The sequence below is a fragment of the Pelobates fuscus genome, chromosome 6 (genome assembly GCF_036172605.1).
Source record: "Pelobates fuscus isolate aPelFus1 chromosome 6, aPelFus1.pri, whole genome shotgun sequence".
NCBI classification, from domain to species: domain Eukaryota; kingdom Metazoa; phylum Chordata; class Amphibia; order Anura; family Pelobatidae; genus Pelobates; species Pelobates fuscus.
This window is the reverse complement of record NC_086322.1, coordinates 271,707,934-271,780,022: the sequence shown is the minus strand read 5'-3', so window position 1 is coordinate 271,780,022 and position 72,089 is coordinate 271,707,934. Positions and strand designations below refer to the sequence as shown.

General features: G+C 43.7%; 1 protein-coding gene across 3 annotated transcripts; it reads left to right on the top strand.

Moving 5' to 3' along the window:
- Nucleotides 1–27,548: 27,548 nt before the first annotated feature.
- LLGL2 (LLGL scribble cell polarity complex component 2) lies at nucleotides 27,549–68,329 on the top strand. 3 transcript variants are annotated; one of them, XM_063459137.1, is made up of 26 exons: nucleotides 27,549–27,654; nucleotides 39,498–39,580; nucleotides 42,642–42,739; nucleotides 44,246–44,327; nucleotides 44,830–44,945; nucleotides 45,273–45,431; nucleotides 45,637–45,799; nucleotides 45,926–46,058; nucleotides 46,163–46,217; nucleotides 46,727–46,881; nucleotides 48,024–48,241; nucleotides 49,293–49,360; nucleotides 49,767–49,920; nucleotides 52,391–52,495; nucleotides 53,079–53,371; nucleotides 53,752–53,893; nucleotides 54,211–54,361; nucleotides 54,675–54,791; nucleotides 55,035–55,201; nucleotides 55,290–55,554; nucleotides 56,667–56,820; nucleotides 56,919–56,950; nucleotides 64,388–64,438; nucleotides 65,149–65,191; nucleotides 66,840–66,901; nucleotides 67,796–68,329. In XM_063459137.1, exons 2-26 carry the CDS (start codon nucleotides 39,506–39,508, stop codon nucleotides 67,801–67,803), a joined length of 3,066 nt encoding a protein of 1,021 aa, XP_063315207.1. In that variant the 5' UTR covers nucleotides 27,549–27,654; nucleotides 39,498–39,505; the 3' UTR covers nucleotides 67,804–68,329. The 3 variants fall into 3 exon arrangements, with proteins under 3 accessions (XP_063315207.1, XP_063315209.1, XP_063315208.1); XM_063459139.1 differs by having other exon boundaries at nucleotides 27,550–27,654; nucleotides 56,667–56,814; XM_063459138.1 differs by having other exon boundaries at nucleotides 27,550–27,654; nucleotides 67,799–68,329.
- Nucleotides 68,330–72,089: the final 3,760 nt, after the last annotated feature.

Genomic DNA, 72,089 nt, shown 5'->3' with positions numbered 1-72,089 from the left:
ATGTTTATTTACATTATACATCTTTTATATTTTTATTTTATTTTTATATATTTTTATGCTTTTAGAGTTTCGTAGACTGCTTTATTCGTTTTTACGTATGTTTTTTTTTTTTTTTTTTTTGTAGTTTTTGTGTTTGTCACTTTAAATTTTTTTATTTTTTTTTAATTATTTTTTTTTTATTTTGTATTATTATTATTTTCTCCCCCCCTCACATGTTTCGTTTTTATGTGTGTTTTAAGGGTCGCCTTACAATGTTAACAAAGCTTAAAAACCCTGCGGGTATGCTAGGGTCCCATTCCACTCGGCCGTACTATTAACTATTAACTATAAGCTCCCAATCAAGGTGGGCAGAAGGTCACGTAAAGGCCATGGCTAACATACGGACCGCATCCCATGGGGGTCCCATATACAAACCCGGGTATAAGAAAAGCAAAAACAATAACAAAAAACTGCATAACAATGTCAATGGTAGGCAAAAGTCCCACTTGGGGGGTCAGTCCACATGTAACCCCATGGCTCGTGGTAGAGTGTCGGTACCCAGACTGGGCGAACCAAAACTCGGGCAGTTTGGGCGGTATCCCCCCCGGCCCCCCCCACCCCAAATGATCACCACTCCAACGGTGCCACTGCGGCCTGAGCAAGACCCCGAATAAAGGCAGAATATTACCTTAGTCCGATTGCAACCCATGAGTATAAGGAGCGGAGGCGTCCACCTAGGCCTTCATGGCCAGTAGCCCCTGTATTCGGATTTTACAAGGAGCGTTACTGAGTAAAATCGAGTCGTGTATAGGTTATGGCCCGGGGCTGGATCAGGAGCACCCCTCAACATATCCCCCTCCCAATAAGACATAGCCATCCCCCGGACACCCCTGGGCGCGATACCCCCTGGAGAGAGTGGCATTCTGCGGCCCTATAATACGATACCCTCCGCAATTAGTTGTGTCCTCTCGGTCCTGACTCGCGCCACTCCGTCTGCAGCTGGGGAAGGCCCTCCGGATACATCGCTACGTTGGGGAGGTCGGGTGGCGGCTGGACGCCCAAACCACGGAGCAGTCGATGCGGATCACCTCCCGGGGCCAGGATGTGCGCCCTGTCCCCACGGAACACCATCAATTTGAAGGGAAAGCCCCAAGCGTATTTGATGCCGGCTCCTCTCAAGGCGTCAGTGATGGGGCGCCAGTCTCTCCTTCGTTGCAGTGTGGAGGGCGCCAGATCGTGGTAAAGGGATATCACTCCTGTAATGCAGGAATCGGAGAATTACGTCTCTCGGGGCAGTTGTATCGTTCCTTTGGCTTCTCAGGGCCCTGTGTGCCCTTTCAATGTGCCAATGTTCCTCTGGTATATTCGGAAGTAACGGTTTGAGGATGGTGAGTACAAGCCCTTGCAGGTCGTCATCTGGGCCCTCAGGTAAGCCTCGTAGGCGGAGGTTATTTGTGTCGGTGGGTCCTAAAGTTGGAACCCCTCTCAACTGGTAGAAATACACCTCAATGGACACTCCAGAGGTGTCCTGGGGCTTAACCCCTATTTACGAGACAACAAAAAATACATGCATAAGTGCATTCACACAGACTCAAATACAAACAACAAAAAATACTCTGACCATCTGGATAAAATACCCAGATGTAGGGAGTATGTTCTGGAATAATAGAATTGAGATCCTCAAAATGATTACAATTACCACCAATTTTGGTTCATCTATGCTACACTACTATTTACTCTTAGATTATTGTAATTATTTTGAGGATCTCAATTCTATTATTCCAGAACATACTCCCTACATCTGGGTATTTTATCATGTTTGTATTTAAGTCTGTGTGAATGCACTTGTGCATGTCTGGATGACTACATGTGCTTTTTTTGTATATAGTGTCAGTGTGAATGCATATGTGACAGGTGACAGAGTGTGTGCGGGAAAAGGTGACAGGTGGAAGAGTGTGGGAGGTTGTGACAGGTGGCAGATTGAGGGGGTACCTGGTGGCAGAGTGAGGGAGGGGTTGAGTGGTGGCAGAGTGAGTGGGAGACACAGTGAGGGGGGTGACTGGTGACAGAGTGAGGGAGTGGGTGACTAGTGACAGAGGGAGGGAGAGGGGGTGACTAGTGACAGATTGAGAGAATGGGTGACTAGTGGCAGAGTGAGGGAGGGAAGAGATGACTAGTGGCAAAGTGAGGGAGGGAAGGGATGACTGGTGACAGAATGAGGGGATGACTGGTGACAGAGTGAGGGGATGACTGGTGACAGAGTGATGGGATGACTGGTGACAGAGTGAGGGAGGGGGTGACTGTCACTAGTCACCCCATCCCTCTCTCTGTCACTAGTCACTCCGTCCCTAACTCTGTCACTGTGTCACCCGCTCTGTCACTAGTCACCCCCTCCCTCACTAGTCACCCCCTCACTCTGTCACTAGTCACCCCCTCACTCTGTCACTGTGTCACCCCCTCCCTCCCTCTGTCACTAGTCACTCCCTCCCTAACTCTGTCACTGTGAGGGAAGGAAGGGGTGACTGGTGACAGAGTGAGGGAAGGGATGCCTGGTGACAGAGTGAGGGAAGGAAGGGATGACTGGTGACATAGTGAGAGAGGGGGTGACTAGTGACAGAGTGAGGGAGGGAGTGGGTGACTAGTGACAGAGTGAGGAAGGGGGTGACTAGTGACAGAGTGAGGGAGGGAATGGGTGACACAGTGACAGAGGGAGAGGGTGACTATTAACAGAGTGCGGCAGTGGGTGACTAGTGACAGAGGGAGGGGTGACACAGTGACAGAGTGAGGGAGATGGTGACTAGTGACAGAGTGAGGGAGGTGGTGACTGTCACTAGTCACCCCATCCCTCCCTCTGTCACTAGTCACCCACTCCCGCACTCTGTCACTAGTCACCCCCTCCCTCTGTCACTGTGTCACCCATTCCCTCCCTCACTCTGTGTCCCTCACGCTAGTCACCCCTTCCCTCCCTTACTCTGTCACTAGTCACCCCCTCCCTCCCTCTGTCACTAGTCACTCCTTCCTTAACTCTGTCACTAGTCATCCCCTCCCTCACTCTGTCACTAGAGTGAGTGGGTGACTAGTGACAGAGTGAGAGAGGGGATGACTAGTGACAGAGTGAGGGAGGGGGTGACTAGTGACAGAGTGAGGCAGGGGATGACTAGTGACAGAGTGAGGGAGGGGATGACTAATGACAGAGGGAGGGAGGGGGTGACACAGTGACAGAGTGAGGGAGGTAGTGACACAGTGAGGGAGGGGGTGACATGGTGACAGAGGGAGGACGTGACTAGTGACAGAGAGAGACTAGTGACAGAGGGAGGGGTGACTAGTGACAGAGGGTGGGGGTGACACAGTGACAGAGGGAGGAAGGGGTGACTAGTGACAGAGGGCGGGTGGGGGTGACATAGTGACAGAGGGAGGGAGGGGGTGACAGACTTAGGGAGGAAGTGACTAGTGACAGAGGGAGGGGTGACTCGTGACAGAGTGAGGGAGGGGGTGACTAGTGACAGAGTGAGGGAGGGGGTGACTAGTGACAGAGGGAGGATGACTAGTGACTGAGGTGACAAGTGACACAGAGGGAGGGGGTGACTAGGGACACATTGAGGGAGGGTGACTAGTGACACAGTGAGGGGGTTACTAGTGACACAGTGAGGGGGTGACTAGTGACACAGTGGGGGGTGACTAGTGACACAGTGAGGGGGGGTGACTAGTGACGGGGGGTGACTAGTGACAGGGAGGGGTGACTAGTGACAGGGAGGGGTGACTAGTGACACAGTGGGGGGTGACTAGTGACACAGTGGGGGGGGGACTAGTGACACAGGGTGGTGACTAGTGACAGGGGGAGTGACTAATGACACAGGGGGGGTGACTAGTGACAGGGGGGTGAGTAGTGACACAGGGGGGGTGAGTAGTGACACAGGGGGTGAGTAGTGACAGGAGGGGTGACTAGTGACGGGGGAGTGACTAGTGACGGGGGGGTGAGTAGTGACGGGGAGGTGATTAGGGACACAGTGGGAGGGGGGTGAATAGTGACACAGTGAAGGGGTGACTAGTGACACAGTGGGGGGGTGACTAGTGACACAGTGAGGGGGGGTGACTAGTGACACAGTGGGGGGGTGACTAGTGACACAGTGAGGTGGGTGACTAGTGACACGGGGGGTGACGAGTGACACAGTGGGGGTGACTAGTGACACAGTGGGGGGTGACTAGTGACACAGTGAGGGGGGGTGACTAGTGACGGGGGGTGACTAGTGACAGGGAGGGGTGACTAGTGACAGGGAGGGGTGACTAGTGACACAGTGGGGGGTGACTAGTGACACAGTGGGGGGGACTAGTGACACAGGGTGGTGACTAGTGACAGGGGGAGTGACTAATGACACGGGGGGGTGACTAGTGACAGGGCGGTGAGTAGTGACACAGGGGGGGTGAGTAGTGACACAGGGGGTGAGTAGTGACAGGAGGGGTGACTAGTGACGGGGGAGTGACTAGTGACGGGGGGGTGAGTAGTGACGGGGAGGTGATTAGGGACACAGTGGGAGGGGGGTGAATAGTGACACAGTGAAGGGGTGACTAGTGACACAGTGGGGGGGTGACTAGTGACACAGTGAGGGGGGGTGACTAGTGACACAGTGAGGTGGGTGACTAGTGACACGGGGGGTGACGAGTGACACAGTGGGGGTGAGTAGTGACACAGTGGGGGGGTGAGTAGTGACACAGGGGGGTGAGTAGTGACACGGGGGTGAGTAGTGACACAGGGGGGGTGAGTAGTGACACAGGGGGGTGACTAGTGACGGGGGGGTGACTAGTGACACAGGGGGGTGACTAGTGACAGGGAGGGGTGACTAGTGACACAGGGGGTGACTAGTGACACGGGGGGGACTAGAGACAGGGGGGTGACTAGTGACACGGGGGGGTGACTAGTGACACGGGGGGGTGACTAGTGATACAGGGGGGGTGAGTAGTGACAGAGGGGGGGTGACTAGTGACAGAGGGGGGTGACTAGTGACAGGGGGGGTGAGTAGTGACAGGGGGGGGGGGTGATTAGGGACACAGTGGGAGAGGGGAAGGGTGATTAGTGCCTGCCATTCTCTCTGCTTCCTCTTGTCTCCCAGACTGCTGCTCCTTCCCCTGCTGATTGGGCTCTGTTTGAGAGGAGTAAACAGGAAGTGATGTCACTTCCTGTTCCCTCCCATCACACAGAGCCACGAGGGACACGAGAAGGAGACCTGGCAGAGAGGAGGTGAAGATGCCTGGTCTCCTTTGAGGATGGGGGAGGGGGGCGGGTGACATGTAGAGCGGTAGGTTGTGGGGCCCTGCACTCCATCAGGGGCCCCACAACCTATCGATGAAATTGTTTTATTTTTGTTGCCGTTCCAGTTGGAGAGATCTCTGATCTCTCTAGCTGGAGCATGGCTGTGCGGCCGGGCCCTCGGTCCATGACCGATGTGCGCGAGTGGTCAGTCCGCCCCTGGTTGCTTCTAAGTGTGTGTGGTTGGAGATATTCTGGAGCTAAGAGTTTCCTTTTTAACTGTTACAGGTAAGATTCATCTGTAGGAAAAGGTTACTGATTGCACAAGGTTTGATTTCCTGTTGGTAATTATAAGGCATTCAATTAGTTTGCTACTTGCTATTGATTGCTGTTTAAATTAGCTATTGTTTGCAAATAAGCAGAGGCCTACCCAGGTGTTAAACATTCCTAGTGGGAGGTGATTTTAGGAGTATATAAGGGTTGTTGTCATTAGCTTGGCTAATATAGCTTGGTTGCTTCATCTAAGTGTTGCTTCTAAGTGTGTGTGGTTGGAGATATTCTGGAGAGTTTTACAGAAGCCTCAACTGTCTAAGATTTGTGCCAAGAGTTTTCTTTTTTACTGTTACAGGTAAGATTCATCTGTAGGAAAAGGTTACTGATTGCACAAGGTTTGATTTCCTGTTGGTAATTATAAGGCATTTGATTTGATTAGTTAGCTACTTGCTATTGATTGCTGTTTAAATTAGCTATTGTTTGCAAATAAGCAGAGGCCTACCCAGGTGTTAAACATTCCTAGTGGGTGGTGATTTTAGGAGTATATAAGGGTTGTTGTCATTAGCTTGGCTAATATAGCTTGGTTGCTTCATCTAAGTGTTGCTTCTAAGTGTGTGGTTGGAGATATTCTGGAGAGTGTTGCTTCTAAGTGTGTGGTTGGAGATATTCTGGAGAGTGTTGCTTCTAAGTGTGTGTGGTTGGAGATATTCTGGAGAGTGTTGCTTCTAAGTGTGTGTGGTTGGAGATATTCTGGAGAGTGTTGCTTCTAAGTGTGTGGTTGGAGATATTCTGGAGAGTGTTGCTTCTAAGTGTGTGGTTGGAGATATTCTGGATAGTGTTGCTTCTAAGTGTGTGTGGTTGGAGATATTCTGGAGATAAACTGGAGGTAATCTGAGTTATTCAGGAGGATAAATAAAAAGGTAAAATTTGTTTGATTTAAATTATTCACCTCGTTGGAATGGCAGACTTAGTTCAGTGTAATAGTTGCTATGCATTTGTTTCACGTTCCACTTTTTGGAGGTTTGGTTGTTGTCTAATCTGTAGACAGTTTTCTATCTTGCGGCAGGAGATTGTATTTTAGAGTCCTAACCTCAACATCTGAGGAAAGGGATTTAGGGGTGATTATTTCTGATGACTTAAAGGTAGTGTCAGGGTACCTGTGGTCTCTACCTCCGAAAGAGGTAGAGACTTAGCTGTTCCTCCATCCAGACGGTCTGATGGCTCCCTTCCCCGCGGTCTATCCGGTCATGCTAGGCCGGCCGCGAGGGAGTGACTGCCTTTTACAGCATCTAGGCAGGAAGTAGTCATCAGGACACTCCCCCGGAACGACCTGTCAGTCAATTGCTGCAGGACCAATCAAGACGCCTCGGAGGCGTGGTTACTGCTCTGAACAGGGTATTTAACAGAGCTTCTTTCATTAGCTCATTGCCCTGTCGTGGTTCTAGCTTGTTCTAGTCACTCAGTGCTTGTGTATTCTATTATCCCTTTTGGTTTTGACCCGGCTTGTTTACCTTACTCTGCTTATCTCTGTTACCCTTGATTCGGCTTGTCTCTCGCTTACCTGTCTTCTGTTACCCTCGACCTCGGCTTGTCTTTGACCATTCTATACTGTACTACTTACGTTAGTCCGGCCATTCTAAGGTCCGGTATACGTATCTGGCTACTGTTTGTACTCTGCGTGTTGGATCCCTGTCCCGATCCTGACATTACGACAGGGCCAATGGATCCTGCAAGTACAAACAGTAAGCTGGCTGCTCCTGATCCTAGGTTTGAAGCCATGGATCACAGAATGGATCAGATGGCGCTTGCGCTACAGGCTCTATTAGCTTGTGCCAATAACCCACCAGAGGAGATACGTAATACCCCTGTTTCTCCTGTCGGTTCAGGTCTAGAGGTAGCCACAGTGGGTGCTTCTTCTCACATTACCCCCCCAGTACGCTATGGTGGGGCTCCTGAGAAGTGTCGTGGTTTTTTAAACCAAATTAGTATCCACTTTGAATTGCAACCTCGCTCTTATCCTACAGATAGGGCAAAAGTAGGATTTATTATCAGCCAACTCATTGAGAAAGCTCTGAGATGGGCCAACCCACTATGGGAGAACGATAACCCATTAGTTTATAACTATAACGCATTTGTAGCTGCTTTTAGAAGAACATTTGACCCTCCAGGTAGAAAGGTTAATGCAGCCAGATTACTGTTGCGCCTGAGACAGGAGAACCGAACACTGGTGGATTATGCACTAGAGTTCAGGTCTCTGGCGGCAGAAATCAAGTGGAATGAGCAGGCGTATATGGATGTATTTTTGAATGGCCTATCTGATGTAATCCTTGATGAGGTTGCTACCAGAGAACTCCCTGAGAATTTAGAGGATTTAATTTCGTTCATCTCTCGTATAGATGAACGTCTAAGAGAGAGACAGAACACTCGAGAGAGGAACCAGAGACCTTCTTTTAGGTTAGCTCCCGCTTTTCCAAGTCCTGACTCCACGATATCTTTGCTTACTGAACCTATGCAGATAGGGTATACCCGCCTCTCTGAGGAGGAAAGACAGCACAGGAGAAGAGAGGGTTTGTGTATGTATTGTGGGGCCAAGGGTCATTTACTCTCGAACTGTTCTAACCGCCCGGGAAACGCTCGCACCTAAGTCTCTCTAGAGGACAGGCCTTGGGTGTTTCTATTTTGTCCTCTACTCCTAATTATAAAGATCACAGGCTTCTGCTACCAGTTTCCTTAACTTGGGGGAAGGAAGTAGTAAGGGCTATGGCATTGATAGATTCCGGTGCTGCTGAGAATTTTATCGACCAAGCCTTTGCTAGTAAGAACAATTTCCCATCCCAGCTAACGGAGACACCTTTGGCCGTTGAGGCCATAGATGGTAGACCACTACTAGACCCTGTTATCTTTCGTGAGACCATACCCATTGATTTAAATGTTGGTATCCTACACGTGGAGAATTTATCTCTTATGCTCATTTCGTCTCCTTCCGTTCCCATAGTTCTGGGGTACCCATGGTTGAAAAAACATAACCCTATTATCGATTGGGAGTTAGGAGAGATACTCTCGTGGGGCCAGGGTTGCCAGGATCGGTGTTTGTGCAAGGTTTCTCCATTAGCTAATATTAACATACCGGAGAATCCTACTCAGTCCACAGAAAGACAAATACCAGACCTTTACCTAGACTTAAGGGCAGTGTTTGACAAGAAGAATGCCGATTCTTTGCCTCCACACAGGTCATTTGACTGTAAGATTAAGCTTCTACCCGGCACTATGCCTCCGAGGGGCCATGTATATCCTTTGTCTGTTCAGGAAAACTCGGTTCTAGAGGAGTATATTCGGGAGAATTTAGAAAAGGGATTCATCAGGAGGTCTTCTTCTCCGGCCGGGGCTGGGTTCTTTTTCATTAAGAAGAAGGATGGCACGCTGAGACCATGTATCGATTACCGAGGCTTGAATAAAATAACTGTCAGAAATGCCTATCCTATCCCACTGATTACCGAGTTATTTGATCGTCTTAAGGGCTCCAAAATCTTCACCAAGTTAGATCTCAGAGGGGCTTACAATTTGGTGAGAATCCAGCAAGGTCACGAGTGGATGACGGCATTCAATACCCGGTATGGCCATTACGAATACACTGTTATGCCATTTGGACTATGCAATGCGCCTGCAGTATTTCAAGATTTGATTAATGAGGTACTTAGGGAGTTTCAGCATGATTGTGTTATTGTTTACCTGGACGACATACTAATACACTCTAAGGAGATTGAGACTCACCATAGACAGGTCAGAAAGGTATTACACAAGCTGCTGCAACATGGTCTATATTGCAAATTGGAGAAGTGCAGTTTTGATCAGTCTCAGGTAGACTTTCTTGGATACGTGATTTCTGGGGAAGGTTTTAAAATGGATCCTGTAAAACTCCAATCTATTTTAGACTGGCCCTTGCCCAAAGGACTCAAAGCTATCCAAAGGTTTATTGGTTTTTCCAACTACTATAGGCGCTTCATTAAAGGATACTCCTCTATCATTGCGCCTATTACCAATATGACCAAACAAGGGGCTGATACTAAGTTCTGGTCTAAGGAAGCTCTTGGTGCTTTCAAGACTCTCAAGGAACTTTTTGCCTCGGCTCCCATTCTAGTCCATCCTGATACGACTCTGCCTTTCTTGCTTGAGGTTGATGCCTCTGAGACAGCAGTTGGGGCTGTTCTGTCTCAAAGGTTAGGGGTGGATAAACCGTTACACCCTTGTGGTTTCTTCTCTAAGAAATTTTCTGGGCCTGAGAGCAGATATGACATCGGGGAAAGGGAACTGTTAGCAGTCATTAAAGCCTTAAAGGAGTGGAGACATTTGTTGGAGGGGACCCTACACCCTATTACGATTTTGACGGACCACAAAAACTTGTCCTATATTGGGGAGGCTAAGCGCTTATCCTCTAGACAAGCTCGTTGGTCCTTATTCCTGACTCACTTCAATTATGTACTGACTTACAGACCTGGTTCTAAAAACTCTAAAGCCGATGCATTATCTCGCCAATATGAACCTTCTACTGTTCCTGAACCAGTTCTTTCTTCTATAGTTCCGAAATGCAATATCATTGCTAATACGAATCTCAGGATTCATTCTCCATTACTGACCGAGATCATTAAGTTGCAACATCTAGCACCTAAACAGACTCCTGCGGGCCGTCATTTCGTTCCTCCTGCTCTTCAACTGGAACTTTTACAGTGTTTACATAATAGCAAGATGGCGGGACATCCTGGTATTCGCAAAACTTACGCGTTGATCTCTAAGGACTTCTGGTGGCCTGCTTTACGGAGGGATATTGAGGAGTTCATCGCTGCATGTGAAGTTTGTACTAAAACCAAACAACCCCATACGCTTCCATGTGGATTCCTGCACCCCTTGGAGGTTCCAGAAAAACCATGGTCCTGTTTGGCCATGGACTTTATTGTCGATCTACCTATCTCTAAAAGACAGACTGTTATCCTCACCGTGGTTGACAGGTTTACTAAGATGGCACACTTCATTCCCCTGCCTAAACTCCCGTCTTCTCCCGAATTGGCAGAGATATTCGCTAAGGAGATTTTTCGCCTACATGGGATACCCTCTCAAATTGTATCGGACAGAGGCTCCCAATTTGTTTCCCGCTTTTGGAGGTCCTTCTGCTCTCAACTTGGTATTAAATTAAACTTTTCTTCTGCCTATCATCCTCAGTCTAACGGAGCTGCTGAACGTACCAACCAGAAAATTGAACAATATTTACGATGCTTTGTTTCTGAACACCAGGATGATTGGGTTGGTTTGATTCCTTGGGCGGAGTTTGCACACAACAATCTCGTTTGCGATTCTACTCATTCAAGCCCCTTCTTCATGAATTATGGTTTTCATCCGTCTATTCTTCCTTCGGATTCTCCTTCCCAGGGGGTGCCGTCGGTTGATGTTCATGTTGCCAATTTGAGGACGTTGTGGGATCAAACTCGACAAATCCTTGTGCACAACTCTATGTTGGTTAAGAAACACGCTGATAAACGTAGAAGGGCGGCTCCGGTCTTTGTTCCAGGTGATAGGGTATGGCTGAGCACGAGGAACATCCGTTTAAAAGTGCCATCCATGAAGTTCGCTCCTCGTTATATTGGACCCTACAGGGTGCTGACCCGTATCAATCCAGTTGCGTATCGTTTAGCTCTTCCTAATACCTTACGCATCCCGAACTCGTTTCACGTTTCATTGCTGAAACCACTCATATGTAACAGATTTTCCTCCACAATAGCCCCTCCTCGCTCCGTTCAGGTGGAGGGTCAGGAGGAGTATGAGGTTAACTCTATTATTGATTCTCGAATCTCCCGGGGGAGAGTACAATATCTGGTTGATTGGAAGGGATATGGTCCTGAGGAGAGGAGTTGGGTACCTCAGGAGGATGTTCATGCTCCCCGTCTCCGCAGGGCGTATCACTCTCGCTTCCCATCTCGTCCCGGTTCATTCCGCCCGGTGGGCGTATCTGAGAGGGAGGGTACTGTCAGGGTACCTGTGGTCTCTACCTCCGAAAGAGGTAGAGACTTAGCTGTTCCTCCATCCAAACGGTCTGATGGCTCCCTTCCCCGCGGTCTATCCGGTCATGCTAGGCCGGCCGCGAGGGAGTGACTGCCTTTTACAGCATCTAGGCAGGAAGTAGTCATCAGGACACTCCCCCGGAACGACCTGTCAGTCAATTGCTGCAGGACCAATCAAGACGCCTCGGAGGCGTGGTTACTGCTCTGAACAGGGTATTTAACAGAGCTTCTTTCATTAGCTCATTGCCCTGTCGTGGTTCTAGCTTGTTCTAGTCACTCAGTGCTTGTGTATTCTATTATCCCTTTTGGTTTTGACCCGGCTTGTTTACCTTACTCTGCTTATCTCTGTTACCCTTGATTCGGCTTGTCTCTCGCTTACCTGTCTTCTGTTACCCTCGACCTCGGCTTGTCTTTGACCATTCTATACTGTACTACTTACGTTAGTCCGGCCATTCTAAGGTCCGGTATACGTATCTGGCTACTGTTTGTACTCTGCGTGTTGGATCCCTGTCCCGATCCTGACAGGTAGGCAGACAATGTAATAGAGCAGCAGGAAATGCTAGCAGAATGTTTGGTTGTATAGGGAGAGGTATTAGCAGTAGAAAGAGGGAAGTGCTCATGCCATTGTACAGAACATTGGTGAGACCTCACTTGGAGTATTGTACGCAGTACTGGAGACCGTATCTTCAGAAGGATATTGATTCCTTAGAGAGAGTTCAGAGAAGGGCTACTAAACTTGTTCATGGATTGCAGGATAAAACTTACCAGGAAAGGTTAAAGGATCTTAACATGTATACCTTGGAGGAAAGACGAGACAGGGGGGATATGATAGAAACATTTAAATACATAAAGGGAATCAACACAGTAAAGGAGGAGACTATATTTAAAAGAAGAAAAACTACCACAACAAGAGGACAGTCTTAAATTAGAGGGACAAAGGTTTAAAAATAATATCAGGAAGCAATACTTTACTGAGAGGGTAGTGGATGCATGGAATAGCCTTCCAGCTGAAGTGGTAGAGGTTAACACAGTAAAGGAGTTTAAGCATGCGTGGGATAGGCATAAGGCTATCCTAACTATAAGATAAGGCCAGAGACTAATGAAAGTATTTAGAAAATTGGGCAGACTAGATGGGCCGAATGGTTCTTATCTGCCGTCACGTTCTATGTTTCACAGACACTCATGCGCCAGAAAGAAGAGGAAAGACTTTGCCTCCCCTTCTCCCACAGCCTTCTGTGATCGGTAGGCTTCAGCCCATGACAGTGATTGATTGTGTGTGTGTTTGTGTGTGATAGTGAGTGAGCTTGTGTGTGTGTGTGTGTGTGTGTGTGCCTGATAGTGAGTGAGCCTGCATGTGTGTGTGTGTTTGTGTGTGTGTGCCTGATAGTGAGTGAGCCTGCATGTGTGTGTTTGTGTGTGTGTCAGTGAGTTTACAGTAGGCATGTGTGTGTCAGTGAGCTTGTCTGAAGTGAGCATGTGTGTCAGTTAGTTTGTCTGTAGTGAGCATGTGTATGTCAGTGAGCTTGTGGTGAGCATGTGTGTGTGTCAGTGAGCTTGTCTGCAGTGAACTTGTATGTGTGTGAGTTTGTAGTGAGCATGTGTGTGTCAGCGAGCTTGTCTGTAGTGAGCATGTGTGTGTGTCAGTGAGCTTATGTGTGAGCGAGCTTGTGTGTGTCAGCTAGCTTTTCTGTAGTGAGGAATGTATGTCAATATGTAATTATATTTAGCAGGTTAGAGATATAGTACCATTCATTCACATTATTTTAAGCAGACATACACATAGAGCCTAGTCATCGCGTGAATTGTGATTAGACTGTGTATGTTTAACATAACGAGAAAAAAAAGTTACAATAACCAAAGCGATAAGACGCCTTATCACTATGTCTGCCAGGCCAAAATTAGGAGGAGTCAAATTAAATGGGTGGAGTCTAATCCCCGCGATCTTTAAACTTCGCCAGCCGCCTCTGACTTTCATATTTAATAATACATCTACAGTAAGAAAGTTTAAGTGTAAATTTACTAAGTGTACAAAACAATTGCAAAATAATACCAAACTAACTCAGCTGTTCAAGTTAGATGCAATTCATTGGGCTTGATCGCTTTATTGCTCAAACCATTTTATTTGATCAAAATATAATTTCTAATGAAATGACAAAGTATTTTGTTTGTTTTGTCTGCTCTTTTATGAAGTAAACATTTTGCTGTTTTATGTAACTATTCATGTATATTTTAAAATAATTTATTTATTTATGACCTGTGGTATAAAATCTGCATCACAAAAAAAGATTATATTATAGGGAAGGGGTTTTCATTGAATACAAGAACTCAACAATCAATTAATATATTAGATTTCACTGAGCTGTATTCTTTCAACACTGAAGTGAATTGAATACTGAATTGCAAAATTTAGATAAAAATAGCCAGTAATTTTTCAAAATCAGCTATTTTTTACCAGCATATTCCAATTCAGTTTGTTACACTTTTGTGTTCAGTGTAATAATTTCCATTGTCCACAGGGGGGCAGTACATGGGAAATTTCAAAATTGTCTTTCATTGACAAGTAAAATATGCGCAGGGCCTTTCTAAAGGGACTCTATAGTCACCAGAATAACAACTTAAAGGACCACTCTAGGCACCCAGACCACTTCAGCTTAATGAAGTGGTCTGGGTGCCAGGTCCAGCTAGGGTTAACCCATTTTTTTATAAACATAGAAGTTTCAGAGAAACTGCTATGTTTATAAATGGGTTAATCCAGCCCTCAAATCCTCTAGTGGCTGTCTCACTGACAGCCGCTAGAGGCGCTTGCGTGATTCTCACTGTGAAAATCACAGTGAGAGCATGCAAGCGTCCATAGGAAAGCATTGATAATGCTTTCCTATGAGACCGGGTGAATGCGCGCGCAGCTCTTGCCGCGCGTGCGCATTCAGCCGAATGGGAGGAGAGGAGGAGGATCGGAGGAGGAGAGCTCCTCGCCCGGCGCTGGAGAAAGGTAAGTTTTAACCCCTTTCCTCTCTCCAGAGCCCGGCGGGAGGGGGTCCCTGAGGGTGGGGGCACCCTCAGGGCACTATAGTGCCAGGAAAACGAGTATGTTTTCCTCGCACTATAGTGGTCCTTTAATGTATTTCTCCTGGTGAGTATAATCATTCCCTTCAGGCCTTTTCATGTAAACACAGTTTTTTCAGAGAAAAGGCAGTGTTTACATTGCCCCCCTAGGGACACCTCCAGGGGCCACTCCTCAGATGGCCACTGAGGGTGCTTCCTGTGGCACTGCTTCACAGTGTGCAGCACTTCAGTTCAGCAGATGCTAAATTTTCCTGTGCAGCGCAGGAAATAAGGTAAGTTTTATTGTCTTTTAAGGGTGAAAAGGGTGGACAAGCCACCTAAATAGTGGTTTTAACACTATAGGGGCAGGAATACATGTTTGTGTTCCTCTAAGTATTCCAAATCGATCTGGAGTTCGAAAAAGTTTAACCCCTTAAGGACACATGACGTGTCTGACACGTCATGATTCCCTTTTATTCCAGAAGTTTGGTCCTTAAGGGGTTAAAGGACCACTATAGTGCCAGGAAAATATAGGGTCTCTAGGACCCCCCCACCCTTAGGGACCCCCTCCCGCCGGACACTAGGGTGAGGAAGGGGTTAAACACATACCTTTTCTCCACCGCCGGGCTCCCTCGGCGGTGGGGACTCTCCGCCTCCTTTCCCCGTCAGCGGATGAATTCGCATGCGCGGCGCGCGCATTCAGCCGATCTCATAGGAAAGCATTCTCAATGCTTTCCTATGGACGCTGGCGTCTTCTCACTGTGAAAATCACAGTGAGAATGGCGGAAGCGCCTCTAGCGGCTATCAATGAGACAGCCACTAGAGGCCGGATTAACCCTAGTGTACATATAGCAGTTTCTCTGAAACTGCTATGTTTACAGCAGAAAGGGTTAATCCTAGATGGACCTGGCACCCAGACCACTTCATTAAGCTGAAGTGGTCTAGGTGCCTATAGTGGTCCTTTAATCTCACAAACACAGAGGTAGTAAACCACCATCCCTAGGGAATTCAGAAACACTGTTACTCCATTGTTTTGATTCCAATCTCTGTCTGTCCAAAAAAAAATATGGCAGTACAGTTACCAACATCTGATCGTGTAACCCATGGATACAGAATAAGAAACGAACATTTCAAATGAAAAAAAAATGCTTTAGATTTAATGCTCATCCACAAATAGCTTTCTGTCAAACCGGAAAAACTGTTCTATTGTACAACGGGTTCTAGAATTATCCTAATATCTGGAAACCACATGGACACTTCTTTCTTTTCCTTGAGCTATAGGTAGCTTACTGGGAATTTGAAAAAAAGTTTTAAGGTGTAACTGAATCCACATATTTGTTTGCTGAGATAGGTTTAAGTAGCCTTGTAAAATGTAAATTATTTTGCATAGATTGTGGTCTTTACGGCAGCACCACTACTGAGAAATTAATGTTTTGGGTGTCTGCGCATTTGCCAGGGTGATTGGGGGGGCGGCGTTTTTACACCGGTAAATACACCGCTGTGTATGTGTCTGTCGGTGAATGCGTGTCTGTCAGTGAATGTGAGTGAGGGTAACTGTGAATGAGTGAGTGCGTATGTCTGTGAATGTGTATGTTTCAGTGAAAGTGTGTGTTGGTTAAACAGTGTGTGTGACAATGACTGTGTAACTGTAAATGAGTGTATGTCAGTGCATGCATCAGTGAGGGCGTGTGTCTGTCAGGAAGAGAAATTTGGAAGGGGGGGTGCCTGAGTTTTGTGCTGCCCAGAGGCGTAGCGTGGGGAGTGCAGGGGGGGCCGGCCGCAACATCTGGGGGGGGGGGGGGGGGCGCGCTCGCACTCGCACAGCCATGCTCCAGCTGGAGAGATCAGAGATCTCTCCAACTGGAACGGCAAAAAATAAAACTATTTCATTGATAGGTTGTGGGGCCCCTGATGGAGTGCAGGGCCCCACAACCTACCGCTCTGCATGTCACCCCCCCCCCCCCCCCTATCCTCAAATGAGACCTGGCAGCTTCACCTCCTCCCTGCCAGGTCTCCTTCTCCTGTCCCTCGCGGCTCTGTGTGATGGGAGAGGCGGGACTTCCTGTTTACTCCTCTCACACAGAGCCCGATCAGCAGGGGAAGGAGCAGCAGCCTGGGAGAGAAGAGGAAGCCGAGAGAAAGGTAGGCACTAATCACCCTTCCCCCCTCCCACTGTGTCCCTAATAACCCTCACTCTGTCACTAGTCACCCTCTCCCCCACTCTGTCACTAGTCACCCCCTTCCTCACTCTGTCACTAGTCACCCACTCCCTCCCTTACTCTGTCACTAGTCACCCCCTCCCTCACTCTGTCACTAGTCATCCCCTCCCTCACTCTGTCACTAGTCACCCACTCACTATAGTGACAGAGTGAGGGAGGGGATGACTAGTGACAGAGTTAAGGAGGGAGTGACTAGTGACAGGGAGGGAGGGGGTGGCTAGTGACAGAGTAAGGGAGGGAGGGGGTGACTAGTGAGGGGGTGACTAGTGACAGAGTTAGGGAGGGAGTGACTAGTGACAGAGGGAGGGATGGGGTGACTAGTGACAGTCTGTCACTGTGTCACCCCCTCCCTCTGTCACTAGTCACCCCCTCCCTCTGTAACTGTGTCACCCATTCCCTCCCTCACTCTGTCACTAATCACCCCCTCACTCCACGGGTTAGGGGGCGCAAATTACTTGCCTTGCCCCGGGTGCTGACAACCCACGCTACGCCACTGGTGCTGCCTAGTGCAGCACAAAACCAGAATACACCACTAGGTATCTGTCATAAATCTCTGAATCATACCTTACATGTACATATTTTTTTAAAGCAGACAACCCAGGGTATTCAATATGGTGGCAGATTCACAGACGCCTATTGCGGCAATGTGATCGCTCTGTTAGAGCGATTACATGGTCGTGGGAGGCCTAATTCGCAGAGGGGAAACTGCCTGGGCTGTCAGGCAGTCCTCCCAGACCGGGAGCAACGCCGATCGCCGGCGGGGGAACAATGGCAATCGGGTAAGTAAATATTACCATTATGACGGTTCAGGACCGTCATCGGTCCTCAAGGGGATTTTTCCTATGATGGTCCTGAACCGTCAGCAGTCCTTAAGGGGTTAATAAAATGACTTAATAATGTAAAAATATTATATATAACAAAAAGTGTCATTGCTATTGTAGAAAAAATTCTGTTAGCTTTTCTGAATAATCTACTAATCATCTATGGGGAAGCACAAAAGATGTATACACATACATAATCAGTGAAGATGAATATTAAATAAGATCAAATCACGTTAGCAAAATCAAAAATATACGTTACAATTCATGTTCCTCCAAAATATATCTACAATAATGTCCGAGAGCCCTAAGAATGATTGGTGAGGGGATGACAATGCCACACAGGACTGGATCCAGAATTTTTGTATGTGTGTCAGGGTTTCTTTGCTGTTTTAAACAGCAACCCTTTCTGTTTCAGTGATTGAGTTTTCAGCTGCAATTACTATGAGCTGCTTCTGCTTGTTGCCACAGTTACTCACCTGTGAGTAGTAATCACCCTGCTGCTAATCAGTTCTGCCTATTTAAGCAGCTAAGCCCAGAACCTCCTTGCCCTTGCGTGGTTTCCTGTTTCCCAGAAGTCTCCTTGTTCCTGTGTTTCCTGTTTGCTCCTGGTTCCTGACTCCGGCCTTGTTCCTGACTCCGCTGCTCTCCGTCCTCCTGATCCTGGCTTGTCTGACTACCCACTCTGGTGACTGACCCCTGCTTGATTCCTGGACTTTGCTTTTGTTATTTATTTGTTATTTATTAATAAAGGTGTGTTTGCATCTACTTCTGTCTCTGTCTGGTTCCTGGTCCCTGACATTACGCAAGGGCCATGAATACAGATGGTACAGGCAAGACACCTATACCTAACCTGCTTACCCAGTGGGACCAGCAGAACCACCATTTGGACCAGTATGCCCATCTGGATCCAGTACCCGGCCAGTCTGCGATTGCGGCCGCCTCTGCCTCACTTCCTGTTCTAGCACCGGTTGTAGCCTCCAAACCTGTAGCGGCTAGAGAAATGACTGGGTCTGTCCCGCTCCCTCAATATTTTGGGGGCAACCCAGCTCAGTGCAGAGAATTTATAAATCAGGTTAAAGGATACCTTGAAACCCTGCCCCAGGCATTTCCTACAGACAGTGACAAAGTTCACTTCATGATTTCTTTGCTGTCTGAAAAGGCCCTAGCTTGGGCAAAACCTCTCTGGGAGGCAGAGAAGCCTATTATTTACAATTACCCTGAATTTGTTGCATCCTTCAAAAGGGTTTTTGATATTCCAGCTCGCTCCACCCCTACTGCCGAACTACTCATGTCTAATGCTCAGGGCACAAAAACTATTGTCGAGTATGCCAGTGAATTCCGTACCATGGCAGCAGAGGGTGGCTGGAACAACGAGACTCTCGTGGCTGCCTTTGCACAGGGTCTCTCCGATGTGTTTAAAAATGAGATTGCAGCCAGAGAATTACCTAAAGATCTCGACGAACTGATATCATTTGTCACCCTCATTGACATCAGACTCCGAGCGAGATCCTCATCCAAGGAGCGCCTGCGGAGGCCTCTTGTAAATTTGGCACCGAGCTTTTCTTGCCCACCCGAACCTCCCTCACCTCCCATGCCTCCTGGTCCTGAGTCCTCTGTCTGTGTGGAGACATGGCGGTTAGGCTTCTCACGCCTCTCGGTCGAGGAGAGAGCCTTTAGGAGGAGGGAGGGTCTGTGCCTATACTGCGGACACCACGGTCACGTGTTAAAGTTTTGCCCGATTCGTCCGGCAAAGGGCCCGCACCCAAGATACTGTCAGGGGCTGATCTTGGGTGGTCTTTCTGCAGACCCAGAGATATGTGTGCGCAAACCCTTGGTGCCTGTTATCCTCTCCTGGCCTGATTCATCCATTGAAACCCGGGCATTTCTTGATTATGGGGCCGCAGGCTTGTTTATAGATTGTGCATTTGCAGCAAAGGACTCTATACCCTTACAGTCTCGCAACTTCCCACTAGCCTTCGAAGCCATCGATGGCAGACCAATACAACCAACCCACGTGACCCAAGAAACCGTGCCCATATCTCTGGCTGTAGGGGCTCTACATCATGAGACGATCCAATTCCAGGTCATTTCCTCTCCATATTACCAGGTTGTTTTGGGATACCCTTGGTTACAGAAGCATAACCCCACAATTGATTGGCGCAAAGCTGAGATATTATCATGGTCCCAGCAATGCACATTGTCCTGTCTCCAGAAACCGGTCAAAGTTTTGGGCGCATGTTCTGCCTCTTCCTTACCCGCTGAGTACCAAGAATTCCAAGATGTATTTGACAAGGGTCAAGCCAGCGTTCTGCCACCACACCGTCCGTATGACGGTGGTATCGAACTCCAACCGGGTACCAATCCTCCCCGGGGCCGGATTTACCCACTGTCTGTAGCAGAGAATCGAGCCATGGAGGAGTATGTTACCGATGCACTGTCTAAGGGTTTTATTCGGAAGTCATCTTCTCCTGCCGGGGCCGGCTTTTTCTTTGTAAAGAAAAAAGATGGCGAGTTGAGACCCTGTATCGACTATAGGGGTCTTAATCGCATTACTATTAAGAATGCCTACCCCATTCCATTAATCACAGAATTATTTGACCGCCTCAAGGGAGCAACGGTCTTCACCAAACTTGATCTGAGAGGGGCATATAATCTCGTCCGGATAAAAGAGGACCACGAATGGAAAACCGCATTTAACACCAGGAGCGGCCATTACGAATACCTAGTAATGCCCTTTGGTCTTTGCAATGCTCCGGCGGTTTTCCAAGAATTTATAAATGACGTCCTGCGAGATATGCTGCAGCAATGTGTGGTGGTTTATCTTGATGATATTCTGATCCATTCCACATCTCTCGAGAACCATCACGCAGACGTTTCTCGTGTATTACAGAGACTTAGAGAAAATAATCTGTTCTGCAAATTGGAGAAATGTGAGTTTCACTGCAAACAGGTTACATTCTTGGGATATGTTATCTCAGATGCTGGATTCTCTATGGATCCGGAGAAACTTTCGGCTGTACTAAAATGGCCTCGACCTACGGGTCTTCGCTCTATACAACGGTTTCTGGGCTTCGCCAATTATTATCGGAAGTTCATACGCAACTTTTCTTCCTTGGTTAAACCTCTCACGGACATGACCAGGAGAGATGCTGATCCACAGCATTGGTCACAGGAAGCCATTACTGCCTTTGAGTCTCTCAAAGTCGCCTTTGCTGCTGCTCCTATACTGGCACACCCAAACCCTGCCTTACCATTCATTCTTGAGGTCGATGCGTCTGAGACAGGAGTGGGCGCCCTCCTGTCTCAACGTCCTAACCCAGAGAGCTCCAGACATCCGTGCGGGTATTTCTCGAGGAAATTGAACCTGGCGGAATGCAATTACCAGATTGGTGATAGAGAACTTCTAGCCATAATTTTAGCTCTCAAAGAATGGAGGCACCTTCTTGAGGGTACTTCAGTGCTAATCCTCATACTCACAGACCACAAGAATCTAACATATCTTTCTGAAGCTAAGCGACTTTCCCCCCGGCAAGCTAGATGGGCTCTCTTCCTATCAAGATTCAATTATGTGGTTTCTTACTTGCCCGGTACAAAAAACATTCGGGCTGATGCCTTGTCTCGACAGTTCTCCCCTCCATCTAGAGAGGAGATAACCCCTACTCCTGTGATTCCTCCGGACCATATACTGGCAACCATCCGTACTAACCTCACCTCACCCCTAGGCGAGGAGATTCTGGCTGCACAAAGTAATGCTCCTCCAGAGAAACCTAATGGCCGTTGTTTTGTACCTATTAACCTCCGTACGAAACTATTGAGTACATACCACGACCCCAAAGCAGCTGGACATCCAGGCAAAAAACAGTTAATCTGGTCCGTATCCCGGCAATTTTGGTGGCCTAGTCTCCGCTCGGATGTCACCGCTTTTGTAGCTGCCTGTCCTTGTGCGCTCAAAATAAAACCCCACGACGCCCTCCAGTGGGTCTCCTGCAAACCATACCTAATGGTGAACGACCCTGGACCCACTTGTCCATGGATTTTATCGTAGATCTTCCGGTCTCCCGTGGCAATACAGTCGTTCTCATGGTTGTTGACCGATTCTCGAAGATGTCGCATTGCATTCCCTTGAAAAAACTACCAACTTCCCAGGAACTTGCAACAATTTTTGGTCGGGAGATCTTTCGTTTGCATGGGTTACCCAAAGTGATAGTCTCAGATAGGGGTAGCCAGTTCGTGTCCAGATTTTGGAGAGCTTTTTGTACGCAAATGGGAATTCAGCTTTCCTTCTCCTCGGCCTACCACCCGCAATCCAATGGTGCAGCGGAACGAGCTAACCAAACACTGGAACAGTTTCTGCGTTGCTACATTTCTGACCACCAGAACAACTGGTCTGATCTGCTACCCTGGGCGGAGTTTGCCCACAATAGTGCGATTAATGCCTCCTCCCGGCTATCCCCATTCCTGGCAAACTATGGGTTTCAACCGTCCATGTTGCCTGATACGTTCTTGCCACAGGAGATACCGGCATTGGAGGAACATCTCAGGGAACTCCGTTCCACTTGGGTGCAGGTTCAGAGTTCTTTGCAACGTACAATGCAGAACTACAAACTCCAGGCCGACCGCAGACGCCTTCCTGCACCTACCTATCAGGTCGGAGAGAGGGTCTGGCTGTCTTCCCGCAACCTACGCCTCCGTGTTCCCTCACAAAAACTGGCACCCCGATACGTTGGGCCATTTCGTATACTTCGAAGGGTTAACCCTGTAGCTTACGCACTTGACCTTCCTGCTAACATGCGCATCTCAAATGTTTTCCATGTTTCCCTCTTGAAACCGTTGGTTTGTAATCGCTACACCACCTCAGTGCCACGTCCTGAAATATGAAATACGCAGCATCATTGACTCACGGGTCTTCAGAGGACAGATCCAATACTTGGTGCACTGGAAAGGATACGGTCCAGAGGAACGCTCCTGGGTTCCAGCCTCTGATGTCCATGCACCATCCCTCCTTCGTTCCTATCACGCCCGCTTCCCCATGAAGCCCGGACCCACCAACAGAGATGGGGGGAGTCGTTGAGGGGGAGGTACTGTCAGGGTTTCTTTGCTGTTTTAAACAGCAACCCTTTCTGTTTCAGTGATTGAGTTTTCAGCTGCAATTACTATGAGCTGCTTCTGCTTGTTGCCACAGTTACTCACCTGTGAGTAGTAATCACCCTGCTGCTAATCAGTTCTGCCTATTTAAGCAGCTAAGCCCAGAACCTCCTTGCCCTTGCGTGGTTTCCTGTTTCCCAGAAGTCTCCTTGTTCCTGTGTTTCCTGTTTGCTCCTGGTTCCTGACTCCGGCCTTGTTCCTGACTCCGCTGCTCTCCGTGCTCCTGATCCTGGCTTGTCTGACTACCTGCTCTGGTGACTGACCCCTGCTTGATTCCTGGACTTTGCTTTTGTTATTTATTTGTTATTTATTTATAAAGGTGTGTTTGCATCTACTTCTGTCTCTGTCTGGTTCCTGGTCCCTGACAATGTGTTACTTTCAACAGTATACACCGTACCTTAAGAAAGGATGTACCATGTATGCTCCTCTAAATGCAAAACTGACCCATGCACAGATTGTTACGGTCATAGAAGCCCCCGTGACGCAGCCTACTGAAGAGGCTTGAAGGCTAGCCTCCTTCCCACAGCCTATGGGCCCTGTCCCACATATACATTTTCCAGTTGATTTCCAATTTTTTCCCCAAATTGCCATTCTAACTGGTGTGGGACCTCAGCCATCCCTTCCCTGAAAAGACTACATTCACGTCCCAGCACCCCTTCCACGCTGTGTTCTGCTGCCACAAGATCACTGTGAGCCGGGAAAGCCTAATGTGCTACCCCAGGGCCGTCCAGGAAGCTCACCACTGCACAGATTGCCGGACCGGGAGCTACCCAAGAATCACATAGAACTATATATTCCGGGAGTGCTGCGGTCCAGTCAAACTTCATCAGGATTGCTCATGGCTTCAAGACCACCAATCATGGCGCTATTTGGCCAGCCTGGCCACTCGATTGAGAGCTATACTGGGACATATGAGATGTGAGAGCGCCGGCCTCCCCAAAGCCCCAGGAATCCCATTTTGTAAGACCAGGACAGGGCAGCAGCACGTCTGGAACTCTGAGCCGGATCAGAGAATAGCCGGAACCTGGTCAAACTTTAACAAGCTACAGTGGGTGCGGATTCTCGATCAGGATGCTATTTGGCCAGCATGGGAATACAGGTTTGTGAGAACGTAAAAGCAGCTTCAAGCCTCGAACTCTGAGCCGGATCGGAGAATAGTTGGTTTGCATTGTTCTAGTTAAAGACCCCCTGATGTGTGTAGGGGTATAAATACATGTGTTTTCCCTTCAATAAATAGTTCATTTGTTTTACCCAATTATGACTGATCTCGTCCACTATATCGGGAAATTATACAAGTAACAAAAAAGGCTATGATCACTGTCTCTTGTAGCTATAATCACTGTATGTTGTAGCTGAATCTAGGACCAGCAGAGGATTGCAGAAGCAGTGACCAAGGGACACTCAGCGTGTCAACCATGACAGTTACTGAAATGCTCAGTGCATGGTACTAGTGCCAAGTACCATTCTGCATTTAAAATCTGCTGGAAAATTTCAAAATGTAGAGCAGGTCTCCGAGACCTATGTTTGCTGAAAGAGTACCCCACAATATCATAACAGAGAAAGCTCTTGTATGTACTTTCTCACGCTATGTTAGCTATTATATTGCATTGAAAATATCAATATCTCTGACAGCCATGTCTCACTTCTCTCAATACTTATTTTTGATGTCCAAGTAATAGGACTGAAACATAGATTTTTATTGTTTTGCAACTTTGTGCTATGCTGTGTTAAAGGACCACTCTAGTGCCAGGAAAACATACTCGTTTTCCTGGCACTAGAGTACCCTGAGGGTGCCCCCACCCTCAGGGACCCCCTCCCGCCGGGCTCTGGAGAGAGGAAGGGGTTAAACTTACCTCTTTTTCCAGCGCCGGGCGGGGAGCTTTCCTCCTCCTCTCCATCTTGATCGCGACGTCATCGGCTGAATGCGCATGCGAGGCAGGAGCCGCGCTCGCATTCAGCCGGTCGCATAGGAAAGCATTTACAATGCTTTCCTATGGACGCTTGCGTGCTCTCACTGTGATTTTCACAGTGAGAAGCACGCAAGCGCCTCTAGCGGCTGTCAATGAGACAGCCACTAGAGGATTTGGAGGCTGGCTTAACCCTCATTATAAACATAGCAGTTTCTCTGAAACTGCTATGTTTATAAAAAAAAAAGGGTTAATCCTAGAGGTACCTGGCACCCAGACCACTTCATTAAGCTGAAGTGGTCTGGGTGCCTAGAGTGGTCCTTTAATAAATACAGTGTCAGGGGTTCAGTGTGTGTGAGGGGTTCAGTGTGTGTGAGGGGTTCAGTGTGTGTGTGGGGATGCAGTGTGTGTGTGTGTGAGGGGTGCAGTGTATGTGTGAGGGGTGCAGTGTATGTGTGAGGGGTGCAGTGTATGTGTGAGGGGTGCAGTGTATGTGTGAGGGGTGCAGTGTATGTGTGAGGGGTGCAGTGTATGTGTGAGGGGTGCAGTGTATGTGTGAGGGGTGCAGTGTATGTGTGAGGGGTGCAGTGTATGTGTGAGGGGGGCAGTGTGTGTGAGGGGGGCAGTGTGTGTGAGGGGGGCAGTGTGTGTATGAAGGGTGCAGTGAATGTGTGAGGGGTGCAGTGTGTGTGTGTGTGTGTGAGGGGTGCAGTGTATGTATGAGGGGTTTAGTGTATGTGTGAGGGGTTTAGTGTATGTGTGAGGGGTTTAGTGTATGTGTGAGGGGTTTAGTGTATGTGTGAGGGGTTTAGTGTATGTGTGAGGGGTTTAGTGTATGTGTGAGGGGTTTAGTGTATGTGTGAGGGGTTTAGTGTATGTGTGAGGGGTTTAGTGTATGTGTGAGGGGTTTAGTGTGTGTGTGTGTGAGGGGTTTAGTGTGTGTGTGTGAGGGGTTTAGTGTGTGTGTGTGAGGGGTTTAGTGTGTGTGTGTGAGGGGTTTAGTGTGTGTGTGTGAGGGGTTTAGTGTGTGTGTGTGAGGGGTTTAGTGTGTGAGGGGTTTAGTGTGTGAGGGGTTTAGTGTGTGTGTGTGTGAGGGGTTTAGTGTGTGAGGGGTTTAGTGTGTGTGTGTGTGAGGGGTTTAGTGTGTGTGTGTGTGAGGGGTTTAGTGTGTGTGTGTGTGGGGTTTAGTGTGTGTGTGTGTGTGGGGTTTAGTGTGTGTGTGTGTGAGGGGTTTAGTGTGTGTGTGTGTGAGGGGTTTAGTGTGTGTGTGTGTGAGGGGTTTAGTGTGTGTGTGTGTGTGAGGGGTTTAGTGTGTGTGTGTGAGGGGTTTAGTGTGTGTGTGTGTGAGGGGTTTAGTGTGTGTGTGTGTGTGAGGGGTTTAGTGTGTGTGTGTGTGTGTGAGGGGTTTAGTGTGTGTGTGTGTGAGGGGTTTAGTGTGTGTGAGGGGTTTAGTGTGTGTGAGGGGTTTAGTGTGTGTGAGGGGTTTAGTGTGTGTGTGAGGGGTTTAGTGTGTGTGTGTGTGTGTGAGGGGTTTAGTGTGTGTGTGAGGGGTGCAGTGTGTGTGTGTGTGAGGGGTGCAGTGTGTGTGTGTGTGAGGGGTGCAGTGTGTGTGTGTGTGAGGGGTGCAGTGTGTGTGTGTGTGTGAGGGGTGCAGTGTGTGTGTGTGTGTGAGGGGTTTAGTGTGTGTGTGTGTGTGAGGGGTTTAGTGTGTGTGTGTGTGAGGGGTGCAGTGTGTGTGTGTGTGAGGGGTGCAGTGTGTGTGTGTGTGTGTGAGGGGTGCAGTGTGTGTGTGTGTGTGTGAGGGGTGCAGTGTGTGTGTGTGTGTGTGAGGGGTGCAGTGTGTGTGTGTGTGTGAGGGGTGCAGTGTGTGTGTGTGTGTGAGGGGTGCAGTGTGTGTGTGTGTGAGGGGTGCAGTGTATGTGTGAGGGGGGCAGGCCTAAAATGGCAGAGAAGCATGTCATGCTGATTGCCATCTCAGCTGACTGACCCCAGACCTGGGATGATGGGACAATATCCTGCAATTGGGATTGTTCCCCTGTATTCGGGACAGTTGGGAAGTCTGATTTACAATTAGAATTTCTGGGGTCAATAGTGGATAACCATACTAGTACGTCACCCATATAATTTTTTATTTTTATTTTAGGCAATGTTATGTTTGAGAGCAATTCACAAAGCACATACAAGATCCTGTGGCGAATAAATGACTTAGAAGTAAAATTAAATGACAGACACTTTCAGCGTTCTTCACTAAGGTGAGAATTCAAAGTGAATTTAAGGCCATATTAGCAGAACTCGAAGCAGAGATAATTTAGAGATTTCTAAGATTTAAGTTTCCAGTTCGGTAACTTTGACTTAAACTTTTAATCTCATTTTATTGAAGAGCCCCGATAATAAGAATAATTTATTATTTTTATGGAACTTCACCAAAACAGTAAATTTCTGCGACATTAAACCAATATTGCAAAATTTAGACAAAACTAGAATTCAGGCCTAAAAGGTCTCCTTCAATTGACTGTTTAGTGAATAAACCCCTTATTGAATTGTACTGTAATAATAATACTACTAATAATAATAATGCCATTGGTGTAATATTCACTGAAACTGGGTCCATTGGGGAAACTTTTGTGAGGTACTACTTTTTTTTGCCTCGCGGAATGTTACGGGCGGGTCCGGCCAGTGATGCGGCTCAGGTAAGCCAGGTGTGCGGAGGAAAGGCACAGGGCAGCTCGGCGGCTGCGTCTACCCTGATACATTATTCATGAGCAGACGGGAGCACTGCAAGCTGCCGTTACGTCGAGTGGCTGGTGGGTGTGTCCCGAAGACCCCGCTCCCCGTATCTGATTGGCTACCAGCGGCCAGGGCGTTATGAATAAGTAATTAGCCGGCCCCCCAGGTTGAGGGAACCAGGAAGCGGCTGCGGCCCAGGCGCCTCCCGTGGGACACGGACTGCGGGCTCTGGCGGACGCACATAAGGTGAGGGGGTGGGAGATGTGGAATGGGGCTCGCTCCTGTGACGTGGAATGGGGCTCTGTGTCTGACTGGGGGCCCCGTAGGAGTTGGGCTACCTGGTCAGTCTGTGCATGTGCTGCCTGCACTGTGTGTATTATAACCTGCACACTGTGTGTATTATAACCTGCACACTGTGTGTATTATAACCTGCACACTGTGTGTATTATAACCTGCACACTGTGTGTATTATAACCTGCACACTGTGTGTATTATAACCTGCACACTGTGTGTATTATAACCTGCACACTGTGTGTACAGCACTGTATATTATAGCCAGGGGTACCTGCAATCTGTACAGCACTGTGTATTATAACCTGCACTGTATATTATAACCTGCAGTGTGTACAGCACTGTATATTATAGCCAGGGGTACCTGCACTGTGTATTATAAACCCTCCCTCTTGTAGGGGAGTCCATTGAATGTCATGTGGGGCAGTCATTTAGAATGTTGGTGGGTATTCCATTTGGCAAAATGCTTAATCTCTAGTTCCGAGATTATGGCAGGTGCATATTGTGTTTTTTTTTTTTTTTGTTTTTTTTTTTTATCCGGGAAGGTTGTACATTTACTAGAAGGTCTACAGCAGGGCATTCATTTTCTTTCTTTTTTTCTTTCTTTCTTTTGGAAATGAATGTGTGACTTGCAAATCGATCGTCCAGCAAGTATAATGTACACCTATTAAACCACCAGTGCACCTGTACGTTTTCCTTTATCTCACCACAGACGCTTGCATGGAAAAATTGATTTCTTGCCATCTGGAGATGCACTAAACGTTACATGTAGGATTGTTGTTTCTATGTGTTAAAATGCTAACTGGGACATCTGTTAGGTTGATTTTGATTTACATTTTTTCCCGAATATTTGTGACAATGATTTATTTTAAGGAACAATTTGCTGGTGTTTTTGAAAAGAGATCTGCCAAAGAATGGGCTGTTTCCAGTACTATAATGATTATTGCGTCCAGGCTGCAGTTCCTGCCGCTATCACCTGGCAGGTGACTCTCTTAGAGGTGCAATGATTTGCAAATCTGTTACACTTTTAATCCCACCCACTTGGTGACAATCCAGGGGATGCTATGTGTATTGTAATGTGCTATTTTGTCAGTCATTTTATGAGAACCACCAAAGTATGCAACATTATACTACACTATGCATCCTCCTGTCAGTGCATTGGGCACACCTACTGTACACGTTTCCTTATAACTTTCTCCGGATCTGCCTGAGGTGCAGATGTTAGAGGTTCCACTTATTAAACATGAATGGAGAGCAAATCAATAGAAGCAGTGTTGCAGGTTTCCATTGGCTTGCATAGTCGCACTCATCAGGTTTTCATGAATTTGGCTACATGGGACTTAACAGAAATTCTAACCCAGTATACTCAAAATATATGATGAGACCAAGCAGGGACCACTCTGTCTTCGTATTTTTCCCATGCTTGACAAAAAGGCAGAGTAAAGCTTGTCAAACCCCAGCCTAGTGATGGTTGAAAGGATAAGGCTCTGTCTATGGACGATACCACAATCTCGCCATTTTCTTCTCGCGCATGCGCTTGAGTACAGCTTTTACTTTGTACACTAGATGCTGAAGAGGGCTGTATGGAAGAGCATGGTGGCGTCTATAAAGGACCGGTTCAGGAAAATGTATCACAACCCATGCCCTTTTTTTATTTTATTTTTAAACAACTACAAAAAAAGTCTTCCCCCTACGCCCTCTTGCATCCAGGGGCAATGCCATTGGGGGGGGGGGGGGTCTCTGCAAATTATGTAAATACCCCAGACAATGACAAGGCCACTTTAAAGATTCTGCAATTTATATCATTGTTCTGTTCAGAAAAGGCAAAGCTGGGGCAAACATTGCAGATAAGGAGATAGAAACATTGTTTTGTTCTCTTCTCCTCTTTATGCTAACAGTCAGGAGTGAGGGACAGAGCTCACACAATGATTGACCGAGAGAGAGCTAAGATGCTCCTAGTTGCAGGTTAAAGAGGTGCGGATTTCTAATGTATTTTAATTTTTGTACATTTTTTTTGAAATATTAGGGGTTATTAAAGTTTAATCGCTATGTTCAGAATTCAGTGCTCTTTTTTTTATAAATGCATTACGAGCACTCTGTCCTTGACATTATTGTTATTTATTAGCATTTGTATAGCAGCAACAGCTAGTGTTTTAAGATTAAACAGTGGGGATATACAACTGCAAGTAATCTACAGACAATGTTGTGAAGAGGACATTATTGTCCAGGAGATGTGGGGGGAGGTTTTTCCGACATAGTAAAGTTAACTATATGTACACACGGCAATCAAAGGACTGTTTGTGGTGCCATAGGTTCTGTTGATGACATTTGATGGTTACTGTGGCATCAAAAGAATTTTTTGAACTTAAACTGCAATAGCTTTGAACTGTACTCTGTTGTAACACATGGCTGCTGACATTCTCATTAGGAAACTGCTCAATAACCACGTTTAATAAGACAGGTGAATGTTGGAAGGTAGGATACTAGCGTGGGGGTTTGGGTGGATTTTGGGAAGGGCCGCTACAAATTCCAGAAGGTTTCCTCTGATGGCTTCCCAGCTCTTGAGTCAATGTCTGTAATGCAATGTCCCAAGTATTCCGTGCAGTATGCCGGTTAATCTAGGAATCAGTAGCATGTTGTGTCTATAAATGATATATTTTCAGAGATAGAATTCAACCCTTTCCATAAAGCATGCAGACATCTCTGTTAAATATAATCAGCATGAAAATATGCTCGGTGTATTGGATGTCTATTTTGTTGTGTACTTGTTTTTTTGTTTTTTATTATATATGTCACTTGTACATGGTTGTAGCATCTTGATAAAGACTGTGTTGATTTTTATATGCTTTATATTTAAATACAAATTTACTTAAAACCAGTGAGTGATCTCATTTCTTTGATTTACATATTTGCACGGAGAGGCAGCTTGGTCAAATTTGGATGTTTTGAATATTTGCTGGGGAAGAGTGCCAGAGATTTTTTTGAATTGGAGTTATATTTTATATAATTGTTTTTTTTAAATTCAATAATCTGCATTACTAAATGAACATTAAACACTGTGGATTTTGTGTACAACGAAGAAAGTGTTTGTATCTATTACTAGAAATTTCAAGATCTACAGTGCTAGCCAGGCCTAAAACTTACCAGCCTCTGAAAACTTGGAGGTACACTAATGGGGGTGAATTTCTGTTTGCCAGGGCTGAATTTTCACTTGCCAGTGGCTAGTGAAAAGTGGAAGTTTATTTATGTATACATGTATCTATTCTGTGGAAGCAGTAATACATTCTGGAGCATCTTGTGGTGGCTAGATAGTGGTGTGTGTCACTTTTTTTTTATTTTTTTTTTTTTTTTTCTTGGATAATTTATATAGAAGTGGGATGCAAATATTTCCCTGTGTGTTGAGTGTCCCATGTAGCCTCCCGGTAAGCCTCAAGTATATATATCTTTATATCTCTTTCACCTTCCTGACCATGCTGACAAGAACAACAAGGTTGACTCTGTACATTGCTGAATTCGGGTCTCTTTGAATCCCAACCCATGCCTTGTTTATTTAAAAAAACAAAAACCCAACTATTTCAAACCGTGTCCATTGCTAATGTTCTCTCCAGAAATGCAGGGTAAAATCTATAACACGATTCCTGTCTGTGCTCATTTCTCGAGTTTCTGTGCCCAAGGGGGACTTCTCAAATTCCAACTTGAGATACGCAAGTGATGGACCACAGTAAATTTTGGCAGAGCATGGCTGCATATGATACCTGTGTCCCCAGTACTTCTGGGAAAAGCATTGGTTTGCACAAAAGCCTGATAACATCACTGCAGTGGCTCCAGCAAGGAATCTGGAATAAAGTGCTTCTAGTTGTCACACTGAGGGTTCTATTTTACAAATGTAAACATTGCTGCTTCTCGAAAAAGGAAAATATACCTTTGTATGAATGTGGGAGCCACTGATTGGCTTAGTGCATCAGAGCTGCTCTAGCCAATCAGCAGCATACTTGCCTGGCCGCACTCTGCGCTTCATGTAACTCCGTTTTTCAGAAGCCGGGTGACGTCTGGGGGACCTGGAGATTGGCGCTGGAGCCAGTCTTTAGGGTTAACCCATTTGAGAACAATTTAGCCACTTAAGTTAGGGATTTCCAGGCACTGTAACAACTTAATGTATACGAAGTTGTTATGGTGACCGAAGTGTTTCGTTAAGATGTGGTTTTGGCGCTTCATGTCACTTTGAAACATCTGTATTTAATTCACATTTTTGGTAGCTAATCAATATAGCTAAATTGTGTAATGCCCACTTCTATCACCAAGTTATTCTGAACTACTGTGCAAATGGTGGTCCTCAGCAGGACATTCAGAGCTCTGGAATATAATGTTACAAAGTAGTATAGGAGTAAAAAAATGGAAATACGAACGCAAAAGGAAACCACAAATAGTGTGTGTATATAGTAGTGACAGCTTGTTGCTTGAAGACACTGTATTCAGTGTAGGGCTTGTTTAGTGGTTAAAAACTATGCTTTGGGATATATATTCTTAACCATCTATTGTGTAGAAGGGACCTCACAGTTCAGGCTGAATTTAGAGGGGGAAATACTTGGGTTTTGTTTCTTTTCCATATATGTTGACCTCAATTATTCTATTTTTCTTTTTTCTTCTTGTAAATTCTACACCATTACCAATTCAAAATAACTGCTGCAACAGTGTTCATTGTTACGTCTATTAAAAAGTTGGGGGTTATCTGGCATTTCTTTGTATGCATGATAGACCAACAAAGCACTAAACTTGAGTAACTAAAGGTGAGTAATTCCAAATATTCATATATAAAGGGTTTCTTTAACCCTTTGGAGCGGGGTGACCTCTTTTGTGTAAAATGCCCCGTTCCGCACTCTGCTCCGATTGCAAAACCTAAATAAAAGTGTGGTGTGATTTTTTCTTTTCTTTTTTTTTTTTTACAGCTCGCAATGGAGGGTGGGTGGGACAGAGCGCTTCCCCTTGCTGCCACATGCAAGAGGAAGATTTTAACGTCTGTCGGCAACGTGCACTGATGACAGACCTTAATTATGCACAGAATTAACATTTCGGCAGCCTGGAACACATTCTGGGCTGTTGATGTCACGTGTGCTGGGGGTGCAGCTAGCCCCGGCACACAATTGACAACAATTTATTTGCATGTGCACTGTTTCAAGCAGCAACACTGCACATCCATACTCCAACCACCATGACCACTTCAAATCCCTGAAGTTGTCATGGTGCTTGGAGTAACCGTTTAAAGGGGAAAAAATAATTTTCCCCGCAGCTTTATTATTAGTGTGGTTTATATATATATATATATATTTTTTTATATATATATATATATATATATATATATATATATATATATATTTTTTTTTACTCCTACTGTGTTCTACCTATGGATTTTCATTTTTGTTCGTGGTGGGAAAATTAACACGCAGAAAAAAGGAACTAAATAATAAAACTATAATCGTTACAATAAGCTGTAGTGGTTATGATGCTTTAACTACATACCACTGTTTTGGTGGGAAAATAGTATGTCACCGTGGAAGTTTTTGACTTGTGACAAACTGAGGCAGCCAGAGAGGCAAGGTATTAGTGTTATTTGTATGTATTTATTTAAAGGGACACTTCAGATCCATGAAGCGCTTTAGTTTTAATCAAGTGCTTTATGTGTAAAGTGTGCTGCATTCGGATGTCTGTGATTGGACAGTCACAGAAGTCTTGGCTGGGTTATAAAGGGATGGTTTGCAAAGGCTACAGACAAGATCTGCAGCTTTAAAAAAAGCATAATTGCATGCATGTTTTCATTTGAAATATATCTACTAAACAGTGAATTTTAGTTTATTTAAATTTGGACAGGGAGTGTCCCTTTAACTTAAGTACATTTTAAATAGAACCTTTTTGTCAACAATAAAAACATTGTTTTGAATCTCTTGTTGGAATTTACAGTTTTATACAATTAAATGGATACTTAAAGTACTATAACCACTACAACCTCTTGTAGTAGTTATGGTGCAAGACACTCTGGCTTTTCCAAGACCATTGTTAATTAGTTTAGCAACAATTGAGGATACCTGTAGCCTCACGACACGAAGTCTCACTATTCTCATGCGGGTAGGTGGGATAGAGTGGCGCTGAATTGATGATGGGTTACTCCAAGCATGATAACCATTGTTATGTCCTGACTGCTTCACATATGAGGCCAGTAGTTACATACAACCTAGTGTCCTACATTCCAGGTATAACAAATTGCAGCCCACTGAAGTGGTTACGCCAGGAGTATCTTTGCCGAATTTTACTGGTAATTGGGCAAACCATTGAGCAGCAGTTTGCACTTTTACCTGGGTCCATATAAGGCTCTGTGACTCCTTTATCCCTGGTAATGTGCTTCTAGCTTCTGTAGAAGCCTAAAATGTGAAATTTTGAAGGACCACTATGGTCACCCAGACTACTTCAGCTCAATGAAGTGGTCTGGGTGCCAGGTCCCCCAGGTTTTAATCCTGCAGCTGTAAACATAGCACTTTCAGGGAAACTGCAATGTTTACATTGCAGGGTTAATCCAGCCTCTAGCGGCTGTCTTCCTGACAGCCGCTAGAGGCGCTTTTGCAACGCTCAATGCGAAATTCACATTGAGCACGCAGAACGTCCATAGGAAAGCATTGGGAAATGCTTTCCTACGGCCCTTTTTTAATGCGCGCGGCTCTTCACACCCCCCCCGCATGGGCATTTGGCTCCACTCGGGAGCTGACGTCGGATGGGGAGGAGAGATCACCAGCGCCGAGGGAGCCCGGTGCTGGATAAACGTAAGTGGCTGAAGGGGTTTTAACCCCTTCAGCCCAGCGGGAGGGGGACAATGAGGGTGGGGGGACCATAAGGACTATATAGTTTCAGAAAAACGAGTTTGTTTTCCTGACACACTAGTGATCCTTTAATTAGAATTCCAGACTTTTAGGACTTAAGCAGGTAAAATCCAGTCTTTACTAGATGGCTCTAAACTGCGCTTTAATGCAGGGATGTGACACCCTAGACCAGGGGTGCCCAAAATCTAGATCCCCAGATGTTGAACTACAACTCCCATGATGGTTTGCATGCCATTATTCTTTATATAGCGCCATCAAAGGGTAGACTAACAGACATTTAATTGTAACCAGGCAACTTGACGTACAGAAACATAGAGGTGGAGGCCCCTGCTCAATGAGTTACGATGTTAGAGGGAGTGGGGTATAGTGACACAAAGGGTAAAAGTAGGGGTATGAAGTAAGTTGTTAGAAAAATATACGCTGAGTAGGTAATTTTTGACAGTTGCAGGAGAGGAGTCTATATCTATATCGCTCTCACCTGGACATGCATAAATGGGGTGCTGCTGGGGGGCAATTTTTACAATACACAGAATCCGGTGCACTCACTTATCCACTAAACAGCAACCTAAATGTTAACCGATTTGTATTGGGTTTTTTAAAAACACCTAATCTAGGCAAAAATAATAGGGGTTTAATTACATACATTGCATAAGCTTGCCACATCCTCAATGTACCCCATCTTTGGCAGGTCTTACTCTAACAGCCTAATGTCTGCTCATATGACACTTATGCATGTTCAGGTGAATGCAGCCCCCTGGTTATATCAATCTATCCTCCCTTCTTTTTTTTTTTTTTTAAACCCCTAATCTAGGCAAAAATAAAGGGGGTTTAGTTACATTGCATAAGCCTGCCACAACGTTCATGTACCCCATTTTATGAGATTAACCGCATTACATTTTATTTTCTCTGGAATATATACAGTTGATGGAGGGGACAAAAACTACATCCCTTTGTACAAATGTGATCTAAAAACTAGTTTTTCTTGTGGTAGTGGTAAGAGAAAATGACTTCCTATCAGCGTTCTCGGACTGCTAATGTTGAAGAGCACATGAATTTAACCCAAGCAGCTGTGAGGAAGCAGGTTTTCTATAAAGACCTATATCCGCTGTGATGCGTTTCTCTTTTGCACTTGCGTATGCTCTTTTTTTTTTTTATAAATATATAATTTTTTTATTTTATATAATCAAGATTTGAGTTGACAATTTTTTGTAGAATGTAGTAGCACACACGGTATTGTAAGGAAAAGACTTGACTTTTCTGACCTGATTCATCCCACATGATTAACCTTCTTTGTAGAAAGTATCACTACAAAAAGCCACACAGTCTGCAGGTCACAAAGTCTCAGCCTCTCCCAGATTGTCCACCCACTCTCGCTGTACAAACACACCCAGAAACCTGTGAATCGCTGGCTGACTGCCATCAGATCAATGAGATGTTATCTGGCTCAGTGTGGCTGCCTGTGAACACCTTTTGATATGGAGGGGGAGAAACCCAGGCCAATGTGTGTAAATATCTGTATCGCCTTAAAGACACAGTCCAGCCACCTAATACAAATGTATCCATAAGATTGGAGGGAACTTCCCAAGCTCTGTTTTTGTTTTGTTTTTGTTTTTCTTCTGCCTAATAGAAAAATGTTTTGTAGATACAATTTTTATTTTCATTTTTAGTTGTATACAGCAAACAAATGCTGAGGAATCCATGTCACGATCTACCGATGGCAGTTTGTATAATGTAAAACCAATACAAAACATTCTATACACAAATAAATCTTTTAAACCTCGTGTAGTTCAAGAACAGATTACTGTTAATTTTATTCACCTCAAATCTTTCTCTCCCTCCCAAAAAAATGTATTGCACGTGGGTGATATCTTAAGAGTGAGAGGCCATCTTTGGCCTCCATTGCCCTTTTAGTGTGACCATCTCATCCACAAATATTCTTTTTGAAGGTTGATATAGATTTTATCTGTAATTCATGCTGGTAGCATTTTTCAGAAAGCTTGAAAGGTTAGGATATAATTACCTACCAATCATGACTTCCTCCAAGGTGACTGCTTGGAATGCACCCTCCCAGTGCTCCCACCCTAGGAAATGATGTATTTTGCATTTGATAAATGCCCCCCACGTGATAGACATTGTGGTATGCCACCTCAGGGCTTTGGCTGCTGCTCATGAACTATATATATATTTGTAGTCTTTACTGCCATGCCAACAGCATCGTTCTAGAGATTAAAGGAACGAGAACACGTGAAACTTTATTTATTTTAATCACCAACACAATCTGGTTTTTTTTTTTTTTTTTTTTTATTGACATAACGGGTATATTTTTTGTTAGGCTGCAATTCAAAGGAACACTCCGGTCACATGCTATATTGTTTATGGTGATCGAATTCTCCCTTCATTCCTATTTGTAAGCCGTCAAATAGTTTTAGGACAGTTTAACGTCTTGCCTTGGGTCCACTGTCTCCACTACATCTGTTTTGGGGAGCCGGAAGATCCTTGGCATTAAATTCCATTGGTACTCTTGAGCTTAGTCAGCTGACTGACTACAACCCGTGAAATAAGCTCAGAGCTTCTGTTCTAAAACATTTTGATGACTTACCAAGTGTTAGAGGCCACCAGAGCTCTGCTGACACCAGAACTACAACTGCATGTGTTAATTTGACACCCTGAGCCCTTAAAACACAAAATGTCGTTCTTTCGACTATTCACTGTAGCTTATATTTTATTCAACCATTTGACAACTGCCTTTTGTTAACTCTAGTTTCCTTAATTTTTTTTGGGGGGGGGGGGGGGTGGGGGCTCTCCCTTCGTGGCTGACTGGACCATAACTTCACTCAAATGGCTTTTCTATTCTAACGAACAGATCTGAGCGGTATTTCGACAGATTGTGCGCTCAGATCCCAGCTATTTCGTGGAGTTCATATACAGATTATGCGAATTATGCTATTTTAACTAATATTGTGACTTTTTTTTTTTTTTTTTTTTGGTACGGAGAAAGAATGTAATTAAAGGTGTACTCTAATGCAATTATCTCTCCAGTACAGAAAAGGATTATGGGAAATGTTATTGTACACTCAGTTTTCCACCAGGGGAAAACCCCTTTAATGTCACTAAGGAAACCCCTTGCATGGGGATTTGTATAAAACCGGCTGTGGTTCAATAAAAGTTCATTTGACTCCCAAAACTGTGTGCCGTCCAGTTGTTGGGGAATGGGATTGGAATTACTACGCTACTCTTTTATTTACAGGCTTACTACGTCTACCAGTGGAGATATTGCAGGTTACACTACTACTCCGCTACGAGGAGGTAATCAAATTTATACTAAACAGAATTTGCGATTAAAGGTGTAAACATTAGATGACCCTTTACAGGAAGTGTTTAGTAAGACTGTGCAAGTCACATGCAGGGAGCTGTGCCTAGGGCTGTATAAACAAAGTGATTTAACTCCTAATGGTAGAGAATTGAGCAGTGAGACTGCAGGGGCATGATCTATACACCAAAACTGCTTCATTATGCTAAAGTTGTTTTGGTGACTAGTGCCTCTTTAAAGCATGCGCTTGTCTTGCAAGGTCACACTATATAAATAGAATACTAACCGGGTTATTCACTAATGTGAGAATTCAAAGGGGATTTCCAATAGAAGGCCATAAATGCTGCACTCAAAAAAAAATAAAAAAATCTAATCCATTTATGCTTCAACTTTGGCCTTAAACTTGAAATTTACTTTGAAGTCTTAGTTTAGTGAATAAGCCTGCCAGTCACAACCTATATATTTCTAAGGTTTCTGTAATTTCACTAGAATATAGCTTTAGTTAACTTGCATGTCTAGTATGCCACTGAGACTGTGTGCTACAGCATTTCAGATCCTATAAAATTGCTTTACATTAGGGACATTTAGAGGTGATTTTATTTTGTCACTGTAACCCTCCTAGTACAAATCCAATGTCTTCTTTAATGAAGAACCTAATTTCTTCATTCTACCCCAATTATGTGTCATGTCTAGACACAAAATCTGCCAGTACATTTATCATTGGATTTGATTGATGTGCTCAATAGTGAACTCAAGAGGTTATGTATACAGGTGAATTAGAATATCGTGCAAAAGTTAATTTATTTCAGGAATGCAACGTAAAAGGGGAAACTAATATGAGATAGACGCATTACATGCAAAGCAAGATAGTTCAAGCCGTGATTTGTCATCAATGTGATGATTATGGCTTACAGCTCATAATCATCTAATTTTTCGAGTATCACCTGTACACTTTATTTTTATTTTTCTCAAAAATGTTGCTTTCATCAGCAAGCGTCTGGTGCAACCAGGTACATGATTAAACCATTCTTGCACTGTTTGTTGAACTATCGGACTAGTTACTCCTGTGAAAACTATAGCTTCACCATAACAAATTTAATTGATGGGATGGGATATAAGGTAAAATATACTTAAAATAGAAAGTTGTCTCTCTCAATCTGACATATTACCGGTACTTGTGCTTCCTTCTGCCCCATGTATTGCATTCTGCGGCTACATTGAGGGCTAAATTAATACATGTTCCTTTCTCTTCCATCAGTTTGTTACTGACGGATGAATGGGGTTCATGCAAAACACTCCAACAGCTGCACACTAAACCGTTTACAGCCTTAGTCATCGATGTACCATTTATTTTTGCTTGGTCAAAGGTCCAATGTCTTTTTTGCTATCGGCAGGTTAATGATTAACTTTTCCTCCCTTTCTGTGTTTTTTACACCCATAGGCCTTTTAAATGAAATAACCAGTATAGGTAGGTGTAAAGGTGGATTGACCCAGCATGCTAGGGGGCAGTGTTTGTGTGCTTTTTGAAGTTACATAGGATTTGTACCATGCAGCGATGTTTAAATTGGCATTCGATTTGTGCAACTTTATGCTTAAATGCTCTTACGCCTGTATTTCTACAGCTGCCAAGATGAGGAGATTTCTACGCTCCGGTCACGATTCTGTGCGAGAGAGGCTCAAACGAGACCTGTTCCAGTTTAACAAGGTACGATAATGACTCGTTCCAAAAACACTAATGCAGTAATTTTTTTTGTATTTTTTTTTTTTCTGCAATTTTAGAACACGTCTTTAGGGAACTATGACCTAAATTAATGATTATTTTTAGATTCCATTCTTTATCTCGTTCCTGGCTTAGTGGAAGTGCACCACATCCCCGTCTGTTTTTACTGTAAACTAAGAATTAACATCCTGGAACAGCAGGAGGTAACTCTAATTGGTCGTAACCCCTCCTCACCCAGGCATTTTCATTTTTAATTGTATAATCAGAGTGCTAGTAATTACTTCCACTTAGATCCGGTTGCAAAGGGACATTTTATTCCTCATGGAATCCAGCTAATTCTGAATACACGACTTGTTTGCCATCATAGTTTAGTCCCAAGGCTGAAACCGCCCATCCCTGTTGTCTGTGGCCACCTGTTATTTGTGGCCTATTTTTGCCTTTATCTCTTGGTTATAGCTCTAATCACAGAGGCACGTTTGTCTTTGCCAGCCGTGGGCAGGTCCATGCTGGCACTCAAACCAGCTTGTCGAGTTTTTGATCTGCAGTTTGTTGAAGTAATAGTGAATGGAAAGGGTGGGGATATCAAACGTCTGGCAGAAAGAGATGTGAGGGTGGGGGCTGAATGGGGCGCACTGCATGAGGAACATCCAAAACTGTCCATAAGATGCAGAATGGAGGCTATAGGGCAAGACTGGAATTTTAGGTAGCTGATCTCCACAATAACTTGTTATAGTCCACTTTATTAGAATACAGACAGGAGTCTTTGGCTATAGTTCCTTTTGTTTTATGTCAGAACGGTTTGAGGATTATGACAAATCACTAACACTTTGCAACAGAGACAATTGGTTATTTCTCTTCCTCATTCAAATATTAAAATATCTGCAGTAAAGCATATATTTTTGAAGATTAAATTTCCCTGGGTGTTTATTCATTTATGCGTGTGTGTGTGTTTTTTTAAATCTGGGTGTAAATTTGTGTTTTTGTATGTGGGGTGTGTCTGTGTGTACACACAAACATACAGGGTTCAGTTTTTCAAGTCCTACCCTAGCAGAAATGCCTAAAACTTACATGCCGTTGATGGATCCATGGCACCCTAACCATTTAAACTCCCCAATGGCTAGTGGTGGCAAGTACCCACCGCAGTATTCTAAAATACAAACACCACACTGGAAGTGAACAGAAAAATTGCTCCAGAAGGCTATTGTAACGGAACCGCTGGCACCCTGACCAGGTACCTTCCGCTGACGGATGCTCCTAGTGCTTTCCGAGGTCTCCAAGCACTCCACCGGACATCATAACCACTGCAGACCCCACGAACCGCCGCAGCTTGGTTGGGGTCTCGCCGTCTCCACCCACTCTGGACCCAAGACCAGGGTCCAGCTTCCAGTAGGTCGACCTCTCCGAATTCCATAGAGCAGGAACAGGAACAAGCTCTTAGCAGAGCTTAGTGATTATACCCTGGGGAGTATAGTGATTATAGCAATCCCCAGAGTGTAGTTCTCCAATCCCCCAAACATGAGCCGAAACTTCATGAAGGTACAAGATGATCTCACTCCAATGAGCGTTTATTACTTCTTATATACAAGTTTTCAGGCCAGAGGCACACCCCCTGGACCAGGTGGTAAATTGTGACAAAAGGAACACAAACCAATGGGAACACTAACATAATAACACTCCCACATACACAATGAAATCCCTCCTCTCCATCCTGGAGATAAATGGCTTAAGGCACTGCAGTAAACTCCATTATCTCAAGGTACAGAAAATATCTACATTTTACACTAACAGCAAAAATACATAAAAGTACATTTAAAAAAAAAAAATATACAAAATTCTTATTATATTACACAGAACCCCCACATTTAACCTATTCCCAGATAGCTCGGGTCTGAGCGCCCAATATAGGTGAACAGCCCTCAGATCCCATGAACAAAGTAAATTTGCCATGACGTTAACGTTTTTGGGGAAGCCTCTTTTGACCGACCGCACGCAGGATTTACTGCCCAAAACAGTTCCACAGAGTTTGACTGTGCGGCCAGTCCATTTCCTAAAAAACGGTTCGTGCAAATAGCACAGCGTAACATGGCGTTCGAATTGTCGAACGCACTTCGACTTTAGACGAAGTGGAGGAGAACGGAAGGGTCATCGTGCAATTGTGTAGCCGATGTTTAGTTCCATGGATTTGCTGGCACACACTGCTGACCACATTAGACTAAATTAAAATGGCTGCCGCCACGTGTTCGTTTGTCGAATGGCTGCCACTTCGACTACTTTGGCTGCATCCGAAGTGTCATATAAGTACCACCAATCCTTCTCCATAGTATTTAAAGGACCAGAAGTAGTGAAATAAAATCCAATATGGCCAAATGTTTTTAAAGGGCAAAATCTCCCAGGGGCCATAGTCATGAGGAAGGAGGCTGGCAATCAGACTCCTCCAACAGCCAGGGGCAAAGGGTAGCTTGTCACCTAAAACTCCAGTGACAAAAGGCATTTAGTCACAGCTATGTACCAATATGAAGATGCCTGCTGATATACCCTGCCAATTGTTCAACTAAAGGTCTGTTGTAAGCAAAATAGGTTGGCCAGGTGAAGTTAAATGGAAAGATTCCTATTTCAGCCTTAAAACTCAGACTTTTTGACAGAATTGTCAGCCCACTAATTCCAACTTTTTTTTTTTTTCTTTTGTAAAAGTTACATTTTGTGTGGGTGGTTATTTGTGTTTTTTTTTTTTTTTTATGTAACATTACATAGTCTTCATTGTATGTGTTGCTTTCGTCCAGATAGGATAAAATAGATATTGATAGTGTGGGAGCGTAAACTATTTATTCTTAGATGCTGTGAAAAGCATTGGATGGCTATGGGGTTTTTCTCCTGTCTAAGCTCCATAATTTCTGCAGTTTGAATGGTTTGACACTTAACATTATGTTACTGTTTTTAGTAGTGAGTTACACACAAATTATTAAAACTACTCTTGGGGGCCCAGCAGAAGATGATGCAAAATGAAGAAAAACCTCAATAAAATTTTCTAATTGTTACCTCTCTGCAGACGGTAGAACATGGATTTCCCCATCAGCCCAGTGCCCTTGGTTTCAGCTGTGTCCTACGTCTTATGGCAATTGGTACTCGATCTGGAGCAATCAAAATGTATCTTTTTTTTTTTTTTTTTTCTTCTAAAATGTCTGTGTGGTTATTAAGGAACAATTAGTTTGGTTTTGTGTGGAGTGGCGTCATCGTTCCTCCGCCTCTCAGCAATTTAGTTTTCACTCAAGGTCTCTCTGTGCTTACACTATGTATAATGTATCTTTAGATAAGGCACTGTTGGGTCAGTACTGTAAACTTGGTGTAAATTTGTCATACCATTGAGTGATTGAGTATTCACTTCTCCTTTTGTTTGAGGGTTAGGGCACAGCTGTCTGTAAATATGCCTGTATATAAAAATGATCACTGGAAGTTTAAGCTGACTTTTGAGATATGAGAACTCTAAGAACAGGCAAAAGAGCCGAGAAACCTCAGGAGCCTGTCCTCTGGTTAACGCTGGTCTCTTCTCATCACGGAGTGAACCTATACCCTTTTCATATCAGACTGATCCCGCCCTCAAGGCTAGTCATGATCCGAAATGCCAGCAAGTTCTCTCTCCCCCCTGCTTTGGCCCTAGTCAGCGAGGTGTAGTTGATATCTCCCAAGGCACAGTGAGCACAGGGTCCATGTTTAACCCCTTAAGGACACATGACGTGTGACATGTCATGATTCCCTTTTTATTCCAGAAGTTTGGTCCTTAAGGGGTTAATTACTCTTTAACTTGGGGAAAGCCCAAGAGTATATGAATAATCTGAGAATGGAGAAACTCCATAGCTTACCTTTCAATAAATCCCTGCTGAGATCTCCAAATAGGTTTTGCTGGCTTGTCCCATTACAGAACGTACCTATACCATTTGCATATTAGACTGATCCCGCCAATAAGGGCAGTCCAGATCCAAAATGCTGGCAAGTTCCCTCTGCATGAGACATACAACAACCACAAAGGATTGTGTTACCCTACAGCAGACATGTCTGTAGACCTTTTTGCATCTTTATTTTGTATCTACGTTCCTTATTACCATCCACTGCACAAGAGATGGAGCCATTTACCTAGCCCATATCCAGTGTTGCCTTCCTACCATTTACCTCTTCCCTTCATATGGCATAGGATATTGGTCTCTTGGCCACTTTAAAATTAGAGCATTAAGTAAATATCTCTTTCATAATAAGTCGTGGCTCTATTCTTATATGGTTGGTCTATGTATTGCAGATTTGTTTCTTATGATAGTATCATATTATATATAAATAGTGCACTCAATCATACTGTTTATTTTGCGTACACTCCTCTGCCATCTGCATGACTTCTAATTTTCTGCTTCTATCCAATGGAATTCCTTAACTTGCACTCCTTCACATTCCACAGCTTACAACACATTCTATAACCCTATGTGTATAGTTGTCGCTACACCCCTTAAGGACACATGACATGTGTGACATGTCATGATTCCCTTTTATTCCAGAAGTTTGGTCCTTAAGGGGTTAAAAGATGAGAAAAAATTAAATAGTTTTTTTTAAATGTTCTTGATGTTATTCTATTGTTAGACATTTCTCTTAACTCTCTTTACCACCAAGATATGGTTGCCCAGGAGTTGAATTCATGGGCCTCCATGATGAAAATAATGCAGTCATCAAAATAACCTTCATCCCAAACCAGGTGAGTCGCAATTGTCCTAAATGTTACAGCAGCTTGTCCTGTGTTGCAGCAATGTGACCACTTTTTATACATGAACTACAAATTTGCTGTGGTCTGTTGATGGCATTGCAACTCCACCCAGACTGCAAAACACAAGTAGAAAGTATGTATCCCTCCAAGCTGTGGGTATTTGCTTTATAAAGTAACCAAGCAAGATATCGAACACTATATATAAAGGGAGGTTGTACGATATGCCGTCCATTGCAGACACCAATAACCTCTTATAATTAATAGTCTGACTTCCTGAAGGCTACCGTTGTCGATGATTGTAACCCCAATGGGTAAAAATTAATCTTGGGGTGTACATCCGACAAACCAGCTTTGTTGATCATATATCTTCTATAATATTAGTATCCATAACAAAGGGCAAGGGAAATTATTGGCTAAAAGATTGCTTTATTTTTATCAACTCCAACAGTTAATCCTATAACTTACTCATTTTGATCCTGTGCATTCTCTTCAGTGCCAACTTGTGACCCTACTGGATGACAACAGTCTCCATTTGTGGTCATTCAAACATCATGATGGTGTGTCCGAACTGCAGGAGGAGAATAAATTCACCCTACGTGGCCCTGCTGGGTGAGCACTAGATAAGAAAAACGTAATCTTGTATTTACAAAAAATGTATATATTTAATGTCTTAATTATGGTGGTTTTTGTGGTTTTGTTTTTCTCTCTATAGAAGAGTATTTACAGTATACCTTTTAAACGCCATTTTTGGGGAGGCCTTGGATACATAGGTTTCTGAATTGTCTCACATATAGTTGCTGTGTTTTTTTTTTTGTTTTTTTTTTGATAGGTTATTAATCATCTGTAAAACGGGTTAGGTTGTTGGCTTTGCTGACCTCCATAAAATAGCTGATGTTGGTATATTTTAATTTATTTTTTGTATTCTGTTTCTCACAGTTCACCCCCCAGCGTCACACAAATTAAAGTGCTGCTGGCACATTCCTCTGGGGAGCGGTTATACCTAGGTACGGAGGGAGGCACAGTCTTTACCTTGGCATTACCATCCATGAAGCTGGTTGAAGCGAAAACCGTGGGACACGAGACAGCACTACAAGGGTAAACTTATTTGTGTTAGACTGTTCTAATAAAAAAAAAATGTATTTAATTTATTTTTTTTTAAATCACTGGTGTCGGTGTCCAGGAGAAATCCTATTAAAATAGTAGTACTTTGCCTGTCACTCTGACATCCTGTTATCAGTGTGCCTATAGCACTAAAGAGAGTATGTAAATGTAAACATATATATTTTTATTTTTAACGCAGTCTTCCAGATGAATACACAAACAGGCGACCTTTTGAGTCGGTAGAAGCTTTACAAGAGAATCCTAGGAACCCAGACCAGCTGCTGATTGGTTACAGCCGAGGGTTGATGATGGTGTGGGATATTACTATGGAGTGTGCTGTACGGCAGTGTATGGGCACACAGGTAATTCAGTAGGCAAGCACTGTCCTTTCAACTTGTAGTTATTTATTTTTCTATAGTTTGGTAAATTCTCCAATTGGAGTTGTTTGTGCCATGTACTTTACTAGATCATGCTTTCCTTGCTTACAGCACTTGGAGAATGTTTTCTGGTGTCGTGATGGGAAACAAATAATTAGTTGTCACAATGATGGTGGCTACAACCAATGGCCTGGAAGTGGCGATGGGGTACAGGAATCTCCCATGGAGAAGAAAGTACCATATGGTAAGGTTGGGGAGTGTGGGGGAAGCCCTGACGATTCCATAGTGCATTCATGTTTTTAATGTACAGTTTTTTTTTTTTTGTTTTTTTTTTGTTTGTTTTTCCAGGTCCATTCCGCTGTAAAGCAATCTGCAAAATAACCTGGCACTCGTCACGCAGAGGGTAAGTGTCATTGCAAACAGTGTTGTAATTGGTTACAGTAAGGAAAGGCATGAAGTGTTATTTTGGGGTGGGTGGGGGATCGAGGCTTAATTGCTAAAACATATATGGACATCACATAGTGACATCCAGGTTCTAAATATTTTAATTCACATGTTGCTAATCCCTCCATAAAAGAGCTGCATTTCCGTCACTAAAGCAACTTGGCCCGGAAACCTGTTCCTTTTAAGAATCCTATACATCTTTTGCATTTTCTGGTGTGATGTGCAAAGTCCTAAAATTCTGATCTACTGTATTTTCCAGGCATTCAAAGCTTGTGATGTACATGTGTTAATGTCTGGTGTGAATAGGAGTTCAGTTACCATTTTTGGGAGGGGCTTGTGGGTGATTTGTAATATTTATATTTTTGCAAGACAAGGAATTACATTAGCCTGATGGACAACCATTCTATATGAAAACTGTAAAATATTTGGTCTGTCTTCAACCCATGTGATGCCTCTAAACCCCAACAGGTCACCATATATTGTGTTCCAAGGTGGGATGCCCATGGCAAGTTATGGAGACCGACACAGTATCTCTGTTGTCCATGGCAACCAGCAGACTGCATTCGATTTCACTTCCCGCATCATTGACCATATAGTGATTGGCAGCTCTGATCCCTCAGCAGGTTAGTTACATAGCTGAAAAGAGACTTGCGTCCATCAAGTTCAGCCTTCCTCACATATGCTTTTGCTGTTGATCCAAAAGAAGGCAAAAAACCCAGTCTGAAGCGCTTCCAATTTTGCAACAAACTAGGAAAAAATTCCTTCTTGACCCCAAAATAGCAGTCAGATGTCTCCTTGGATCAAGCAGCTATTAGCCAACTAATTAGAAATTGTATCCCTGTATGTTATGTTTTTGCAAGTATTTATCCAATTGCAAATAAACATCTGTATAGACTCTGACAAAACCACCTCTTCCAGCAATGAATTCCATATCCTTATTGCTCTTACTGTAAAAAAAAAACCTTTTCTTTGCCTTAGATGAAATCTCCTTTCTTCAAGACTAAATGTGTGACCTCGTGTCCTATGTATAGCCCTGTTTATGAATAGATTTCCAGATAATGGTTTGTACTGGCCCCGAATATATTTGTATAATGTTATCATATCCCCTCTAAGGCGCCGTTTTTCCAAACTAAAGAGATTTAATTTTTTTTAACCTTTCTTCATAACTAAGAAACTGCTATGTTTACAAATTGGTTAATCCAGTCACTAGAGGCGCTTCTCACTGTGATTTTTCACAGTGAGAAGACGCCAGCGTCCATAGGAAAGCATTGAGAATGCTTTACTATGGACTGAAAGTGCGTGCGTGGCTCTTGCCGCCCATGCGCATTCAGCGGAAGAGGGAAGAGAGTCCCCGGCGCCGAGGGAGCCCTGCACTGGAGAAAGGTAAGCCTTTAACCCCTTCCTCCCCCTAGAGCCCGGCGACCTATTAACACTATAGTGCCAGGAAAATTAGTTTTTCCTGGCTCTATAGTGGTCCTTTAACGACTGCCATTGCTCATTAAGGGAAAAATAATGTAAGCATCAGTGTGTGTGTGTGTGTGTGTGTGTGTATATGTGTGTTCCTTTCCACCTATGTTTAAAATCTTTTGTGTGTGTGTGTGTGTGTATATATATATATATATATATATATATATATATATATATAGTATGTATGCATGCATGGTTTATCAGCTTGCAGCGGATCTATTTGTCTGTCCTTGAGATTGCTTTCTGAGCATACTTTTTAAATGTACTTTACCACCACTGTCCTGAATTTTCTCTACAGAGTACGATGACCCGCGTGCTCTGCTGGTACTCGCAGAAGAAGAATTGGTGGCAATTGACCTGCAGACACCTGGCTGGCCAGTGATACAGTGTCCTTACCTTGTATCTCTACACTGCTCTGCTATTACCTGCTCGTACCATATATCCTCTATCCCTCTGAAGCTGTGGGAGAGGATCATCGCCGTTGGCCGGAAGCAGAACACTCACTACTCTAGTTTGGTAAGTTGTCCTCTTAGTTGTATTGAGTTTCTTTTCCCACATTTATAAGTCAGTCCGTCCCCCCCCCCTCCCCCCGCCCATTGGATATGTGAGCACTGACATGTTTTGGGATATTTTAATACTTAATCTAAGAGGAATTTGAATTTCTATGAGAAAGGACTGCTTAGAGATTGACACCAATAAAACTGGCTGCATCTGATGTTTCCACAAGTGATAATAACATTTAAAATGCATACTTTTTAGAGCAGAACATTCTTCTGAAATGACATTGCTTACACACAAATCTTACCCTGTGGTTCATCAAGTTATGACTTCTTTATTAATCAAATGGATTGTCACACCATCAACAGAAATCCACATATCTGTCCTTTTTATAGAATGAAAATAATGTAGAGGTTACATTGTCAGTGTCCGCGCTTAGATTGCAAGAGATTGTAATTGGGGTCTATGCCTGTTATTTTGTCACACCACAGTGCTGTTTTTTATGTGAAAGCTGTCTGTCCTAATCACAGCCAGGGTAGATGTGACTAGGGCTGCATAAACTGTGATTTAACTTCTAAATGGAATGTCCTTGAAAATACACTGCAGAGGCATGATCTATACATCAAAACCACTTGGTGTCCCTTTAAGGTCATTGCTGCATTACATGGCCAAACGAATGTGTACACCCCTCATGTGTGGATGGTTGAATGTGATGGACTTGTGTCTAGATATTTTCTTCTAGAGCAAACCGCCTGAAACAGGTGTGTGTGTAAAATCACACTGATTTCCAAAACAACACTGTAGCAATGTTCCTTCATCTAGTAGAAAGCTTTCAAGGATTTGGGGAACTCTCAATGGGCAACACAGTTGGATCATGTCCATATTCATGCCCCTGATCTTTGAATGCGTTGCTTGAGCAGGTGTAAACAAGGTGCCTACATACTTTTGACAATTCTTTCACATTCTGCCACATGTGAGTTTAATCTGTATGCGTGCAGGGCTTGACTTTGTGATTTTATTCATATTTTTTTGCTGCTTTCTGAATGCGCTCTACAATTTCTAAAAACAGCCCTGGCCAGTTGATGGAGGCGTGAATTTAGCTCCTGCACCACCACAGAGAGACTTACTACTTACAGGGTGAGTACTTTATTGGAAACTTATTGCATGAGAGAACTTCCCAATCGCTTATCTCATCGGTACCTGAAAGGTGCTCCTATCCATCTTCACACTTCCTTAATTTGATTGTGCCGAAACTCCTCCATCCGCCTCTCCTCCCTGACATCCCTCATGCTCTGGAAAAGGGAAGGTATTTGTTTTTGTTTTTTGGGGGGGCACGTGGGGCACAAGAAGTAACCCTTAAGTTCTTTGTAGGAAGAGATTCCCTAGAAAGTCATGTGGAATGACCTTTGATTACATTTATATATGGTAATCCTTATCAGTAATCTATACTATTGGATGCAAAGATTATGAAAATAAACTGTTTTATATAATTCTGTAACTACCCCTAATATATCAACCTTGACACTGTACATTTTTTGGGCAGGCATGAGGATGGCACTGTGCGCTTCTGGGATGCATCGGGGGTGTGCCTGCAGCTTATGTACAAGTTGAGCACCGTGGGCGTCTTTCAGACAGATTCTGACCACAATGACAATCTCAACGCTCATGGAGAGGACGACTGGCCCCCACTCAGAAAAGTGAGTCATCGATTTGTCATCGGAATCTAATCCCTTGTTTGTTCAGTACAACTTCCAAGACTGGTGGTTTTTATCTTCTCATTATATCAGGTGCAGATTATTATGGGGTGTGTGTGTGTGTGACCTGTCATTCTAATCTTCTATAGGACATGTAGAAAATTGATACTGCCCCGGGTCTGTGTATCAAAACTCCATCATTAAGCTGAATCTGTTTTGGTGTTTGCTGTGTATTTAACCTCATGTTACTCACATATAACTAATCACTGTGTGTATGTAATTCAGCTTAATGAAGTAGTTTTAGTAGTCCCTTGCAGTATTAACTCTGCTATTTAAGCGTTAATGTTCATACAAGCACTATACACAAATATAAAGGTGTATGGGCGCTACCAAAATACAAATATAAAATGACTGGTGTAGTGAAAAGGGTATCCCACAGCCCTTGAGAATAGATAATGAAACAATAAAACAAATACTGCACCAGTCAACGTAATAAAAATGGTAGGATCAATCTAAAAAACTAAAATATAAAAACAGTGCAAACTGTGTACATCAAATAAACCCCTATATAGGATAAAACTCACAAGATCTGGAGAACTTATCTTGCTTTCCTTGGATGATGAGCATGGAAGTACTTTTCAGAATAGGGTGGATTATGGTGAAGTCTGGGAGAGGAGAAGTCAGCGTAGTCTGGATCCTGCAAGAACGGTTCGGTACACAGGTAATCAAATCGAAGAGCTCTGTCGGCAATCGGCAACAATGTAGCAAGTATCCGAGAGGCACAATTTGATGGATCCGGTCGCGGCTTCTTTTAGAAAGGGAAGCGCGTGACGTCGGACGCATGGGCGGAATCGGATCGGGGAAACCCGGAAGTCATACAGGTAAGGCCGATCATACTGGAAACAACATGGAGAAATCCTGACACTTGGTATGCTGAGATATTAAGATTTCCCATCACTGGAAGTAAGGGCCTGGACCAATTCATGAAAAATGGCCCCATACCATTTATCCCTCCTCTACCAAACTTTACAATTGGCAAAGAGCAGTCAGGCATGTAATGTTCTCCTGCCAAACATAAGCATGATTTGTCACTCCACATGACTCATTTCCAGTGGCACTGTGCTTTATGCCACTCGATCCAACACTTGGCATTGTACTTGGTTGCATGCAGCTGCTTGGCCATGGAAACCCATTCCATGAAGCTCCCACAGCACAGTTTGTGTGCTGATATTGATGCCAGTAGAAGTTGGAACCTCTTCAGCTATGGAATCAGCAAAGACTGCCCTCGGCGACCCTGCTCTGTGACTTTAGGTAGCTGTCCACTTTGTGGTTGAGTTGCTGTTGTTCCTAAACACTTCCACTTACAGCTGACCATGAAAAATTTAGCAGGAATGAAATTACAGGAACAGACTTCTTGCAAAAAAAATATACATCAAGAAAGGAATATTGAAACAGCACTTTAAAACAAGTGTAAACTATGTTTAAAACAATTAGCAGCTCAACAACACTTGTGTATGGATACCTTTCTTCCCTAAACAATCATTTGGTAACCAGAAAATGCTATAGTGAAAACTAATTTTAAAAAAATAGTAACACTAGAAATAAAGGCTTATCGTACCCCTTACAGTATATAGATGAGTAGAAATTTACATAAAATGCCATCTAAAACACAACAAAACAGAAACCTAAAGTGCAGATGGTTTCTTAAAGTGATGAGTACAAAATAATGGTTACAAAAACCACTCACGTGGGTTAGAGCCTAGGGATATGGCTCACTTTTTGCCCAATTGCACGCTTGAGGCAGCACCACACCTTGCTTCTTTGAGTTTTTTTAATTTCAAATAGGGTGGGGGGGAGAGAATCAATTTTATGCAACAAGTAGAGCGAAATATATAGGCGAGCGTGCAACTCAACTCACCTTGTTCAGAGCCCCATAAATCCCTGGCTGTCACTTTGTGGAGTGACAATCCTCACACAAGTTGGGCCATGAAAATTGATAAACAAGTATTTATTAGTAAACATAAATTTAAAAAAATGTGATTTTAAAAAGTAGACTTCACAAAAGTCCAATATTGTAGTTCTGCCAAGACACGTTTCATTTGATTGGCTTTCTCAATCAGCATTAAAAAAAGCTGGAGCGAAACGTGCTTTTGGCAGGACTAAAATACTGGACTTGTGAAGTCTACTTTTTAATCACTTTAATTTATTATTTAAAAAAAAAAAATTTTTGTCTTTAACTTTTCCGATCAAGGTAGCTGTTTTGGGAGTGTCACTACATGCATGTTAGTCCATGTATTGTATAGCACTGTCGTATATGTTGGAGCTTTATTAGTATGTAATAATTTGTGGTTTTAAGTCTATGATGCAGGTTCTAATATCTTCGTATTCAGTAAGTCGTTATCATTTTGTGTGTTTTGCTCACTGTCTCCAAGCCCTTGACCATCCCTCTCTAACTCCACTTGCCTGGCTTTAGGTTGGCTCATTTGACCCATACAGTGATGACCCAAGACTCGGAATACAGAAGATTTATCTTTGCAAGTACAGTGGTTACTTGTCTGTTGCTGGAACTGCTGGTCAGGTGAGAGTAATGGACACATAGAGATTGAATTGATTCTACCTATTTACCAGTTGATTCTTCTTGTTCTTATCACAATCTGGGAAAATTACATTAGTGGTTGCTTTAACCAAGACTTGCCAAACCGTAACTGTAAAATATAATCCACAAGGTTCATCCTTAAAGGAGCCCTATAGCGTTCATGTGGGGTGTGGGGGGGAGCATTGGTTGCTTGGGACAATGAGGAAGCAATAGCTGGAGCATTAGTGGGAAACTGTGATTGGCTTTGGTGGTCATCTGATACTCCCTGGTAACCATTGATAGTATGAAATTGGTATGGCTTAAGAAGAGTGTACGGTCTGCCTCAGTCATACATCCAGTGGGGCTTGGCTTTTTTGGATTGTAAGGGACAGATTGATTCATAGATTGTGTCCTGAGAAGACAAACCTATCTAAATTACTTGATGAGCTTATTTAACCCCTTAAGGACACATGACATGTGTGACATGTCATGATTCCCTTTTATTCCAGAAGTTTGGTCCTTAAGGGGTTAATTCTTTTTTTTTTTTTATTTATTTATTTATTTATTTTCCCTTAATGCATTGCAGGTTTTAGTTCTGGAGTTGAATGATGAGAGTGCAGAGCAGGTGGTAGAAGAAACTGTGGTGGATCTTCTGCAGGAACAGGAAGGCTATCGCTGGAAAGGTCATGAACAGCTACGTGTCCGGACAGACGCGGTCCGTTTTCCTCCAGGATTCCAGCCATTCTCTTTAGTGCAGTGCCAGCCTCCTGCTGTGGTCACTGCAATGGCATTGCACTCCGAGTGGAAACTACTAGCTTTTGGTACCAGTCATGGCTTTGGCCTCTATGATTATCAGCAAAAGCGTCAAGTGATGGTCAAGTAAGTGCCTCTGGAAGGTATTTTCAAAAGCTAAAATAAAAAAAATAAAGTATGCTAGAGTGTTTATGTATATAAAAAAAAAATATTCATATAGGTTTATATACTTTGCTCCTTGGTTGATGGCAATGTTTTATGCTTTTTTACAATGTAGTGATAGCTGAACATTGGAGCCAAACACACCGGAGGGCTTGATGTTTAAGGTGTTCCCATAGTGTGTTCTTTGTATCACACATACACTTCCAGTTGACACCTTTTTCGTACAAAATTTGAGAACAATCAGGAGATGTCATAGATCATGGCGTCACCATGTTGTCTTGTCCTGATTCTTGGAGATTTTATTAAAGTGAAACACGTGCACTGTTGCTGTGTCTGTCTTGCAGGTGTACATTACATGCTAGTGATCAGCTTGCTTTGGAAGGACCTCTGTCTCGAGTAAAGTCTCTAAAGAAGTCTCTGCGTCAGTCATTCCGCCGCATCCGGAGGAGTCAGGTCAACAAGCGCAGAGCAGGAACTGACAGCAGAGTAAGCACTTCCCTGTGTATTCTGAATGGTTTTTAGTAATGTGAAATTTTAAAGCTTTGTGAGTGACGGTGTGGGAGAGATGGATGTGAGTTATGTATATGTACTACAGTGTTCTCTGTATGCCTCTTTGACATTCAAGTGATCTAATCTATTTTTATCTATATCATCTATTTGCTTTTTTTTTTTTTGTCAAGCTGTGGCATAAACTATCTTGCTTATGAATGCCTTCATGTAGACCTTCACTGGTCACCAACATGTGTCTTGTGAAGTCTTTTAAGTTCCGAATTTGCTACAGATATGTCTCTTGTTCATGTTAGGTGCAGGAGGCCAATGCCCGATTTGAACAGGAGGCTCTGCGGGAGATGGAGCTGGCCCCTGTGCAGCGAAGGATTGAGGCTCGGTCAGCAGAGGATTCCTTCACTGGATTTGTGCGCACTTTGTACTTTGGGGACACCTTCCTTAGGGATAGTAAGTTACACTGGCGAGGACTGAGAGCACTTCTAGCCTGAGATCTGTACAGCAGAACAAAAGCAGTGGAGAACTTATTTGTTCTGTGTTTTAGAGGTATTCTTTAACATGGCTCTTAAAAACCGATCCACCTCCGTCTCTACCATTGTCTCCTCTCTACTGTTTTTAAAGTAAATGAACCTGAATAGTGAGCGGTCACAACCTTTAGTTAAACTCATCACTTTTGATCCATGCTAGACATGTAATGTCATGTTATGTCTAGATATGTGTGTAGTATTTACTTTTTTTTTTTCTTTTTTTTTTTTTTAATCAGGCTCTAGACATTGTCCTTCTTTATGGGCTGGCACTAATGGTGGTACAGTGTATGCACTTTCTCTACGGGTACCCCCTACAGAGCGACGGATGGAAGAAGCTGTAACTGCAGCACAGGGTAAGGCAATCAACTTTATAGTAGATTGATACAATTGTATAAATTGTGAGGGTTGCCCACACAAAACACGTGTGTGTGTGTGTGTGTGTGTGTGTGTGTGGTTTTTAATGTATCCCTCCATCTAATCTATCCAGGCTTAAAATTTCCATTAGTCCTGGAATTTACAAATTCACCCCCGATGAATATGCCATGGACTCTCCAGCCTTGCAGTGCAAGTGATATATTCTGTTTTATTTCTACCAGCCAAAGAGATTCAGCTTCAACACCGCGCACCTGTGGTTGGCATCCTTATTCTGGATGGCCATGGCGTTCCTCTTCCGGAGCCTCTTGAAGCTGCACATGATCTATCAAAGAGCCCAGACATGCAGGGAAGCCACCAGTTGCTGGTCTTGTCTGAAGAACAGTTTAAGGTAGATCGGGAATAGTTTTTTGTTTAACAGTCTCTGTTCACAGCTTAGTGAACAATGAAATCACGCACGTCCTCCTTATTGTCCACAGATTTTTACTCTCCCCAAAGTCAGCAGCAAATTGAAGCTGAAACTGACGGCCACAGAAGGGTGCCGGGTGCGTAAGGCTGCTGTGTGCTCGTTTAGCAGCTCTCGTGCAGAGGACCACTCGGAGAATCACCTGAGTCTACTTACCAATCTAGGAGACATACAGGTGGTGTCTCTGCCTCATCTGAAGCCTCAGGTGCGATACGACTGCATCCGCAAGGAGGATGTAAGTGGTATAGCATCTTGTGTCTTCACGAAGCATGGACAAGGTGAGAATCCATGGGACCCTGAGTAAACTGCAATTGCCCATATTTGATGTTTCTTGTTTTGTGTCCTTTTTAATTTAAGAATTGTTACTGCAGAGTGACTTGTCTTTACTAATCACACCCTACCATACCTGGGCTATTATACAGTGTAATTTTATGCCTATCCCATTACCCTCTACATCTGCTGGTCTATAGTAGCCGGGTGTCCAGCCACCACAGCACTAGGTGTTTCAGCCTCTGGGAGTGTGAGCGTGAAATGCACAGTTCTTCTGGCAAAGAAAGTTTTGTAAAATACACCCCTATATCCTCCTCCTATATCCTCCTCTGCTTATATGTGGGGTGTCTTCCACAATATAGGACAGACAAATGTGCAAGTGAGCAGTTTCATGCCCAAACACTTGGAATCGTAACCATCACACATTCATCCATTCAGTGAGAGGACTAGGTAGTCCAGAAAATCCTTGCTTGGTATACTTTTTAACTATTTGCCCATCATTCATTTTGGGATTTTATTTTAAGTGTTGTCTGTACAATTCCTAAGTTGTATGGCTCTAATTTGGTCCAGTTCTAGCGTTGCATCTGATCAGTTTGAAGAGGATTAAGTTCTTAAGTAATTCTGGTTAATTTCACAATTTGGATAAGTCTGTTTTCATGGCTGTACTATAGCTGGGAATCCGTGGTCTCCCAATCATTTGCTTGGGAGGATTAGTGAGCAGGAGTGCATGTGATTCCGTACATGCATGTTGATGTAGAAGCTCTATCATGTGAAGAGAAGCCATTGCAAGTTCTTTACTGGCTTGAAATTAATGAATAAAGTTTGCTCAAGCGAACAGAAGATGCTGTCATTAAAGTCAAGGGAGAAGAGGCATATTGCCTCAGAAGAGGGGGAAGGGTGGATTTTTGGTGCATTATGTTTTGCTATTTTATTAAATCTATACAGTAAGGTATGTGGTTGTTTTGTGTTAATCCTGCTACCGCTGGCTTTGAGTGAGTGTGCTTATAGTATTGACGAATAATCTAAAATGGGGGGGGGAGGGCGGGAATAGGAAATTTGACTCTTGCATTTGGTGTTATGATAGTTTCTTGACCAGGCTTTTTATGCTGACACTTTTTAGGTTTCTATCTTATCTCCCCTTCTGAAATGGAGCGATTTTCACTGTCTACGTGCTGGTTGGTTGCACCACGTTGTCGCGTGGACCCACCAGAACGTCCACGGAGTCGTTTGTCACAGAGAGACAACAGTACTGAACAGAAAAGTGAAAGGTCCAGGTCAGGAATTGTGTGTGTGTGTGTGTGTGTGTGTATATATTACAGCGCCAAAATGTTGGCACTTTTGTTGACATAATTACCTGTTTCTTTGTATGCAGGATGAATAGCCGCAGTGATGGAGATGCAGATGGTAAGAAACATAGCATGAACTTTTTGAATCCCCCACCAAAAAAAATGTTTTTTTCTCACCTAAAGGGATACTTTAAGTACCAAAATAACTTTTAAATCCCCTTTGTTTGTTTTATGCAGCCATAGCCACACGTCCCTTGTCTGTGCGTAACACCCTCCCTCCACCCGACTAAACTAAAGCTCCTCCACTGGCATCACATCCCCTCACTGCAGGGGTAGTGCCGTCAAGGAGGCTAGAGGTGGGGATCCTGTTACCACTATGCTGGTTTTGCTGATGGCAAGCTTCAAATATGCACAAAACTGGCATTGGCAAGGTCCTCATTGCCAACTGACATTGGCAAGGTCCTCAGTGGGGAACACATAAGAGTTTGCAGTGTTGTACAAAAAAATGGTCATTTGAATGTGCGAAGAAAGCTACATTCAACAAATGTACTACTAAGGTTGGATATTCTCCCCACAATTCATGCAGTTTGTTGCAAGCAGTATTGATAATGTCAAGAAAACATGTGTGTGACAAACTCCCCTTTCCACGTGAGTTTGCCACGAGCTACTGGAGAAGCCTGCTTGCCAGCCTCCTGCCCACAGGCTATGGGCCTTGTAATATACACTGAAAAGTCAATTTGTGTATTTGGACTATATGGTTCTGGAACCGAACAGCTTCACGAACCGGAGAACACCCAGGAGCTTGTTAAGACTAATTGCTACTTCGTAGCAATTTCCACCACAGTGTTTGTCTAGGTTGCCGCATTTCCTATGGACGATCATGAGGTGGTGGCCATCTTGTTCGTATGAACATAGGCAGCGTTGTTTGGTCATAGAGTTCATGGAACCATTTTTGGACACTGAAACTCCCGAACACTTCCATGATCGCCTGTGTTCGGTTTTATAAACACTTAGAAAGATTCTATTCGGTGGCAACGTTCCCACGAACAAGGGGGGGAAAAGCTCCAGGGTAAGAATATTGACTATGTTCGGTTTTAAACTACCGAACTAGATTAACCGCTAGCCCTGATTTTTATGGGATTGTTTTGGGCAGGAGCCTCGTGTACGGTTGTTCAAATTAAGACTTCCAGGAAATTCCTGAACCAATCTGGGTGATTTTTGGATATGTTGGTCACCCAGATCGAGGCTATCAGGGGATATACCGTATTTTTCGCTCCATAAGATGCACTTTTTTTCCCCTCAAAAGTGAGGGGAAATGTCTGTGCGTCTTATGGAGCGAATATGAAGTTTTACTTACCTGTCTTGTAGCATTTCTCGGCAGCACAGGGCGCACCGCGGTACTGGAACTTGAATTTCATGTTCCGGTTTCCGGCGGGACTGAAAGGAAGTGCGCACTCAGCTCAGTGTGCGCACTTCCTTTCAGTCCCGCTGGAAACCGGAACATGAAATTCAAGTTCCAGTACCGCGGTGCGCCCTGTGCTGCCGAGAAACGCTACAAGACAGGTAAGTAATTATGGGACAAGGGGAGGGGGACAGTATGGGAGAGAAGACTATGGGGAGGGGAGGGGGATGAAGACTATGGGGAGGGGAGGGGGGATGAAGACTATGGGGAGGGGAGGGGGGATGAAGACTATGGGGAGGGGAGGGGGATGAAGACTATGGGGAGGGGAGGGGGGATGAAGACTATGGGGAGGGGAGGGGGGATGAAGACTATGGGGAGGGGAGGGGGATGAAGACTATGGGGAGGGGAGGGGGGATGAAGACTATGGGGAGGGGAGGGGGGATGAAGACTATGGGAGGGGAGGGGGGATGAAGACTATGGGGAGGGGAGGGGGGATGAAGACTATGGGGAGGGGAGGGGGGATGAAGACTATGGGGAGGGGAGGGGGGATGAAGACTATGGGGAGGGGAGGGGGGATGAAGACTATGGGGAGGGGAGGGGGGATGAAGACTATGGGGAGGGGAGGGGGGATGAAGACTATGGGAGGGGAGGGGGGATGAAGACTATGGGGAGGGGAGGGGGGATGAAGACTATGGGGAGGGGAGGGGGGATGAAGACTATGGGGAGGGGAGGGGGGATGAAGACTATGGGGAGGGGAGGGGGGATGAAGACTATGGGGAGGGGAGGGGGGATGAAGACTATGGGGAGGGGAGGGGGGATGAAGACTATGGGGAGGGGAGGGGGGATGAAGACTATGGGGAGGGGAGGGGGGGATGAAGACTATGGGGAGGGGAGGGGGGATGAAGACTATGGGGAGGGGAGGGGGGATGAAGACTATGGGGAGGGGAGGGGGGATGAAGACTATGGGGAGGGGAGGGGGGATGAAGACTATGGGGAGGGGAGGGGGATGAAGACTATGGGGAGGGGAGGGGGGATGAAGACTATGGGGAGGGGAGGGGGGATGAAGACTATGGGGAGGGGAGGGGGGATGAAGACTATGGGGAGGGGAGGGGGGATGAAGACTATGGGGAGGGGAGGGGGGATGAAGACTATGGGGAGGGGAGGGGGGATGAAGACTATGGGGAGGGGAGGGGGGATGAAGACTATGGGGAGGGGAGGGGGGATGAAGACTATGGGGAGGGGAGGGGGGATGAAGACTATGGGGAGGGGAGGGGGGATGAAGACTATGGGGAGGGGAGGGGGGATGAAGACTATGGGGAGGGGAGGGGGGATGAAGACTATGGGGAGGGGAGGGGGGATGAAGACTATGGGGAGGGGAGGGGGGGATGAAGACTATGGGGGAGGGGAGGGGGGATGAAGACTATGGGGAGGGGAGGGGAGGGGGGATGAAGACTATGGGGAGGGGAGGGGAGGGGGGATGAAGACTATGGGGAGGGGAGGGGAGGGGGGATGAAGACTATGGGGAGGGGAGGGGAGGGGGGATGAAGACTATGGGGAGGGGAGGGGAGGGGGGATGAAGACTATGGGGAGGGGAGGGGAGGGGGGATGAAGACTATGGGGAGGGGAGGGGAGGGGGGATGAAGACTATGGGGAGGGGAGGGGAGGGGGGATGAAGACTATGGGGAGGGGAGGGGAGGGGGGATGAAGACTATGGGGAGGGGAGGGAGGGGGATGAAGACTATGGGGAGGGGAGGGAGGGGGATGAAGACTATGGGGAGGGGAGGGGAGGGGGGATGAAGACTATGGGGAGGGGAGGGGAGGGGGGATGAAGACTATGGGGAGGGGAGGGGAGGGGGGATGAAGACTATGGGGAGGGGAGGGGAGGGGGGATGAAGACTATGGGGAGGGGAGGGGAGGGGGGATGAAGACTATGGGGGGAGGGGGAGATGGGGGGAGGGGAGGGGATGAAGACTATGGGGAGGGGAGGGGAGGGGGGATGAAGACTATGGGGAGGGGAGGGGAGGGGGGATGAAGACTATGGGGAGGGGAGGGGAGGGGGGATGAAGACTATGGGGAGGGGAGGGGAGGGGATGAAGACTATGGGGAGGGGGAGGGGGGATGAAGACTATGGGGAGGGGAGGGGGGGGATGAAGACTATGGGGAGGGGAGGGGAGGGGGGATGAAGACTATGGGGAGGGGAGGGAAGGGGAGGGGGGATGAAGACTATGGGGAGGGGAGGGAAGAGGAGGGGGGATGAAGACTATGGGGAGGGGAGGGAAGAGGAGGGGGGATGAAGACTATGGGGAGGGGAGGGGGGATGAAGACTATGGGAGGGGGGACACTATGGGACAGGGGAGAAAAAAAATATTCTGAACAAACTGTCCCATAGTAAGAAACACTATGGGACAGTTTGTTCAGAATATATTGTTTTCTGGGTTTCTTCCTCTAAAAACTAGGTGCGTCTTATGGTGAGGTGCGTCTTATGGAGCGAAAAATACGGTAACTTTTGTGGATTTCTAATGTACTTTAGAGGTGTTTGTGAAATGTGTGGGGGTTTTTTTTGTGCCTGGAGATAATTGAGTTTAGTACAGTTCCTGACTCCATTAACTCCCTGGCAAAGGGGAGGGGTTATAGTGTTTTCTGCGGCAATGTCATGGACGTGCTTGTCTGTGTTCAGAAATGTGTTAAAGCAGGCCATCTGGCCAGATTAAAGGTATTCCAGCTTAGAACTATTCCTAGAACTATGTATTGTCTGGTTACTGGGAGGGTAAAGGGCTACTCTTTAATCAGTGTTGCAGTGTGGAGGATTCAACGGGGAAAGTCCTTGTAGGACTAGAGCTCCCAGGACTGGGATTGCTAGAGCGAGTTCCCCATTCAGTTCCCGGACCCCAGTCAAGCTAGGTGACTGTGGGCATAAGTATTGCGATTTGTCCCCTGTTCCAGCTAGGAAGCAGTCCTGGGCAGAGGTACCCAGCCAGGGGTACAGGGAGCTCTGTTACAATATGTTCCACTTACACAATGCTAGTTTTGACAAGTGTCCAATCAGTGGGCCAATATAGCTGGGTGCTTAACCCGGGATTAGGTTGTTTAACCCCATCGCGGACATATCTGGTACATCCGACAAAAAAATGTCCTTAAGGATCGGGGACGTACCTGATACGTCCGTGGGGAATTAGAGCGCTGGAAGAAATCATGATCGCTTCCAGCAGCTCTAATGGTATTGCAGCGATCGGTGTCGAGGCATCGCGCAATCCCCTGGAGCAATCACTTCTGAGTTGCCCCACGTGGCACCCGGCAGTGTAGTGCAGAGCTTCTGAAGCAACCAGGCAGTGCATCGAGGGGAAAAATAAAAATTAATCACTCTCCTGTACTTGCCGATCTCTTATGTCATACGAACTGTGTTTTTATTAATATAAAAATACACTTAGCGGAAAATTACACACACGTGCGTGTGTGTGTGTGTGTGTGTGTATATAGATTATAAAAAATTTACATAAATGTCATAAATATACATGTAGACTTTGTGTGTGTGTGTATATATATATATATATAATTTAAATGGTTTATTTTTTATTTTTTTACGTGCATATTTATGTAATTTTAGTGATTGCAATTTGCGGGACCTGCCTGATAACCCAAACAAAGTCCAGAGAATTTAATTTGCTAGCACTATATTTAACCCTGTAACTTTCCAAGACGCCCTAAAACTCAGTAGACTTCGCTGAACACAAATATTAGTGTTTCAAAACCGTAAAACATATCACAGCGATGGTATTGTCAGTGAAAGTAATATTTGTTTTGCATTTTTCACACACAAATGGCACTTTCACTGTGTTTTGAAACTCTAATATTTGTGTTCAGCGATGTCTTCCGAGTATAACAGTACCCCTCATGTACATGTTTTATAGTGGTTTTTGAAAGTTACAGGGTCAAATGTAAGGCCAGATTGGTTATGTTGCTTTTTGAGAGCGTATGGTAGCCCAGGAATGAGAATTACCCCCATGATGTCATACCATTTGTAAAAGAAGACAACCCAAGGTATTGCAAATGGGGTATGTCCAGTCTTTCTTAGTAGCCACTTAGTCACAAACACTGGCCAAAGTTAGCGTTCATAATGTTTTTTTTTTTTTTGCATTTTTCATACACAAACAAATATAAATGCGAACTTTGGCCAGTGTTTGTGACTAAGTGGCTACTAAAAAGACTGGACATATTGAATACCGGGAGTTGTCTAATTTTCAAAAATATATGGTTTGATGGGGGTATATTACATTGGCCGGCTTCAAAAATGTCCAAAATAAGACATGGGTGCATGATGACCAGCTGTGAAAATTCCAAGTTGGGAAAACTGGAATGTGCACCCTCCAAATAAGGTCTTTTAGCCCCCAGATAACCCGACACTCCTATACATGGGGGTATCCCTGTACTCGGGAGAAGTTGCTGAACACATATTGGGGTGTTCTTTGGCAGTAACCCTTAAAGTTCTCAGTACATGTATTCTTAAAATGCTATGTGTCAAAAAAAATCGGCAATTATTATATTTTTTCATTTTGGCATAGATTGGTGGTAAAATGGTTGCATGAAAAGTCAAAATACCCCAAGATAAATACCTTGGGTTGTCTTCTTTAAAAAAAAATATATATACATGTAAAGGGTTATTCAGGGATTCCTGACAGATCAGTGTTACAATGTAACTTTTGTTCATTTTGAGGGGGAAAAAATGGTTTGGATATAGCAAAGTGCTACTTGTACTTTTGGCCCTATAACTTTCCAAAATAAGCTAAGCACATGTTAGCATTGGGTATTTCTAAACTCAGGACAAAATTTTGAAACTATTTAGCATGGGTGTTTTTTGGCAGTTGTAGATGTGTAACAGATTTTAGGGGTCAAAGTTAGAAAAGGTGTGTTTTTTTTTTGTTGTTTTTTTTTACTTTTTCAATCATTTTATAATCTATTAGATGACCATTTAATGGCGAGAAAAACAACATATAATGGGTACAGTAAATGAGTAAGGGGCAAATTACAGCTTAACACAAACAGCAGAAATGTAAAAAAAAACAGCCCTAGTCTTTAACGGTAAGAAAATTTAACGGTCTGGTCACTAAGGGGTTAAGTACATAATATAGCGGAGTACTTCAGGTTGCATGGGGAGCGCTGGTAAGGGAGATAGAAACTAGAGGGTTTTTTTTGTTATGATATTAAAAAAATGGTAAAAGCGAAGCACTGTTGGCAAACCATTAGTTGTGAGATGGACATTTGTGTTTACAGGAAGGAAGTGACCAATTTTATTTGTAATACATAATGTGCATAACAATGGATAAAAATATCTGAATCAAATACCTTGAAAATAATATAAATACTTTTTGATGTTTCTGCATTAGCCACAACTAATCATGCTGTGCAGCATCTGAAGTGCGTTGTTACCAAAAGAGGAAGTGACTTCTGCTTGTTTAACGTTTGATTGTACGGTTTTTGCTTTTAATGTCCCACGCAGTGCTTATGGCCACTGCTTACGTTTCTGGGAGTTGTAGTTAAATCTATAATTTACATGGGGGGGGGGGGGGGGGGAGAGAAAGGAAATTGTGCAGGTTGGCACAGGCAGAACGAATAGGCCTAAAAAGGAAAACAATCTTAAAGTTGGTAACAAAACCAGCAGAAACAAAATTCTCCTAATCTGTACATTGCACATAGTGTTATATAATTGCCTGCAGAGACCATCAGTTTTGAAAGGAGTTTGCCGACTCCGTGAACTGTCTCGTGTTTACGATGTCTCTGTCAGGCTTTCGGAACACTGAAGCTGTTCAGCGGAGCATGTTTTGTGTTTTAAGTACAATCCATTTATCCATAAACACTGCTGCTTATTTTAACTTCTCAAAAGATTATCTGCTGAGGCCTACACGGTTTTGCAAATGTCAGTGGATTCTGACACCGTACATATTTCTATGTAACCAATGGTGTGAAACACCTTTAAACCCTTCCCCGTTCCTCCTTTTGATTTAAGTCCTTTGGGAATGACCGTTCCAGGATTTATATGCAAAAAGAGAATATGGAACAATTCAATAATGAAGTCAAGTGAAAAGCTAAAATGTTATTTTTAATTATTATTTTTTTTTATAACCATGGGCTTGCAGTGACCTTTTCCTTCTCTGCCAGCACACAGGAACCGAGGGCTGCTGATGGAACATGCGTTGCTAAACGATGAAAGTAAGTATTCTGCTGGTGGATTAAATGGTCGTTTTAATAGTTTGAATGTTGGGTTAACTACTGTTGGGTCAGCTTCCCATCTGCTCCCTTCCCCTTAAAATACCATGATGTTTGCATGTACCCTGCTGAAAATGTTTTCTGTTAATTCAGTGTGAGTACTCTTGATCACCCTTTTTGTAGATAGTCTGATGGCAAACCTTGTGCTTGCGAATTTGTACGTGATCCCACTACATCCTGTTTAAAAACCTATAATATAAGGTTTGAGGAGCAGTACCATTTTTTTTTGGTTTGCGTTTTATTATAGGGCCTTATTTTTAGTCCTCTTTAAGGAAAGCTAGTAATTCCCCCTTCCCCCAAACATAGTCTTCTCTCCTCCCCCTCTTGGAATTGCTTGCTTAATGACAGCTGGTTTTACTCTGTCTCCGAATGCCTGTCTTTGTTATTATTTCCATTATTTGTTCCTTAATGTAACTTTTCAAAGTCTGAATACAAAAAGTGTGCCAAGTCCCTTTCTTTTTATTTTCCCCAAAACGATCTAATCCACATCTATTCTGGCTTCTGATGGAGATCTATATCACAGAATTAAACTGTATATGTTCTAAACATCCTGTGTTTATAGGTTCATTGTTCTTGGTTGCTTTATTATACTGGAAAGTTGGTGACTTGGCATCATGCACTTATATAATTATTTTTCTTTATCCTTTTTTCAGAGACATTGAAGGAGATTCAGAGCACTCTGGAAGGATCAAGAATGTAAGTCTGTCATACAGTTATTATGAACACCCCCCACACCACACTCCCGTCGTGATCTCATTCTGGAACGCCTCCTTCCGGTCCTCCTTCTCTCTTTCCAGTCTCTTCACGGATTTGTCCTGTTTGGGGACGCCGCCCCAGGCAGGGAAAACCTCCTCCGTGACCCTGACACACGGACTTAATTGCCATCATGGAGACTCTAGCAGTGCTGGCTAGGAAGTTACCATAGCAACCTCAGCACATGCACTGTGGGTGGAGAGTAGAAGGGCCGATTGTGGGAGATATGTTCTGCTCTCCTTAATCAATTCTTCAGCATGGAGTCTGTACTGAAGAATTAATTGATTATTATTCTATTATATTGGGTTTTTTTTCTCCGACTATATACGCCTGCTAGCACAATGTATAGCTGAAATTTGATGAACTTTAGAAAGTGTAATATTGGTTTTGGGCATGACTGGTACTTTTTAAAACAAATTCCTTAGACCATGATCTATCCTTCCATTGTTGGAAACAGGCATTTTTAAACGCTGCTGAAAGGTAAAAAAAAATTAGTAAAATAATTTGTTCTCAGCCTTATTTTCACAATAAATGAAACCTTCCAAAAAAAAAAAAAAAGGAAGCAGATGTGCTCTTACTTTGTCCTGCTGGGCAGGGGAAGCGGCAACTGCTGAGAATCGGGACGTTAATCAGATTCATCGGTCTCTGCAGATCTAGTAAGTGGCTGCAAGTGTGCATTGGGAGAAAAATAATAAACTTTATTCAGTAACTAATATTGTTGGCATTAGTTAAGACCGCTACTGATTCTGGGTTCCCCAAGCCAGGTTTGTGCTTCCAGACGATTTTTGGCACTATCCAAGCCACTGTTGGACGTGAGAACTATCATATTGAGGAGACTTTCTATTGGGCTTGGGCATTTTTGAGGCCAGGATGACTAATGCCCCGCATGATCAGGATAGTGTCATGTGGAGGAGGCAATTGTCTTTCACAACTGCGTATTCTCAGCCCCAGGTAGTTTCATGCATCTAAGGCAGCGCATTTTACAGCTGAGGATTCCCAGGCTCCGTATGACTCAAACAGTACTGGTCTTCTCCCAGTGCGTGTGGAAGCCATAGGTTCCTCTATGTGATCCCTCTCAGCTGTTAAGATGTATTGTGAGCTACAGTGTGTCTTCATACTGACACAGACAAAACGGCCAAACTGAAAACATGACCGAGTTTGACGATTTTCCAGTTTGGCTATTTTGATAAAAAATAGATGTTTGGAATAAAGTGCCGTTGAAATGCCAGTTGCCAACATTTATATAACTAAATGATAAGTTAATTGCAAAGAATCAAAGAAAATCCACTTTTTATTTATGACTCAAAATAAGAAATGATTAAAAATGACAAAACCAAAGTGCTTGTTTTTTTTTTTTTAAACTTGACTGCTGATGTTTGTATACTTTGTCACTTGTCCATAATGCTTTTGCAAGGTGTGTGATCCCCTCTTTAGAACTATCAGCAGATCTGCCTTTTAGCATTTAAAGCTGACTACTGTCAATCCCTGGATAAATTTCAAACTGCCCTTTCTGGTGTGATATAGCCAGTCTGCTTGTAGTATGAAACAAGTGATCATGAGCATTCAGCGGGAAGTCTCTCTTGTTTTTCAGGAGCTATGACGAAAGAAATTCCAGACAGATCCGAGTTGGAAGCAGACTAAGCAATGGAGCAGGTATGGACCCTTTTTTTTTTAAATTTTTTATTTTTTTTTGTCAATTATATTGAAACGACACTCTTTAAAGTGTTGAGTACATGCAAAACGCTTTGGAAAAATTGAAACCAAAACCCAAGTCTTTCTACCTTATTGTTCCTTTTATGCATGCAGAATAATGGGCAGTTTAATCTGTTGGTCTAGCATTGTACGCGGCCCAACAGAAACACCATTCTGGAATACCTTCACTGCCAGTGATTGGATCCCTTTGCGTTTTTATAAAATGCTGTAGCTGACTGGCTACATTGTGTATCTTTTATTTAGCCGAATGGTCATTTGAATTATGAATGTGTCTTCTTAATTCTTTTGAAGAGCTACAGCAATAGTTGGAAGAAAAAAAAAATGTTTAAATGGGAGTGGCAGACAATCCCCAATTTATTTATAAAATATGTTCTCATTTTACCAGGGTACATACGAGGATACATTCAGATTTCTCGTGTTCAAGTTCTGGGCCAAAAAACAGTGCATTGTTACAATAGGATACTATATTTTAAAATATATATATTTGGTAAGAAATCTAGTCAACCATGATTACAGGTGCATTCTGTATTGAGATATGTTGACAGATCTCTTAAAAGATTTTAGACTGGGAGAAGATTTCAATTTGTCCAGGAGGTTATTCCAGAATTGCGGTGCTCTGTAGGAAAATGAGGATCGAGCTGCTTTATTTTTGTATTGCGGTATGCTAAATAAAGTGCTTGTATTGGATCAGAGGTTATAGGAGGTGGGGAGAGCTGGGGAGAGCATTCTACATTGATGGGGTGGGAGCTTCCCAAAATAAAGCTCTTAAACTGGCTGGAATCAGGCACAGCTTATAATATTCTAATTCCATTTCCCCCTGTTTCCCTTGTAAAGCAGAATGAAATGCCTGACAGGACCTGCCAATACCATGCTGACTTTTTGGGTTTCCAAACCCAGTGCCATTACACTACAATACCTGGAGCCGGGCATGCTGCAAGACGTTTCCTTTACTTCTTCGGACTCTTCCTTTGGCCATATATCTGCACACACCTTTTTATTGCTGTTTTTTTGGAGAAAATTGTTTTTAAGTTATAAATCGTATTGCCTTACTGTCTGTGCAGAGTACCCACCATAGAAAATGAGTTTTATTTTATTGTAATTTTAAAACATGTATTTTAAATTTTTTTTTTTTTTTTTTTTTTTTTTTTAATTGTCCACTGTGGTATAAAAATAAGATATTTTGCATTTTATTGGAGTATTTTTAGCATCAATTGTTTTATACGTTGTATAAGGCAGGGTGTGCTTTCATGACAAGATACCAGGAACCCATTCTGTGACTGGGCTGCCTTACAGTCTATTTTTGTAGAATGTAACAATTTGGTTGTTATGTAAGTATATGTGGCCAATAAATATGAACACTTGCCTTAATGAGCTTATGGCGGTCTATTGGATTTGGTAAATTCACTGTTGCAAAACTTCATAATACGTTGAATTAACCTTCACTTATGACTTGTGTTCTATTTTGTGCAAGAAATGCATGTATGCTCTGGTCATAAAGATTGCAGCAAGGAGAAGTTCTGTCCGGGTTATTAACTCAAGTAGGAATTATCGGGAATTCAAAGTGATTTTCAAATTTAAAGGGTTACTCCATATATATATATATATATATATATTATTTTTTTTTTTTTTTAAATAAAACAATTTTTGCTTATAGCAACTTTGCTTGCCTGGTCCTCCCCTCCCAACCTTTTTAACAAGCAAAACATTGTGGAGACCATGTCCTCCCTCAGCCAATTACTTCCTCCGCTGCAGTCACTCCTCCTCACTGGAGGGGGATGAGGTCATCGAGAGCTGGCTGAAGGGAGACTAGGGGCAGCATGGAGAAGGCTATAGGCTATCTGGTGCCAACATGCTTTGCATGCCAGCATCAGATGGCAATTTTACACACGGCTGGCATTAGCCGTGCTAGTTCCAGGCTGGCTGATGATGCTGCCGGAGGTGGAGTTACACCGCAGCAGAACGGTTAATCTCTGTATGTGCAGAGTTTCAAAGCAAAAATCTGCACATACAGACTCCAGGCACCATGGCCACTTCAAATCAATGAAATGGTCATGGTGCTTGGCGTAACCTTTTTAAGCCAAACTAGAAACCTTCTCCAAGTAGGCTGTGCTTCCAGCGTAGCCAAAAAATTTGAAATTCACACTTTAGAGCATGACCTTGTATGTAATGCTCATGAAGAGTTGAAAAGAACATCTAGAAATGTTGTATTAAATCTGATTGCAATCGTCACATACTGCATATTTTGTTTTTTAATATTCTGTTTTTATTTACACCCCTCGCCCCCCCTATATTTTCCAAAAATCACAAGGTCTGAAAAATAGAACATTTACACCATTGTATGCATGGCCCTCCACAGAGTTATATTAAATAGTGTAACAAACTACCCAGTGATACACACATGGATGTACACCACAATTTGAAAAGCCTCCCCTGGTCCTAAAACACTAATGAATATGGAAAAGATTTAGGGATATAGGCAGTCCTATAAGTGTCTGGCAACACGGATTATGGAAAGGTGAATTATGCACTCACATGTGTATATTAAAATAGGGACTTTAAATCAAATATATACTCTTCCCCCACATATTGGTGCCAGATAGTACTACACTATCATATCTTTTGTGTCTCATTGGATATTGAAATTATATGGGGATACAGCCAATTCAGTTGTTATAAGCTTTGTCTTTTGCATTTGCCAATTAATGGAGAGGTGGGAGTAGAAATCCCTTGACTGTGTGTTCTTCAATACACTGTTACCAGGGCTGACTTGCATCGTAATGTAATTTGCTAAATCTATAATACGTTACAGAGAACTGATCTTCATGCAGGGGGGGGGGGGGTTAATGAAAGTCATTGGTGACTTTCAATGGTATAGACCTGTGAGCTTAACTTCTGTGAAAGTATTTTTGTTATTAAGGGATCATTTTCAGGAATTCGTTGGGAAGAACATTGGCAAAAAATCAGCATGGTTTACTGAAACATGTCTGTCTAAAGTATAGATCAGGATGTTGCAGTGAATGCAGTGTACTTTGTGATTTTTTTTTTTTTTTTTTCCCCCCAAGGCATTTGATATGGTTCCACACCACAGGTTAGTGTTCAAACTAAAAGAAAATTGGTCTAGATGAGAATTCTTGTTCTTGTGTAGAACATTGGCTTAAAGGCAGAGTACACAGCGTTGTTAATGGTAAATCTTCAATTTTTCAAGCTGGACAAAAGTGGTAAGTGGTGTCACTCAGGGATCTGTTATGGGACCGCTATTTTATTTATATATGAAACATGACTTTCAATGCGTATTAAAGATCAATGTTTGCAGATGACACAAAACTAGCTACGGTAAGTCAATATGAGCAGGTTATTACTTTGCTGCGGAGGTATTTAGATATATTGGGGGACTGGGCACTCAAATGACAGATAACATTTAATTTAGATAAATGCAACGTTATGCACATGGGGTAAAGCATCCACAATCAACTTACACCCTAAATGGTAGTGAATTACAGAGAAGAACAAATTTGATATATTGTACAAATAAATTTGGGCCAATACAAACGATTTGTAATCGGGACTATACATCGGACACAAGGTCGCGCATTTACACTGGAAGAATGGAGATTTAATCTAAGGAAAGGGTTGCTTTTTATTTACTGGGATAAAAAGTGGAATTCTGTACTTGAAGAGGTTTGCAGTCTGTACAGATATTTTATACTGCAACCGGATGAATAATTGCAAAAACATTATACAGGAATATCCTTTTTAGTTTGTGGGGTAATGGCTTTTTGATCCAGATCTGCCATTCTGAAGTCAAGAAGGATTTTTATTTTTTTGATTGAAATTTTTTTTTCTAGTTTGTTGCAAATTTGTTCTATTTATTTTTTCTGTTCGATCAATTTCAAAAACCGATGTGAGAAGCTGAACTTGATGGATGCAAGTCTCTTTTTCACGATATAACTATAATTTACAGATCCATGATTTACCTTTTTTAAATCCAGGATAGCTGTACTATCTATATAATGTATTTTTTTTTTTTTTTTTTTTAATGTTTTGAACAATAATTAAAACATGGCAAGAAATGAGTTCAAGAGAAACCTGTTGGTAGGTGTGGCTGTGTCCAAAGGTGGATTTAACAATCTAATGCAATTTAATTGCGTTTTTAGCCTGTAAATGACACCGCACCTTTATTCGGTCTCCTGTTACTCATTAACCTTTTTGTTGCTTCAGGGCAAAGCGTTTTAAAGAGATGCCTTGTTTACAGTATCTTGTCTTTATTATCATTTTAACACTACATGTGGAAATGGATTACCCATATAATAACACTGTCATCAATGTGCAAAATAATATATCTAATACAAAAGTCCAGGGATAAGCTGCAAATCTTCTTCTTTTGAAGAACAGCTGATCTCTTCTTGTGTTAGAAATACCCATCACAACGATCACAGGAACAGTTCATCCCGGCATGCAAAATGCATTGCACACATGCATAGCAGAGCTAAAATATTTACACACCCTTACAGAAATCGCTTTTTCACAGAATGGCCAACACTGTTAAATGATGCACGCCTTCCTTAACCCCTTAAAGACCAAACTTCTGGAATAAAAGGGAATCATGACATGTCACACATGTCGTGTGTCCTTAAGGGGTTAAAGGGACACACCCAAATAATAAAACAAAATAAATCTTTTAATTAGGGTACATATAAAACCGCCTGCAAAAGCTGCTGGCCTGTTGTCTGAAGCCATTGCAAAATTTGTGACAACCTAATTCTGCAAAATTCTTTTTTTGTATTAATGACACTATTGATTATACATTTCAGTTCTAAAGTGTGTGTCTATATGTGTGTAATAAATATATATATATATATATATATATATATATATATATATATATATATATATATAACAAGTTCTTGATCCTGAGGAAAGTCCAGTATATGGACTGAAACATCGATTTTTTTTTTTTTATTAATCTTCAATAAATGTTTTATTTCTTCAAAGAGCGTGAGTGCTCACCATTCTTCATATTTATTTATCTCTCTCTCTCTCTGAATATATATATATAATTAGTTTCCCTAAAAATTGAAATAAAGTATTTGCAGTTTCAATGGGAAACTTGAAAAAAAGTAAATTCACA

What these genes read in the sequence shown, in the direction of transcription:
- LLGL2 (XM_063459137.1), top strand. Translation starts at nt 39,506, where the DNA reads ATGAGGAGATTTCTACGCTCCGGTCACGATTCTGTGCGAGAGAGGCTC. An exon ending in AAGCGTCAAGTGATGGTCAA is followed by an intron (nt 53,372 to 53,751) that starts GTAAGTGCCTCT and finishes TCTGTCTTGCAG; the next exon opens with GTGTACATTACATGCTAGTG. An exon ending in CAGAAAAGTGAAAGGTCCAG is followed by an intron (nt 56,821 to 56,918) that starts GTCAGGAATTGT and finishes CTTTGTATGCAG; the next exon opens with GATGAATAGCCGCAGTGATG.